A 72,089-nucleotide genomic window follows, 5' to 3' on the forward strand; every position below is an offset into this window, starting at 1 on the left:
TGGGCCAAAGGTACTTCGGAAAAAATAAACAAGAAAAAGGTGCAAATTAAAGATGTTTACGGAGGCAACATTGCCCTGATCTTTCACGAGCCAGGAATCAACCAACCAAACATAGCACCGAACTTGAGAGTCTCCTCTTTGGAAGACTATCCAAAGAAGAGTGAGAGAGACATGTATTCTCAGGAAGGAAAATAAAGAAAGTGTTCGGAGAAGGCATCACATTTTTTTGCGCCCAGATCTTTTTGTGGTCTGCTATTGTGTTATCTAGCATTATGCCATTAGCTAAATTCAGAGCTAAAGGAGAAAATGGTATTACGTATACTTACAATTTTAGTGCCCCAGAGATCCAAATCTACTAAATGAAGTGGAACCAGTCCTGTCTCAGAGACAGTTCAGTGATTTGAGAAAGGCCAGAAGTTCCAAGTGAAATAATGATCACAGAGGAAGGAGGATGAAACAGATTGTGGCCCACAGACATATGGATAGGTTGATTTGTTTTTAACATCACCAATGAATTCAGGATGTATATATATATATCTGAATTGGGAATCATCTGCCTCCTTTCCAGATAATACTCTGTAGATTCTTAAATAATGAAAGTAATAAAATTAATTTTTCATGTATTGGCCCAAGATCAAATAAATTCTATAAAATGACCATAGGAAATCAGCCTAATTGTATTAGCGCTCGGGTTATGCCTTTGGTACCAGGGGCTGCAGTCTTGATACTCCCAAGGCCACAGCTGCTTAACATGCCTTTGTCCCATTCAGTGTAAACTTGGATGCCTTCCCAAGAATGATGTCTGAGAACTTCATTTTCTTCTCCCCTGAGTCCCTCTCCTCTTGAGTAAAACCTAGGACATAGGCAGCATTCCTCTCTTCCTGCGGCATTGTTCAGCATCGTGCTTTACCCCTGAGCTCTCGCCCTGGTCCCACATTTCCATTGTAACTTGAACCCTAACCCTAACTGGATGGTAGGTTTCCATTAATTATCACTTAACTTTGATTTTTTGGAAAGAACTTGGGCTATAGAGTAATTTCTAACTGGACTGGAACACTATATCTATCCTTTCCTGGCTGTGAGGTTTGGGTTAAACCATTTCCCTTTCTCCAGGTCTAAGTGGACCTTCGGTATTTGGGCTCTATTTTGCTTATCCCAAAGGTACTCTGTTAGTGATTCTGGTTTCCTGTATGGCTACCAGTGGAACAAACTGGAAAGAAGATGAACATTGTCTCTGAGGGGAAATAATGAGTTCAAGTTTGGACATGCTGAACTTGAATAGACATGAATGGGACAGCCAGGTGAACCCATTATTGTTTGCAGTCATACCTGAAGCTTAGTTGTGGATGTAAAATTGAATATCCCTGGAGTGGTACGTCCATTACCTGAACTTGTTCTATGCTTTAAAACCTTCCATGGCTCCTTGCTTTCTTCAGGCTCAAGTCTAAATATGGCATGAAACTTAAAGCTATCTGTGTGCCTTACCTCCTCTCTCCAGGTGGTTATGCAGGGTTTGACCTGGACCTTCCCTTCCTGGAGGTTACAGCATAAAGCAGATACTCACCTGGGTACACACACACAAACCAGAGAAGAAAGGTCCTTGGGAATCAAGGAAAGCAACCCAAGGGGTCACCCAATCCTTAATTTTGAAAAGAAGAAAAATCTCTTATGTTATTCCTTTAAAACAATGATCTATGTCTCCTCTGTATTCAACATCTTTGGAGAAGAGTCTTCCATTTGCCATGTATAAAGTTCATTATTTATAATCCTTCTGCGGTACAATGCTTTTACTAATGTCTAATTTAAACTTCTTGCTGTAAGTCTCCTCCCTGCTATACTTAGTGAAATGAGAAATCTGCTTAAATAGCATTCCTTCATATGTGTTTATATTATATGAAATAGTCTTCTTGAGTCTTCCACAGGTAAAATCTACAAACCCTATTTCTTTAGCTCAGTAATATAGCTTTTAAAAACTTTTTAGTGGAAGTGTTTCTTTTTATCTGAAGCCTCTATCAAAACCAAGTTATATTTTATTAAAAGTAGATATCACATATTACAGGTAATAAAAAAAGATATATGAAAATATGCCTTTGTTTTCAACAAACAAACAATATTCTGGGGAAGCATGATTTCTCATATTTCTTGTCTATGTGGAACCCTGTGGCCATCCTATGTCTACTTCATCCTGCCTTTTGGTAAAAATGCTAAACTTCCATATTTGTCTTTTCTTAGCCTAATTGTTACACATTTCAAGAAAGCGTTAGTCAACTTTATCTTAAAATCTTGGTCTTTGCATCATTCAAATGTTGGTACAGATGACGTAGGTTCTAAAATAAGCTCGTAGTGGTTATCTTTATTATTTAAAGTAAAATTATTTTAAAATCCATTCTGTTATCCTTAATTACAGGCTGGGAAAAGGAAAGTAATCTTGTCTCAGAGGGATCATTTTGATTTCCTCTGCTAATAATGGAAACCTTAATGATTTGTCCAGGTCATTTAGGGGCGTGTGTGTGTGTGGGTGTGTGTGTGTGTGTGTGTGTGTGTTTCATACTTCTACTTGACATTACGGGAGTCCTCATTTGCTCTTTTAAAATATTGTCCCTAAATTTATTTTGAACTGCCTTAAATTCACAACACACCCATCAATACTTTTGACCTACCCTAGTGTTTCAGATAAATTCTTTATCCTGACACAAATCAATAATGAAATGCAGTTTAGTTAAGGCTTCCATTAGGCCTGATTTTCTTAGGGATAATATATGATAAGGTAGTCAACCTCTTGCTTTTGCTTATGTGATACTTCTGGGAGCTGAACAGTCTGCCCTCAGGCAAATGTATCTCAAGCCAAGGAGGGATGCACCCTCATATTCTGTTAATTGATTGAAAGGGCAAATGATCTATAGGAAAAGTTGCATCATTAAGTTAATTGAGGGCAAAGCCTAATTAGAGGGGAAATAGAGTAGACAGAGCCAGAGACACAGCAGGCCTTCATCTGTGATGTCAACAAACAGAGCTTGTAACTAGAACCAGACAGAGACTGCAGGCCTTCATTTACATCTTCAGTTTCAATGTGAAAAAAATCCACTCTGTGTGCATGTGTATGTGTGAGTGCATGTGCGCATGTTTGGCCAGGGGAAAAGCAAAAGTTTACATACTTAGATAGAAATCAGTTCCTCCCAGGTGGAGCTGCCTACTGGGAATCAATATGTTTTAAACAAGTTAACTGAATCATATATATTTGAGAGGGTAATCTGAAACACATTTGAACTTTAAATTTGGAGGAGAGATTGATGCTATTCTCACTTATAGAGTGGCCTTAGAATCAACAGAATATAAAGATCCTTTTTTCCAACTTGAATGCAGGCAGGTTACAGTGGGGATTTATTTTGGGCCTGATCATACTACTGTCAGAACAGATGTGAAGTATTTGAACACATTTTGATCAACATCAATTTACCCTATAATAAATAGCCTTCCTGAAATAGGTTCAAAATTATACTGCATTACAAAAGATGAGATATTAATTCCCCTGCAATGCAAGTTGAAAGTAAAGATATCCACCTTCTATATTCTGTAACTGAACTGCTTTTTAGCAACCCCTGGTTCTTTGGGGATCTTCTTAGATTCAGAAGCTACAGTAGCATAAGTGGCAGTATTAAATTTTAGATGCTTCTTAAGTGTTTCAAATTTGGGGTTCAGATCTGAGCTGAGAGAGGTGATGATGGTCAGAGCATGTGCTTTTTATTCTTTCAGAAAACTTTCCATGTCCAACTTGCCATTGAGTGTACTTTTCTCTGACTGTAGCAATGCAAACAAAATCTTTCATAAGAAATACCACTTAAGAGAAATAAAGAATGCAAGCAGACACGTTTAGGCACTAGTTGTTAAAATACATGGGTATTATTTCTCAATTCAACTGTAGTCCTTGACTTTGCAAAAAACTGGGCCCCATTTCTTATTTCTCATGCATACACAGATTTCTATAGTTAAATAAGAAAGTCATAGCAATGTTAATAAATACAAAAGGATGGCTAATAAAATATTTTAGCTAGGAAAGAGAAAAGGTACACATTAACTGATAATTTGCTGAGCATACCAACTAGGTGCAATAAAATCAGACCTTTTGTACGTAAAGAAGAATCCTTATGACATTGGACAGGAAACTTACAACAATTTGCACCAGTAGAAACTTAAAATTGTATTGATACATTGTGTTATTAGATCAAGAATGATATTTTCAGACTTGGTTAAGAAATTCTCTTTTTCTTCCCTTATTTATTGCTCTATTTATTGCTTTTCTGAATATATTGCTTTTCAAGTCAGATTCAGGTGCAAACCACTAAAGATTTTCAAATTGTCAAAACCAGATCAAGAGAAAGAACTAATCACAAAGTTTGTTCTTAGAGGTCATGTGGTCAAAAAGAACAAATCTAGTTGCAGCCACTGATCATCAGAAGAAACACGCTCGCTTTTCTTCCAGAATCTTTTCTTCGCAAATGCTAAAACCACAAATTTCATCCAAAAAGTAACAAAGGAATCCGTGGCCTATGTTTTGATGATTTCCCTCAACCATAGGTATCATAGGTCTGTGGGCAACTGGACTCAACAGTTGAATACAGTACTTTTTTTTAATACAGAGATAATTTCCTTTTCCTCTCAGATTGCATTTACTGAGAGATTGTCGAGAGGCAATACAATGAATAATTTTTATAATAATAATAACAGCATATTCATTTTCTCGAACTTAACCCAAGGAGTATTGGCTTGTTATGGTTACTAGTAGTGTTTTCGCTACAAATCTATAAAAATCTTGACAGACTTTTAACATTTTTCTCATCATGCCTTTGAAAGTGAAAATGTAGATCTGAGATAATATTTGAGACTTCTGCTAGAGTGGTGGTTTTCTTTGGTTCTAAATCATACTGCATTTGCTTCTGGAGAAATACAGCTGTGGGCTTTTGCCACCTAAAGGGCCTTGGAAAGGAATGGAAAGTCTGGATCTCCTTGTGGCTTTGATTCTATTGCCTGAGCTGGTAATAAACACTGGATGGAATTGGGTAACAAAGAATACATGACATAGGCCTTCCAAATTGCAGGACTCGAAATCCTCCCAGAGTCTTGGGTTCCAAATTATAGAATTCAAACACCATCACCAGCACTATGGAAAAATATCCATAGCTTAAAAGTTTTTTTAACTTTTTAAATAACTGGTCTACATATTGTCAAAATCTATAGGATTTATATTTTTATCTTCTTCTAACTTCTTGATATTAAGTAGTCATAATGCTTATCCTCATATTGGGTCCCCATTCTTGGATTTTAGAGGAAGGGGTTGAGATTTTTTTATTGGGAAGACCTGGACTTGAATCTGAGTGCTGTCACTCTCAAGTCCTGTGTTCTGATCCTTTTAAAATTTTCATATGTAAAACTGAAATAATAATATATATACCTCCTTATAAAATTGTAAGACTTAAAGAAAAAGAAATGAGAGGGGGTGGGGGGACTTGGGAGTCAACCTTTTATTCTAATCACAAAGTCTGTGTCTCCTGAGTCAAGACCCTTGCCCCCAGACCGCACTGAAGAGACTTAAGGAAGTGGAAAAGAGAGTAAACTGATAACAATAAAGGGGAAGGCAGGGAGTGGGTGCAGTCATTAGCAGATAAGAGATTTCAACAAATTCCGGGAGGTTAGGAGCAGCTGAAAGCTGCTGACCAGAAAAACCAGAGAAACAAAGGCGGGTCTACATTCTAGACAGAGCCCAGGTGGGAGCTTGGTGGACGCCAGTCTTCTCGGCAATGGCACCATGGGCTCAGAGTTGACAGCACGGAGAGTGGGAGTGAGGAATGAAGCTAAAACGGGGGGAATTAAAAGGACTTCCACCTGCAGCTCGTTGCACCTCTCCAACCCCACTCCCTCATCCTCACTGCAGGCAGAAAAACTGGAATTGCAGCCCAGCATTTACCTCCAGGTGAAAACAGTGTAAAGCTTTATCCGGAAAAAAGTGAGCAAGTTTTCCGTGTAAAGCTCAGACTTCCAGTGTGGATGAGGGTAAAACTCTCCTCACTGGCCTTGCAAGGCCAGGTGAACCTCTGGCTTTCTCCCTGCACGCTGCCCTGTAGTAAAGTGAAGTCTGTCCAATGAGCTGAAGTACCTTATTTGCATCCTGAGTAGTTTTCCTGTTTGGGAGAGAAGCCCTTGTGGAAGCTGACCTAGCTGCATTATAGCTCCCTATATCCACACTGGCTGCCTAAAATAAAGTAGACCTTCATTTTTCAGTTAGAAAGGAAAACTGCAGATCACCAGACCAATGTGGATAACCAATAGTTTCAAATGAGTAATTACTATATAACAGATACCATTCAATGTCTTTACATTCTTCATTTATTTAATCTTCTTAGAAATAAAATCTCTGTCAGGCAGGCACTATTACAATCCCTATTTTACAACTGAGGAAACTCAGTCACATTAAAAGTTGAATCACTTGTCCAAAGCCACAGAGTTAATAAGTACTAGAGCTGAGGTTGAAAGCCAGAAGTTTGGCTTCCAGAACCTACGTTCTTTTTTTTTTTTTTTGGTACGGGGGCCTCTCACTGTTGTGGCCTCTCCCATTGCGGAGCACAGGCTCCGGACGCGCAGGCCCAGCGGCCATGGCTCACGGGCCCAGCCACTCCGCGGCATGTGGGATCCTCCCAGACCAGGGCTCGAACCCGTGTCCCTTGCATCGGCAGGCGGACTCTCAACCATTGCGCCACCAGGGAAGCCCAGAACCTATGTTCTTAAAAGCTATGAAACACTACGTAACATTTAAAAAAAAAAAATTCTTTTAATTTTTATTTTTATGGAGCAAAATAAATATAAATCAGAGAACAGGAAAAAAAGATTCCATCTTTATTCTGTTCAAAGAGATTTGAGAGCTTAATTCATGAAAATAGAAACAGCCAGAGGGGGGAAAAAATGAGTTTTTAGAAATTAAAAATATGATTGCCAAATTTAAAAACTGAGAAATAAAACATCAGAAAAAAAGGAAATCAACACAGAGAATCATTTCAGAAAATCCAAAATTCAATTAACAGTAGTTCCAAAAAGATAAGTTATGGGACTTCCCTGGTGGCGCAGTGGTTAAGAATCCGCCTGCCAATGCAGGGGACGCGGGTTTGAGCCCTGGTCCGGGAAGATCCCATATGTCGCAGAGCAACTAAGCCCATGCACCACAACTACTGAGCCTGCACTGTAGAGCCCACAAGCCACAACTACTGTGAGCCCACTAAGCCCACATGCCTAGAGCCTGTGCTCCCCAACAAGAGAAGCCACTGCAATGAGAAGCCCGCGCACCGCAATGAAGAGTAGCCCCCGCTCGCTGCAGCTAGAGAAAGCCCGCGCACAGGAACAGACCCAATGCAGCCAAAAAGTAATTAATTAATTAACTGATTTTTTAAAAAAGCTATGGAAGATGGATGGGAGGGAAATTATTTAAGATTTATTAGAACAAAATTTCCCAGTAGTAAATATGCAAAATCACAGCATTTACTTTATAACTTTCCTAAAGATTAGCTTATAGAATGCGACTATTTCAAATATTAGAGTTGACACACTGTGGTTTTTGTATTGGTTCATAGGTACTTGTCAATCTTGGAAGAATATGTTATCATGGGAAACATATCTAATTTGGGTCTGCTATTCACTGCTCTAAAGATGGTGGTTTAAATATAATGCAGAAGACATCCACGGTCTGGAAGAGTTACAAACCACTAGTCTGCAACAAAGTATTGGCAATTAGAAAAGTTGGATGCTGTTAACGTTTCTATTTGAAATATGACTCTAAAAAATTATCAAGGTCATTCCTACACACATCATTTTTTCAGAGATGACCACATACTAGCTACCATATCTTAGTGAAATACCCCTCAATTCAATTTGATTGTAAGAGGATATAATGAACGTATTAGCTTCCTTTTATTGCTATAACAAATTACCACAAACTTAGTGGTTTAAAACAACACTAATTTATCATTTTATAGTTCTGGAGGTTAGAAATCTGTAACGCGTTTCTCTGGGCCAAAATCAAGTTGTTGGCAGGGCCACACTTCCTCTGAGGCTCTGGGAGAGAGTCATTTTCCTTGCTTTTCCAGCTTCTAGAGGTCTTCTGCATTCTTAGGCTCATGGCCCTTCCTTCCATCTGCAGAGTTGATCACTTCAACTTCTGCTTCCACTGTCATGTCTCCTCTCTGACTTTTGTCCTCCCACTTCCCTCTTACAAGGACTTTTTTGATTACATTGGGCCCAAAAGGATAATCTAGGGTAGTCTCCCCATCTCAAGAGCCTTAATTTAATCACATCTGCAAAGTCTTTTTTGCCATATAAGGGTAAGATATTTGCAGGTTCTAAGATGTGGATGTCTTTGGGAAACTTTTATTCTGTCTCCCACACTGAAGTATGAAATTAATGTCAATAATAGAACCTAAAGAAAACACTCATCTTGAAAGACACCAATAAATTTAGTCAAAATGAATAAGCCAATGATACACACAGAACCAACCTTATTCTATGACTAACACCGAGAAAAGAAAACATTACTTGACATATAATTATTTTATTTGATTGGCATAGTGACTCAGGAGTTCATATTTTTAAGAAATACGTTACCTTTATGGATGCAATGTATTAATGAATATGTGGGATGGAAGAGGAGGATGGAGAAGTTAGGGAGAGAGGGAGTAAAGCATGACTCATTTATCATTTTACATCAAAGTGGCTCATGAAAGTCATAAAATGGAAACTTTGTTATCCACTGAAATAACCGAATTTGATAAAGCAATCCGAAGTAAAGGTCAAGAAAGCAGACCTTTAATAGCATATAGTGGAAAGAGGAGCTTTGGATCCAAGTCCTATGTCTTATATGTGACCTTGAATAAATAACCTAACCTCTGTGAGCTTTATATCTGTTTCTTTAAAATGGGTTCCGTAATATCTGCCTGATGGATAGGTTGTAAGAGTCTGATGTAATTCTGTCAGTCTCGTAGGGAACATGAGTTATATGTGGTCTTCACAATCTCTACCAATACATTAACCCTCAATATAATATATAACCATCCAAGTTTACCTCTCATAAATTATCTGTCTTCAGGAAACTACATCTAGTTTAGGAGTCACTAAACTGGAGAGTCATCTTTATTATTTTTTATGGTGTCATTGATTTTCAACACATATTTCTGAGGTTAATTCTAATCAATCACCCAAAATTAATGTAAAAGCCTGCTGTCTGATTCAGACACATGAAACTTTACTATATTTGTTTTCACTGGCTGCATGAAAATTTAGGGCTAGGTGATTTTAAATCAGTAAATGACATGATCTTTTCTTCTTGAAGCACTGTTCACCACCATTTCTAGGATTCCCTTCAATTCTCTAACTTATGCCCATATTTACTTCAATATAATACAAGACACATTATACCTAATGTAGTCCGAAGTATACAGTTTCTGCATTTTTTCTTTAAATTTTTTAGACAAATGAGTATTATTCTTTCTATATGCATAATTGGAAATTATTTGACCTATATCATTGGTTTGGACCTTAAGATCTCAAGTAGATATTCAGGAAAAATACATTCAAATGAAATCATAAAATTTCAGCATTTAGTCCTATCTCTTAGAAATCTCTAAATTCTCCATATGCTGATGGTACAAATGAGTATCCATTTCTTAATGAAATGTGTGATAATTAAGGCCTATTGAAGACAAAGCCTTCTGACATTGTCCATCTAACACACTTTTATGAAATACCACAATTGTGTGGTATTTTAGATATTTCTCAAGTCATACCCAATGTATGACATACTATCTACATGCATATTTTAAAGCTCATTGTAACTTGAAATAAGGAACAAACATTTGCAAATAGGATTTGACTCATCCATCTCACAATATTTGAAATGATTTACCATTTCATAAACCTGTAGTGTGGAAAGCAAATATATAAAGTTTGGTAAATAGCCTTAATTGAGTGTGAGAACTTTGCGAGTGTCTGCCCAGGCCCAGCGGAAGCTGATGAGTTATCAAGTTCGAAGGAATTTGCCATTTCGTCTTGATATTTTAAAAAATTGTTTTCGTTACTCACTGATAATTACATTCATTTCATCCCATAACATTTATATACCCTCTGCTCAGAAGGTAACTAATTCACATATTAAGGTGGATTTTTCAATATCAAAAAAACAACTAAGGCACTGCAATTTTTGTCTTGAGGATTAATTAAAGTACAGTTAAGGAGAAAAATTATCAGAGAGGTTTTTAAAAAATTAAAAACACAGCAGTTTTTCTAATGAATGGGCTGAGGACTGCCAGCAACAGATGACCAAGGGTACTTGTTACAAATGCAGCTCTGGGGCTTCCCTGGTGGCACAGTCGTTGAGAGTCTGCCTGCCGATGCAGGGGACGCGGGTTCGTGCCCCGGTCCAGGAAGATCCCACATACCGCGGAGCGGCTGGGTCCCTGAGCCATGGCCGCTGGGCCTGCGCATCTGGAGCCTGTGCTCCGCAACGGGAGAGGCCACAACAGTGAGAGGCCCGCGTACCGCAAAAAAAAAAAAAAGAAAAAAAAAAGAAAAAATGCAGCTCTGTGGACTGCTAAACCCACTAAATCAAATTATGAAGGTTAATATTAGGAATTCCTGTTTTAATAATTGAATATGATTCACAAGTACACTATAATTTGCAAACTATCCATTAAATCACAAATATTTGGATTGAATACTTACTATATACCAGGCACTATTCTAGGCCGAAGATTGGCGAACTGCGTATGGCCTGAAGACCAAATCCAACCTGCCAGCTGTTTTTATACAGCCTGTGAAACAAGAATAGGTTTTACGTTTTTAAATGGTTTTAAAAACTTTTAAAAAAACCCAAAACATTTTGTGACAGATAAAAATTTTATGAAAGTCAAATTTTAATGTCTATAAATGCAGTTTTATTGGCACACAGCTACTCTCATTAATTTCCATATTGTCTGGCTGCTTTCTTGTTACAACGACACGGTCGAATAGTTGCAACAGGGTCTATATGGGGTGCACTCATTGTTTTCACACTGCTGCTAAGCACAGTACAAACAACAGTGACACAGTTATAACTCAATAGCATTTCAAGTGTCATGCGTGTCACTGTACTGCATTTTATTTTAATTTTATTACCAGTGTAACGTCACATCATAACAAGCAAATAAAAAAGTGGATTTTGAATGTCACACTTTCAAGGCACAATTAAATTTGGATTATTTTGTTATGAAATTGGATGACAAAGCATTGTGTTTATTATGCAAAGACAACATGGCTGTGCTAACAGAATACAATGTGCTTCAACACTACCAGACCAAGCACTCATCCCAATATTTCCAACTGGCAGGAGAGCAGAGATTGGGACAATTAGAAAAGTTAAAACAAAACATCTCATCTTAGCACAATTTCTCCACAAGAATAAGGAATTAAAATGAGCTGCAATGTAGAGAATGGACTTGAGGACATGGTGTGGGGGAGGGTAAGCTCTGACAAAGTGAGAGAGTGGCATGGACTTATATATACTACCAAATGTAAAATAGATAGCTAGTGGGAAGCAGCTGCATAGCACAGGGAGATCAGCTCGGTGCTTTGTGACCACCTAGAGGGGTGGGATAGGGAGGGTGGGAGAGAGATGCAAGAAGGAGGAGATATGGGGTTATATGTATATGTATAGCTGATTCACTTTGTTATAAAGCAGAAACTAACACACCATTGTAAAGCAATTATACTGCAATAAAGATGTTTAAAAAATTAAAAATTAAATGAGCTGCAACCAAAAACATTACATTTGTTAGCCACTCCAAGAAATCTGTTTACTGATGGTGATGTAATTAAATCATGTTTGACACACTAACCAAAGAAACATGTCCAGAGAAAATAAATTTTCTTAAGATTAGTAGCCTATTGGTGAGAATTCTTGGGTAAAGAATTGAGGACATTGAGAGGAGCATCAATAGCCAATTAAAATACAAGGCAAATGACTTTGAATAGTTTTATCCAGCTCTTGATGAATTGACGATGTTAAAGTTGATGCTCAGCTGTTGTTTACTTGAGCAGGCAATGCCCAGTTTGAAGTGACTGAAGAATTAGCCACTATGAATAGTCTTCATTTAAAAACTATAGGCACTCAACACTAACACTCAAAGGTGTTAACAAAATACTAATTCTGTACAACCTGAAGTGGACTCTGCTAAGATGTGTTATAACTAATAGTAGTGAAAATATGAACAGAGCAGAGAAAGGTGTAGTTGGAAAAATTTAGAAAGTTTGTGACAATGCAAAGTGTTTAAAGCCCATGATTTTTCATCAGCAGGGCTCTGCAGAAAATGTATTAATCTACTGTGTGGTTTTGAACCAGTAATGTTGACAGAAAACTCCATTTAGTTTTGTGGGCTAACCAACATCAGTTCCGTGAGTTTTTGTCAGAAATAGAAGCTGAATATTCTGATTTGCCCTACTGCACAGTAGTTTGATGGTTCAGCAGTGACAAAGTTTTATTGTGATTTTATTTTTTAGCTCAGGGCGAAGATTAAAATTTTTCTGAATGAGAATTACCCTCAACCACTATTTTCAAATACTGAATGGTCTTGGAAATTAGCTTTTGCTGAAGAATTGATGTTGTTTCTTTATGAACTCAAGCTAAACTTACAAGGTCAAACAACACTATAGGAGAAACTTGTACTGCAATAAAGACATTTTGACAAAAACTAACATTGTTTGAATCACAAGTAATGTCAAGCTACTTTATACACTTCCCATTCTGCCGAATGTTAAAAGTAAGGAGTGAGATCTCCATTTCCACACAAATGTGTCATGGATATATCTTCTGACCTCCAGTAACATTTTCCAAACATGATGTAAGTGTGAAGGAAATTTCCACATTTCAAAATTCATTTAAATGTGTAACTGAGGAGCTTCTATGTAACGTTCTCCTGGAAGTTAATAATCTGTAATGTAATCACATGCTAAAATGCAATATCAAGAGATGAATCTAATAGAATTCTATAAATGCCTTCTAAATGATGAATACACTCAATGGAGGTCAGATGCTAATGGATACCTATCTGTCTGAAAGGACATTTTCAAAGATGAAATATATAAAATCTCATACACATTTTACAAATCAGCATTTGTAAATCAGATAAACATTTACCATCAATTTTGATGATAGATAACTAATTTTGAACTAATTTTGAACCCTAATTATGTGAATGTTATCAACCCCTCCAAAAAAGAATTGTGTTCTCCTTGTTTGTAGACTTGTATTACAAAAAATTTACTTTATTATTATTACTATCTTAAATTTTATCGATGCAGAATTTGTAGAAATTTTTACTCTCTTACATAATACCCTTGATTTTGCCACTGCTCACAACATCTAAAATATTTACTCTTCTGACCCTCTCTTTTCCCTTTCAGTTTCTAGGTAGTACTTTATCTTCAAAGGTCTTGTCCTCTAGATATCTTTTCCTTAGTCTATGCTTTCTGCCCCCAAATTATGTGCTTGCCCATAGTCTTATCACACTGATGCATAAATATGTGTTTATTCATCTGGTTCCCCTACCAGACCATAAGCTCCTAGAATATATTCAGGAGGAATATGTATCACTCCTTTACACATCCATTTATAAGTATTGTGTTCTCATACTTATTATAATTTCTGGAATATAATTGGTTCCCTGGTACCTATCTTCTCAATCAAAGCTAGGCCATTGTAGGTAGCAAGGCACTGAGCTCAATGGAACAACAAAAGTAATTAATATTTATCAAATGCTTTCTGTGGTTAAAAAAAGAAAAGCCTTTAACAGTTTATTCTCACAGTAACACTATTACGTAGGTATCATTGCTATTTCTTTTTTTTTTTTTTTTTTGCGGTATGCAGGCCTCTCACTGCCGTGGCCCCTCCCGCTGCGGAGCACAGGCCCCGGACGCGCAGGCTCGTCGGCCATGGCTCTCGGGCCCAGCCGCTCTGCGGCATGTGGGATCTTCCCGGACCGGGGCACGAGCCCGTGTCCCCTGCATCGGTAGGCGGACTCTCAACCACTGCGCCACCAGGTAAGCCCCATTGCTCTTTTTTCACAAGAGAAGGAACTGAGATTAAGTTAGGGACTCAAGGTCATATTTCAGGGAAATGTTACAGCTAGCTTCTAAGCTACGTCTGTCAGTTACACCTCTGTGCTCTACAAATCCACCTACAAAGCAATGGAATTCCACCAGAACCAGTTACTTTTTTCCTTGGTTTCCAAATTCCTAAATCTAGCTAATCTCATGAACTAACTCCTACTGTGATGTTAATGGGTTCACATGCTGCCACTCATTCTCACTCCCCACAGAAAATATTTTGTCAACAAGGAAGTATTCTAGGGAAGATATTTTCCACCAAACGTATTTGGGGATTATTATGATCTTTCCAAGGTTTAAGGCATTAGGAATGAAGCTACCTGGTTTAGTTGGTGGGATTCAGGTATGTGACTTTACACAAAAATTCACCCTAGGAGCATATATTGACATTGTTACTTATAAATAGTAATAGAGGTACAGTAATGCTCCCCTTATCTGCGGTTTTGCTTCCCACAGTTTGTTACCCTAGGTCAACCACAGTCTGAAAATATTAAATAAAAAATTCCAGAAGTAAATAATTTGTATGTTTTAATTAGGCACCATTCTGAGTAGAGTGATGAATCTTGTGCTGTTCTGCTCTGTCCCACTGGGACTCACCTCTTTGTCCCATGGCCCCCCACCCCATATCCTCTTGCCCCTTTAGTCACTTAGTATCTAGCTCAGTTATCAGATCGACTGTCAACTGTCTTGTGTTCAAGTAACCATTCTTTTACTTAATAATGACCCCAAAGGGCAAGAGTAGTGACAGTGGCAATTTGGATATGCCAAAGGGAAGCCATAAAGTGCTTCCTTTAAGTGAAAAGGTGAAAGTTCTTGACTTATTAAGGAAAGAAAAAGAATTGTATGCTGAGGTTGCTAAGATCTGTGGTAAGAACAAATCTATTCATGAATTATGAGGAAGGAAAAAGAAATTTGTGCTCGTTTTGCAGCTTGCTCCTCTAACTGCATAAGTTACAGCCACAGTGCATGATGAGTGCTTAATTAAGATGGAAAAGGCGTTAACTTTGTGCAGTAAGATATTTTGAGAGAGAAAGAAAGACTATATTTATACAGCTTTTATTAGTTTACTGTTATAATTGTTTTGTTTTATTATTAGCTATTATTGTTAATCTTTTACTGTGCCTATTTTATAAATTAAGTTTTATCATATGTATGTATAGGGAAAAGCATAATATACATAGAATTTGGTACTATCCACAGTTTTAGGCATCCACTGAGGGTCTTGGAAGATATCCTCTGTGGATGAGGGGGCACTACTGTAATATGCAAACCTCAGGCATAGTATTTTTTTTTTTTATAGTTTTAGCTATTTATTTATTTATTTATTTATTTATGGCTGTGTTGGGTCTTCGTTTCTGTGCGAGGGCTTTTCTCTAGTTGCGGCAAGTGGGGGCCACTCTTCATCGCGGTGCGCGGGCCTCTCACTATCGCAGCCTCTCTTGCTGCGGAGCACAGGCTCCAGACGCACAGGCTCAGTAGTTGTGGCTCACGGGCCCAGTTGCTCCGCGGCATGTGGGATATTCCCAGACCAGGGCTGGAACCCGTGTCCCCTGCATTGGCAGGCAGACTCTCAACCACTGCGCCACCAGGGAAGCCCAAGCATAGTATTGATATATAATCGATACAGTTGGCCCCTGAAACAGAATAAACAAAATTCCTGATCCTCAGACCTGTTTGCTAAGAACCCAGGGAAACTTGTATAACTATATTAGAGCAAAAAAACTAATCATAGCTGCCATTTACATAAATTTTGTAAAAATAAATGAATAATATTTATTTCATTCTTTGCTTATTGAGCTCCATGTGCTAGGTAACGTGGTGGGCGTTTATTTTTCACACAAACGTATATGAGAGGTACTACTACACAAATTACTTTGAACAAGTATAGGCAAGTTTAGGTATAGGCAAGTTTCCGTTTTAAAATGTGTAAAATTTGTATAAAGAAGAAAATGCCAAGATTCAGAGTCAATGCCTGAGTCCTTTCCACAATTCATGCTATAGGGTCCTAGACTTCTTACAAAATGCCCCATCCTCTCCAGACATACTTGACACAGGGATCAGGTCAGGGATTTTGCATCTTTGGAAGAGGAAGGAGGGGGAATTTCATTTGTGTTTGTGTGCTTGTGTGTGTGTATATGTGTGTGTGTGGAGGTGGAGGGTTGAGGACACAATAAGGAAGCTCTGAAGTAATGGAGTGTGATTGAGGGCAGTGAGGTGATGAGATTTTTTTTTATCCAAACTTCTTCCAGATCCCCATTCTGAGTATGGAGGAGACACTCACACGCTCTCAGAAGTTCAGGGTTATTTGCTGCTGTGGAATGCAGCCAGTACTCTCAGTGTCCTTTTCCACTTTTTATTAGAGGGGAAGATGGAGTGAAGGAAGACTTAGGCCATTGTTGGCAGGTTTCTACAGACTGCCTCAGAGAGAGGATGTGCCCCAGAAAGCACCCCCTTACAGATTTCTCATAAAGCAGAATTAAAATATTATTGAAGATATAAAAGATTTGCTGACACAGACACACATCAAAGATGCAAAGGCCTAGATCACATTTAATAATTATTATTATTTTTAAAAATGTCTAAATGAGCAGTGCTTTTTGAAAACGAGCAAATTCTCCCAAGTTATACAAGGCAAATAGTGAAAAAGGTCTCCCCACCTCCTTTCCTGTGTCCCCAGGAACAACCTGTTCATATGCTGATGCATAACCCTCTGGGACTCTTCTGTGTTTACATATGCTTATACAGTTGTATTTTTTTAATGATATTATTCTATACATAGTATTTGCTACTTACTCTTTTCATTCAAAAATGATCATGGACATCTTGCCATGCATCCATCTTCCATGCAGGATCAACCCCTTTCTTTCTCTCTCTTCCTTTTTTTTTTTTTTAAATGGGTATGTAGAATCCCATCGTTTGGATATGGTATAATTTGTTTAACTCTCCCTACTGATTATCTGTTTTGGTTGCCTAAAGTACTTTATAATTTTTTAGAAGTCTGGACAGAAAATATTCGAGGATATAACCAAGTACCTGTAGATGAAATTTTCTAACAAGATTAATTCCTAAAAACAAAGAGTATTTGCAATTAAGATAAGATTTTCGAAGTTGTTAATATCAACTGTCTACATGAACATTAGAAAAAGATCTGTGAGAACAATTTAAAGTCCACAAGGATTATTCCTGTGAATATTTGGGGATACAATTTTGATTAAAAAATTTTAAAGAGTGCATAATAAAGATATGTATACAACAATTAAAAACTGAAAAAATGGAGTAAATAACTTAAAAATCAAGTCCTTGTTACCATTCCAATTTTTTTCATTCTCATAATCTACTTTGCTCTTAAAAACCTATAGCTTTCATGAATCTTTAAGATTTGATTTCTAAATGTAAGAATAGCTTTTAAATACAGAATATATTCTTGAATATAGTAGTACCACAAATCAAAAATACTGTATTTGTATTTTGGAGATTTAGAATAGTACAAACTATATTTGAAAAGATCTCTTTGAGATGATTCACAATATTTATATTAATTTTACCCGAAGAAAAACATTATATAGAAGTTGTTACCGAATCTGCTTAAAATGAGCAAAATATCAAGTATTCTAGAAAATATTTTGTTGGAGGTCTACAGCAAGTATCTAGTTTTTACTGTAGCTACTATGATATTTTGCACATTATTTAAAATTATATCCTTGCTGAAATGTAAATTATTTTCTTATTGTTTTCTTAAATTTTTTTACCACTCCCAATTTCAACCACTGAACTAAATCAAATCATCAAAAATTGCTTTCATTTTTTTTAAAGCAAGAACTGTAGAAGCTGTGTACGATGAAAAGATTTTAACGACTGTTAATGAGAAAAAAGACATTGCGTGGTTTATTTTTAAAGTGTGCGCATGCACGGGCGTGCACACACACATACACACACAGTAGAGGAGTTGAAAGGAGAGAAAAAAGAGTAAAAGTTCATTGGAACCTGGTGATTTATAGGGAAAGGCCCAGCGAGCTCACATAAAAACCAGAGGGGGGAAGTGGTCGGACATTGGGTCAAATCTCCATTCACAGGTTGTGTAATAAAAGGCCGACTGTAGCCTTTCAGGCTTGCTTCTAGTCATAGACAATGGCAATTGCAGAGCAAGACTAATAACAGGATTTAGCATAAATCCACCACAGGAAGTGAACAGTTGTACTGGCAAATAATTAGACAGGAAACATTTTATAGCAGCATCAGGATGCGTCCGTGAGCTTTCAAACTCTCAAAGCATTTGTGATCATGAAAACATAATTAGTTCTCAGTGATTGTAATTTTTGTGTGTGTTTGTTATAGGATAGTTCTTTCCCCACTCCTTTCTTTTCTCAAGCAAGCCTTCTTTTTCCTGTCCTAATTTAGCAGCCCCAGCGAGGGTTTTGAAGTCTCAAGGGAGGGGTTTAGAATGTTCTCTTTTTTTCTCCTGCTGATGCTTTTTTACTGCAAGGTGGATGGTGTTTATTTTGCACGGCTAACAAGTGAGTTCAAAGCAATGCGTTGCTCTTGAACTCCTGCCAGACTCCCAAGGCTGAAAGCCCCCCTGCTTGGTAGAGCCGACCTGTACTATCAAAGCCTGACTAATTTGCAAAGGAATGTCAAAATGACTGGTGCACCGCATTTTCCACCACCCGCTTCATTTGACACTTAAAGGAAAGCTAAGTGGGAGTGTAAAAGGAAGGAAATTCATTCAAGGCAGCACACCCAATAATGTGAATTAATTTCACAAGAAAATGGGAGCTCTTTGCTGAGGACTTCCCGTTTTCATCTTCTTTGCTCTTTCTTTGAGCTACTGTTTTAGTAAGGGCTGCTAATAAACATTATGTTTCTGTTCTCACACCATCCATAATAAGAGTAAATGCTGTCATTAGACGTGGCTTGGAAATTCTTTGTGTCAAAGTGTCTGCATGGGGCTGCTTCATCTGATTTAGTCACACCAGTTAAAGAGCGGCCCCATGAAGACAAACACTTGGTCCAGGCCAGAATTTTTCTCCTTTCAGCACTCTAAAAAAATCATTTCAATCAGAACCAAGAGATCTATACTTATGAATAAATACAAGTTGTTGCTGGAGGAAGGAACACTCATAAAACAAAGTCCTGGACTGGATTTTTGAAAGTGTAATTCAGAGATGATGTGTGGAAATTCGACTCAGCTTACATAAGATACATCCATGCTAAAACAAAGGGCACAGAGTCAGAAAACCCAAATACAAGACTTTGACTTGATTTAGTCTGATTTTAATCTCTGTGTCCTGTTTGCATTTTATAATCTCGAACTTTATTTAAAACTTATATTGAAAATATGACATTGGCATATTCTCCCCAAGTAAGATCATCTACAAATTATTTCCCTAGGCACCCACCCTAGAACTTCATTAACATTCTTGATTGTTTTCCCAGTGAGTTTGCATGATTTATATGAATTGCCATCATCACCTAGGTGAACAGTAATCTCACTTTCAAAATGTTCTTCTTGCTTGAGTTTTGACCACACATTTCTTTACGGTTACTCTTTACCTAACACTGAACTCCATATCCAAACATGCTATTGGCCATTAAAAATGGACCTCATCTCTGTTATCAGAATGTGAAGTAATCTAGACGGAAAGCTTCTGGCAGTGCCTCGGTTGCTTGGAAGTGAGTTACTGAGGTACAGTCATGCAGTAGTTGTCCAAAAAGTGAGTTCATGTCAAACTGAGTGCCATGCTGCTAGAGGATGAGGGTGGAATCAGACGAACTTAGGTTTGGACTACAATCAAAGTACTTATGAGTGACGTGAGCAATACTAATTAATGAAGCTTTCAAAGCCTTAGCTTTCTCGTGTACAATGAGGCTAATAATAGCACCTACCCTGTGGCTTATGGCACTCAGTGCTGTAAATGTCAAATAGTAAGCACTCAAGAAATGTTAGCTATTGCAAAGTCATAGCAGCTTGGAAATGAAATGCTGCAAGAATCAGGAATCTCCTCAAGTGGGCATATGAAATAGGAATCACCTTATAGGAGCAGGAATCTAGAAATAAGCCAGGTTCCAGGTTCGGTAGTATCAAGTCTTCAGTTTTATCTTGGCAATGCTCTTGGTCCTCTTCTCTGGGTTAGCTTTATCTTCACGCTGGCTCCCTTCATGGGTGCAAAACAGCTGCCAGCACAACTGGGATAACCATCTTCTTTGCTCAAGTCAAGCAGAAGAGATAGAGGAAAGTGCTTCCTCAACCATGAAATAAAACTTCTCCCTGCAGTATGACTGGGGACACCCTCAGCTCTGTGCCCATCACATGTGACATGAGGGCAGTCACCAGGTAGCCTAATTATCTTAAGCCTAGTTTTGGTTCAGCCTAGTTTCTAGCAAGGGGGAAGAGAAGTCAATCAAAGATGTTCTGCTAGAAAGAAATGCATTAATTCAGTCAGCAAATATTTTTAAGTACTGACTGTGAAAGGCAATATGGGGGGTACTTAAAACCTAGAATTTGGAGCCAGTTTCTCTGATTTCAAAGTCTGAAGGCACCATTTACTAATTGTGTCTCTTTTTCTTCATCTGTTTTTTTTTTTTAAATAAATTTATTTATTTTATTTATTTATTTTTGACTGTGTTGGGTCTTCGTTGCTGCACGGGGGCTTTCTCTAGTTGTGGTGAGCAGGGGCTACTCTTCGTTGCGGTGCACGGGCTTCTCATTGCGGTGGCTTCTCTTTGTTGCGGAGCACGGGCTCTAGGCTCGTGGGCTCAGTAATTGTGGCTCATGGGCTCCAGAGTGCAGGCTCAGTAGTTGTGGCACACTTGCTTAGTTGCTCCGCGGCATGTGGGATCTTCCCAGACCAGGGCTCGAACCCATGTCCCCTGCACTGGCAGGTGGATTCTTAACCACTGCACCACCAGGGAAACCCTTTCTCCATCTGTTAATGCTACCTTTCTGATAGGACTGTTTGAAAGTTAGATGAGCTAAAACACGTAAAGCACTTCAAACTGCCTGATATTTACTAAGAGTAGAATAGATGTTAGCTTTTCTTATTACCTCGTATTGGGCAATGTGCTGTGTGTTCTTTTAAATCTTATCATCATGGAACTTACTTTCTAGTAGAGGGACATAAAACCTATAAATAAATAAGCACAATAAAATGTTGCAGTGGTATAGTTAAATTTTGGCCATGCACAGATGGGTCAGAGGGAGAAGTAATCAATTGGTTTAGACCAGAGGTTTATACAGGGGGTAACCTTTGGTTTGAGTCTTGAATGAAGATTAGGAATTTGCTGGGCATTTTAGGGTATGGAAAAAAATCATTCCAAGCAGAGGATGTTACATGAAAAACAAAGATGTGAAATCAAAAGGGATCTTAGTGTGACTGAGTCCTAAACATGGGGGAAGAGGAAGGAAAAGGGGGGAAAGGGTTGTAAAAGCTGTAACTGGAAGGACACACTGAGGGAAGATGTCTTAGATGTTTTGCTAAAGAGATTGTCATCCACTACCACCCCTTTTTTATCCTTAAAGCACCAGGAAGCCAGGGGAATTTTTAAAGCAGGAATGTGACCCAATCATATTTGTATACAGAAAAATTCACTATGGATGGATGATGGAGTTTTGTGACCACTCTTAGGGGATGGAGTGAACAGGGAGCTACTAAAATTTCAAGTAAGCTATGGCGGTAGTCTGGACCAGGGTGCTGGTGGGGAAACGTACGTGGATTCAAACAATACTCAGGAGGTAAAATCAATGCATTGATGACTGATTGGATGAGGATGGGGGAGAAGGGGTTAAGAATGATGCCCAGGTGATACTGAAAGAGGAATAGGATTGGGAAGATCAAAATTTTGTTTTGGAGCCGTGTTGAATTTTTGGTGCCTTTGGGAACTAAAGAGGAGATATCAAATAGACAGTCAAATGATGGCAGATACACCCATATGGGATGAAAATTTGAAACTCAGAGGAGAGGTCTGGGCTAGAAATACATGTTTGTGAATCAATTTTGCGTAGCTGGCAGTTGAATTCTTAACGCATGGAGAAAATAGCAGGGGAGAGTGAGGAGTGTCGGGCAAGAAAGGTGTCGACACTGAGGAGCTACAATGTTTAATTCATGGTGAGTAGAAGAGGGTGAGTTTGTTAAAGGTCAGTAAAGGAGCAGCTAGAGAGGTATGAGAAATACGAGGAGAGTCATCCAAGGGCCGTAAGTAGAATGGAGTTAGAAAATTAACAGAAGAACCTTGAGGACTCTGGACAGAAAGAAGTGGAGGAAGTACTATTAGACAGTTACAGAAGCTGAGAGAGGAGAGAATTTAGACAAGAATTAACGGGTAAAGAGTTTTGAAACATCTTACGTAGCACTTATTTTGTGCTTACCGCACGGCAGACGTTTCCTCAAGCACTTGAGATGGATAGCTCAAGGAATTCTCCAGCAATCCTGGGAAAATCACATTTGTAAAAATGGGCTCCATTCTACAGATAAGAAAACTGATCCACAGAGAATTAAATCACTTTCCCACAATCACATAGCTTCTAAGTGGTGAAGACAGAATTTAGACTCAGTTGCACCTAATTCTAGAGTCTGTAGTCATTGTGCCTCTGTTGCTGCAAAGAATCCTATGATTTGGGCTATTGGAAGGTTTGGGTGACCTTTGCCATAATGTCTTCTTTGGTGACTTACGAACAGAAGTATAGGGTATAATGTGTTAAAAAAAAAATAGCGCAGGCAGTGAAGAAATGAAGATTGTGACTAATTTTAATAACTAGCAAATGGAAACATCACAAATGCTTGGAATAGGGGAATTATTAAAGTAAGAAATGACAGTGTGATGAAATATGGCAAACCTGTTAAATTTAGATTTTTTGAAGGATATTTACTGACTCACAGACTTACTCTGCAATACCAAAGTGAAAAACTAGAATAAAAATGACATATATGATGTGACCCCAATTATTAAAAAACATTTTCATATAAAAGAAATTCCGTGATATGTTAAAAATGATTGTTTACTCTGGATGGAAAAATTTTGAGTGATTTTCATTTTCTTTAAATGTGCATATAACTTCTAATTTTTCTACAGTGAATATATGCAATTTTTATAAACAGAAAGTAATAAAAGTTACTTTGTAAAGATTGTTTCTTTTTATTGAAATTCTGTGTTAATTTTCTATAAATTATATGTGTGCATATGTACACATATACAAACTTATTCTAAACTATATTTGATCCTTATAACAATGTTCCTGAGATAATTAGGAAGAAATGTTTTTCTATTCAGTTTATGAAGGGTAAAAAGTGCCTAATTTTTTTCTAAGAGGCATTTATTTCAGGAAATAGTTAATATTATTTAAACTCAGTGATTAAGATTGTCTCTATTAATTGTTGTTTTCCCAGCCCTCTTCCAAGTTTGCCATACTTCTTCCTTTAAACCACTGCAGGAGCTGTTTCTCTCAAGATTTAGGTTCTTGGGAAAGGATGAACATCTCTACATATACTTCTAATAATCAAGCCCTGGTCTAAATTGGTCTCTTCACAGCAATCAAATACCTAATTTAGTCATTGTTTTCATATGTTTATCCACAGAATTTATTGAATTCATTTCTGCCATATTCAATTCAGTAAGCAATTATTAGATGCCTTTTATGTACCAGCAATGGGATAACAAGATGAAAAAGACAATGCATTATCTTTAAAAAGCTCACACGCATGTAAACAAACGTGGACACATATGTAGTAGTGCACATACAGACAGTTGAATTGGGAATGGGATGAGAATTCAGGAATCAAGGAAAAGTTCAGAACGTAGAATGGCATCCAAGTGATTCTTGAAGCCCGAATAGTAGCTCATCGTGCAAACAAGGTAGAGAGGGATATTTTAGTGGGTACCAAGAGCGTGAGCAAAGATGTTAGACACATAGAAATACATGATATGTGCAGGAGATGGTGGTGACTTTGGTGAGATCTTGGGCACAATGGGAAGGTGTAGTATGAGGTAAGCACCCCTTGTATTTTCACATTACAAAGTGGGATTTATACACTGTGAGCAGTGAAGACCCATTACCAGTCTTTAATCACCAAATCAGATGATTACAGATTAGGTTTTTATTACAGAAAGAAAATTCTGGTGGCACTAGAGGAGAAAACTGGGAAAAGGGAGAGTTTTCCAGAGGCTCTCTGAGAAACAGATAGTAAGAGCCTGAATCAGGATCCTGGCATGGAATAATGTAATAAAAGGGACCCATTTGCAAGATGTTTCTTTTGATGAACAAGGGGAAGGAAGAAGTTAAGGGTGGCACAGCTCTCACTCAACCCATTGCTTCTAAGAGATATCCCCCAATCATGGGGTCAGCTGTACGTACCTGTTTGTGTCTCCCAGACTTACATATACAGGACAGACGAATGTTATCCAGCATCTACCTGTATAACCACCTGGATGTCCCATGCGCACTTCAAAGTCAACAGGTTGGATTAAAGTAGAAATTGTAAACTCCTCTAAATGCATTTCTCAGCTATGTTCTGTTGCTCAAAAGGTGGCCCCTCCCAGGGATCATTTGTGAGTCCTTTCACTCACTTCCACCCATTCACTTAATCACCAAGTCCAGTTGATTTTTACCTTTGAAATATATCAATTTTTTTCCAAATCTGTCCTTGCCTTTCTGTCAATATTGTCACTACCTCCCAGTAATCCATTTCCTTAAACACGACTACCTTTGCTCCATTCAACTCATCAAAAAACCCCTGCCAATGAAATCTCCTAAAGATTTATTTTAATTTCATCTGGCTCAGGCCATCGCCATTTCTCAGTCTGATTATTTTATTGCTTTGTAATCTCCTGACCAGTTCAGTTCCTCAGCAATTTTCACCCAGTCTAGTAAGGGACTCATAGCTGACTCCTCTTCTCACTCAATCCATCTTCCACTCCTTCCCCCAAGCAAGCCATGGAAAACAGATCGGCCCACATATAACACCTCTGCTTACATTTCACTGTCTCTCTGTCACCCACACCACGTAGAGCTTTAGCAGGGCTGACAGTGTCCTCTAAGATTCCACCTCCTCCTTCCCACCAACTCCCACCACCCCTGGTTTCACTAAGTAGTTCCTAATTACATACATTAGCATAACCATAAATACAGGTTACCAAAATCAAGGCTATTTAGTCATTTCCCGGTCTTTTATGCACAACCTGTGGTTCTTCAACACCTCTAATTATTGAATTAGAATATATTAAAACATTCTCTAAAGCTCACACAGTAGTCAAGTATTCTTGGAAATGATAATTACAAATGTAATTCTTGGGCTCTGTATTAAGATATTTAAACTTTGATAACATTTCCACAATTGAATTACAGAAAAATTCTTATGGTTCAAGCTAAATCTGATTTATTTTCAACCCTGGCAAATAATAATTAACAATAATAATGATGATGATGATAGTTACCATGTATTGAAGACCCACAATGCCCCAACTGCTGGTAGGTAATTCATCTCGTTATCTCAACAACTCTCAAAGTATACATCACTGTCCCCATTTTACAGATGAATAGACTAAATCTCAATGAGGTTCAGCTTATTCCCCAAACCAGTAATGTTAAAGTGAAGACTGACCCCAAATCTCTGATTCTAAGGTTCATTCTCTTGCCACCATGAGACACTATTTAATAGAAGTTTATTAAATGTATGAATAAACACTTTAATTATAATGATGAATTATATAAAGTTATCATTAACACTATGCTTAAATGTATGCTTTATTTTCACCTATTTTGCATAAAACAGTTGACCAATACTTACGCATTTACAGTAACATTCAGGGGATAACAGTATAACATCTGTAACTTTGCACTTGGCAATTCAGAAATTCCCACTAAATTAATTGGATATTAAAGAACAGTCTTGAACCTACCTAAGCATCTGCCTGTGTCCAGCCTCATGTAAGTCTCCGACTATTAAAAACTCCCTCAGGGAGAACTTTGTCAACTTCCCTCCCCCACCATACACATTAGGTTAGACCCCCTCCTGCGCAGTACTGCAACACTTGGTCCTCCCTTTTTATACCATTTTTACAATTATAATTTGATAAGTTTATCTATAATCATTTATTCAGGAATATCTCCCACAGAGAGATTAAGAGGAGGGAAGTGGCCTGCCTCCTTCACATTTTCTCCTGTCATCTAACCCTATGCCTGGCACAGTCATGTGCTTTTGCATTTATCAGGTAAATGAATGCCTGCACAAAGGTGGCAAGAAATACAGATATGGGAAAACACTTTCAATGTCAGGAATCATCAAATACAAATCTCAGGAACTGAGGAATGGAAGCTGTTGAGAGAGGTAAAAATCCAATTCCAGAGGACCACGGGTGCCACGCTGCGAAATTATAAACAATAATTAGCAGAAAGTACGATGACTAACACCGCGTGTTGGGCGTAACAGTCTTGTGATGGAAAATAGTAGATCATCAATTTGATTACTGTAAATTTCTAGTTATATGCGCTTTTTTCAATAGTGTGACTGAACAATGTAGAAAATTCTCCTGGTAATTACCACATATTTTGTCACTTACTGCTTTGTAGATAAAAACCTTAACCATGCTTAAGTTCTGAGACACCATTCACATTGCTTTCTCATACAGCTTTTCCAAATCTCTGCACTCAGGGTGTAAAGGGCCTTTGTAGTCACAGCTGTCCATTCTTACAGTTCCTGGTTTGGCTGATGAAACTAGGGAAGAGAGTGTGATCAAAAATCATACAGGAGGTATTACATTCTCTACTTGAGTGGTGCCCTAGTTCAATGCACAAATGATGGGAATGGTAGACATGCAGCAGGCCTCATTTTCTGTGCTTAAAAAACTAGCTAGTCGTGGATTGAAAAATATTTCATAGAATCCAGGAACAATTTTTTTAACTTGTAAATTTTTATCATAAGGTAGGAAACCATGATTATGGGGGGAGAAAACTTGTGAAGAGCATGAGATTCTCATGTGGAAAATTTACTGCCACATTCAAAGCCACAAAATCATGTATATGATCTACAGCAAGTCAGTTGTTTCCCAAAGCCTCAGTTGACTTAGCCTTGTAATGTCTGATTGCCTATTGTGGTAGCCAGCCTCCCAGATGACCCCCCCAGTGATGTGTTCATATTCATGTGTAGTCCCCTCATACTGTACCAGGGGAGGTCTGTGAACAACAGCATACAGCAGAAGTAATGGATATCACTTCTGAGATTAGGTTATATAAAAGACTGCAGCTTCTGGGCTTCTGTCTTGCATGATTTCTTCTTCTTCTCCTTCTTCTTCTCCTCTTCTTCCTCTCTCCTTCTTCTCCTTCTTCTCCTCCTTCTCCTCCTCCTTCTCCTCCTCCTTCTCCTCCTCCTTCTCCTCCTCCTTCTCCTCCTCCTTTCTCCTCCTCCTTTCTCCTCTCCTCCTTCTCCTCCTTCTCCTCCTCCTCCTCCTCCTCCTCCTCCTCCTCCTCCTCCTTCTTCTTATTCTTCTTCTTCTCCCATCTTCCTCTCTCTCTCTCTCATTCTCTTTCTTTCTTCCGGAATAAGACAGTTTCCATTAACATTGATTCTGCCCATGGGGAGGCACACATGGCAAGAAACTGAAGTCTCTGGCCAACACGTAGTAAGGAATTGAAGCCTCCTGATAACCATGTGAGTGAACTTGAAACTACATCCTTCAACCAGTCAAGTCTTGAGGTGACTACAACCCTAGCTGATATCTTGACTATAACCTCTAGAGAGACCCTAGAGCCAGAACCAACCAGGTAGGCTGCTTCCAGATGCTAGACCCTCAGAAATTGTGAGCTAATAAATGGTTTAAGCTGCTAAGGTTGAATATAATTTCTTACATAGCACCTACTTCGGAAAACTGTTACAAGGGTAAAATAAAAGAAAATGCTCCCAAAAAACGATAATAAAAGTACTATCCAAAGGCCAACATATCATCATGGGAAATTCCATCTCCCAATAACTCTAATAACAGACAGAATGCCTCAAGTGTCTAAAGAGAAATTTCAGCATAACAAATTCAGCTATGAAATCCTCAAATCTCAGTAAAATAAAAGATATCTGAAGTATCACAAGCTGTGTTCACCACTATGGACAATCCATAGTTCACTTTGTCCTGCTTTCACAATGAAAATTGAACTATAGTCATTTGTTTTCTTAAGAAATAAAAAAATGAAATGTTTACTATTCCTCACTAAAGAGTTATTGCTCTTTAGCACTAAGAAGATAATAATTCCTGCTAGGAAGCGCCATCAAGGGCTTCCCTGGTGGCGCAGTGGTTAAGAATCTGCCTGCCAATGCAGGGGACACGGGTTCGAGCTCTGGTCCAGGAAGATCCCACATGCCGCGGAGCAACTAAGTCCGTGCACCACATCTACTGAGCCTGAGCTCTAGAGCCCATGAGCCACAACTACTGAAGCCCGCATGCCATAACTACTGAAGCCCGTGCACCTAGAGCCCGTGCTCTGCAACAAGAGAAGCCACCACAATGAGAAGTCTGCACACTGCGATGAAGAGTAGCCCCTGCTCGCCACAACTAGAGAAAGCCCGCGTGCAGCAACAAAGACCCAACACAGCCAAAAATAAACAAATAAATAAATTTAAAACAAACAAACAACATCAAAATTACATTCATAATTTCAGCACTCACTTTAAAATAGATCCAGTGTGTGACAATGACATATGCATAGCCAGAAATATTCCCCAAGAAATACTTATCTTTGAAGACACTAACATCTTGGCATGGTTCTTCCAAACTGAAGCTGGTAATATCTCTAATAGTCTGTAGAAAATAATAATAATAATAAAGAAATCATACCATTATCTAAAGTAACTTTAGGATGAGAAATTATGATAATGGCCTTTAGTGCTTTGTAGCTTTAAATTCAGGATTGATATATTTCAGAAACGATATAAACTCCAGGATTAATATAATTCTGAAAGTAGTGAAAAGAAAACTATTTCTGACAATAGATGGTCTAAAACAATATATGCCTCATTCATGACTCATTTTCCACATGAAAAAAGTTTTGACAAATACATTTGGAAGAAGCAAAATGTAATAAATAAACCAAAGAAATAAAGGTGCTTTATAAAGCTGTAAAACACCATATAAATAACAGGTATTATAACACTGGCAATGTTACTCCAAAAGCAAACCGTAAAATGGCATTTGGGGAAAAATGTGGACAGTGAGAAAATAAAAGCTACATAAAAGAATGAGGGAGGAAATTTAGACTCAGTCATGTCAAGAGCAATGTCCTTCTTAACTACTGAAAAAAAGCATTTCCATTAGAAGGACAGATTTAAGTGGTTTAACTTTGGAAGACCATAATCTTCTGAAGGGCAGAAATCTATGGAAAGATCTGTGAATAATAAAGGAATTGAAAATAGAATAAAGGGTGGGGGGAGGATGAGGAAGAAAAAAGTAAAAGGATGCTTCTTAACAATATGATTTGAATTTAAAACTCAGAACATCTGCTTTTTATAAAAATCTAAGTGTATTAACTCATAATAAAGGAACATGTTGACTTGCATCTTCAATTGCAAGAAAGAAATAAAAAGGCTAAAAAAGAAAAAAAAAAAACCCACCATCTCGAAGACAATAAAGTTTTCTCTGATTCAAAAGGGGAGTTTCTAACAGACCAGTGGCAGCTGTATGTACAACTTCTGAAAGGCACTCTTCTGAAAAAATTTAAATCAGCCAGTCCATTCATTTATGGTAATAAAAAATTGTGTGTATCTATAAAAAGACGTTTGTTCTATATTTGATCTTCTTTTCCAATCCTAACATCATTTAAGAACTTTGCACAATAAAAAGAAAGATCTCTTTTGCAAAAACTTTAATTGTTTAAATTTGATAGGCTTTCCAAATGTTGTTACAAATACTTAATCTTTTTTAGCTGAAAAAGAAAAATCTGGATTCCAAAGCTTTTTGAACTTCCAGTTTTATTTTTCTCTCAAGGCAATAAATTCTTCTTTTGGTAACAATTGCTAATAGAGTATTTCCTTTTCTGTAAAAGCAACTTTTAAACTGTATTTTCTGGGAATTGTGTGACTTATTTTTATTAATTTCTGGGAATGAAATACATTACTATAAAATTCTTTAGGTTCTGGGAAAAAATGTCTAATATAATGTTTACTTCCTGAGAATATGGCTTTGCCCCTCTCGATGCAGCCACATTCCATTACTCTCAGATTCTTATTAGTTTTCTACATCTGGTTATATTTATCTTTGGTTTTACATCTAGTAAAATTATTATTTTCTAATTTGGTTTTACAAATCACTATGTTTATAATATATCTGAATCCCCTTCCATATTTCATACAGTTTAGAAAAAACAATAAGCTTTTCTAGGATTTGAATATTTTGTGACCACATTATTTCTCATGTGCCTCAGGTTAGCCTAACCTGGGAAAAAAAGATCTGAGTAGAAGGAGATTGCAGAAGAGGGTCCAGACGGAGCCATTGAACCCATCAATTGCAGGGGGGGAAGGGTTTTACAGTTCTCCCCTGTCATCATTTCAGCCAGGCCTACAAATTTCCATCCCTATCCCAAGTATTGCACTGGCTTGAACTGTCTACTTTACTGTCCAAATCATTGGCTACCTGCCAAACCACAACTTTTCTTTAGAAAGAGCTCCTCAAGTGAAGTGGAGAGCTAAGACAATTATTGAGCTAATTCAGTCCAAAAGAAATGCATTGAGAAAAAATCTGCCTTTTTGGACTTTATCAAGATTGGTATCCTCGGACTTCCCTGGTGGTGCAGGGGCTAAGAATCCGCCTGCCAATGCAGAGGACATGGGTTCGAGCCCTGGTCCAGGAAGATCCCACATGCCGCAGAACAACTAAGCCCATGCGCCACAACTACTGAGCCCGCGTGCTTAGAACCCGTGCTCCACAACAAGAGAAGCCACTGCGAGGAGAAGCCCATGCCCCGCAACAAAGAGTAGCACCCGCTCACTGCAAGTAGAGAAAGCCCACTCACAGCAACGAAGACCTAACGCAGCCAAAAATAAATAAAATTTTTAAAAATTGGTATTGTCTACATGGATGAAACTCATTGCATAATTGTCGTATTTTGCATCCACAGACACTCCCTTTGTGTAGACAAGACCTGACTTCAGCTTGCTATCTAATCCTGAGCAGTTGTGAGTTTAGTTGCCTCCTACCAAAGTTTTTCAGAGGCATGTCTATGTTAACACGCAACAGAGATGGCTTTTCTGTTATCTGTATAACTCTTTGTGAAGTATTTGATGGAATGGTTTTTGAAAGCTTGGTTGACCATAACAAAGATCACTTATTTTATTTATATTATGTAAAGATCATGTACAGTTCTTTGTGAGAGGATTTAACATTCCATGGAAACAATATCTGATAAGAATATATTCTGAATTCGTGTGTGTGTGTGTGTGTGTGTGTGTGTGTGTGTGTGTGTTTTCGGAGTGATAAAATTGATGTTTCTCCTCCAGCCTCTATTTTCATCAATGAAAGTAAGTCAATAATTATTTAAACATGAAAATTGTCTAGATATATCAATGATTTTGTAAACATGGAAATGAGCTGGAGATAGAATGACATAAATAAAACATAAGAATTCCACATAAGTCTCCTAGAGAATATATTAGCCAATCATGGTCCCCATACAAATTGTTAGTTTTCTAAAAATATTTATTGTATAAGTTAAGTATTTTTAAAAATGTAATTCATATAATAGAGCTTACTCTATGCTTACGTGTGATATAGATCCTCACAATAATCTATGAGATAAGAGCTATTATTATCACCCCACTCCTTCATCAAATACGGTAGTGGTAGTCACTAGGGATGCCCACAGATATTCTAATGCTCCTCCTTCTGGGCACATGGTAAGTTGGGAACAGATGAATGACTCGTTTGGTTAAAGAAATGTCTGCACAAGTAGTCTCTGTCATTTCCATGAAAAAAATGTAATTGCTCGTGTGTGATTCTCAATGTCCCTTTCCTATTGCCTTGATGATCATGGAAGGTCTTATCAAGATGATGATTTCATCAACCTGAGTCCCAGAGTGACTACCATAAGTAAAGCCCACTCCCCAGCCCAGAAGAACAACTTGAATATGTAGAATAATTATAAAAAAAATTTTTGTTGTTGAGTTACTAAGATTTTGGACTTGTTTGTTGCTGCAGCATAATCTAGCTCTTCCTGAATGATAGCCAATTGCTTCTTGCAACTTACTATTGTTAGTCTGGAACACATAAAGCTAATTTCTTTGGAAGGAATAAAAAGGGAGAAGAAATGCCTTTATGCTGCTGCTGCTTTCTCTCACCTTTACTTCTTTCATTTCTCATCTTCCTATGGTAAATCTTGAGCCCTAAAATGATATTTTATAGACTCTGGGGCAGAAGTGGAGGGAGATGTTTACAGATACAGAAGGTAAACATGGAAGCTTTCCATTTAGGACTCGATAGAAATATCCTTTTTTGCTATATTGGGAATATGATAGAAAAAAACCTGCTGACTTCAGAATATCAACTATCTTCTCTTTTTTACTGTCAACTCTGAAGAATTAGCTGGAACCATGTGAAATTATCATTTATATGGGTCAAAATGCTTTCGTAAAGGTAAAATACCTTCAAGATATTGAAGGTATTTTACCTTTACTCTGAGCCTTTCATATAATGGTGGAAAGAATGCTAATTTCATAAGATACACTTATGAATCATATAGACTGAGAAGCTGACTCAAGGAGATCCTTTTAATAGTGTTATTTCCAGAAATATTTCTCTTTCTATAATATTGATGTCTCCATAGAGGCCTGTTATTTCATTTCATTGTCACAACAACTTTGTGACCTAGGTAGGATAGGAATTTCTCCTACTATTAGTAAGGAAACTGAGGCAGGTGATGAGATGAAGATCACACAAAAGAGATCTGAGGTGACCAGTACTAACTCACCATATGATACCCAGTAATAAAAGGCTAGATATTTCCTGATGAGGCACATATGTTTTATTTTTAAGTTATGCATGATGCCAAAATAACATTAATGTAAACAGTCTCTTTAAGAAGAAGAAAAGAACTCAAACCAATGAATTACTGAAGTCTAGTTGTTTCAGTGATTTGACTAATTCAGTACAAAATATATAGCTACTTAGATACTATGTCAGCTCTGTCCCTCATTTCTAAACTCTCTCTGAAACAGCTTCATGGCTCAAAATTTCAATTTAAAATGCTCCGAATTAAATTTAAATTTATGGAGCCATCCTAGATCTGAACCTGATGATGTGGTATTTGTTAATTTCATTGTTGTCTTGTTGATTTCACTTTCTTCACTGTTTTCCAGGACACAAACTATCTCGGTTTTCCTCATCTTCTCAGTTTCCTTTGTTAGTTTATCTTCATCTTTCTAATCCCTAAATGTTGGATGGTCCCAAGGCTCAGTCCTAGAATCTCTTTTTATTTCTATCTGCACTGATTCTCTAACTGACCTCCATTCTCATGGCATTAAATACTATATATAGACTCATAAATTTCAGCTGCAATCTCAACCACTCCCCTGAACTTCAGACTCATGTATCCAATCACCAACTCATCTTCATCGTTTGCCTGCTTAATAAATATCTCAAGATTAAGTTGTCAGAAATCATATTTCTGACTTCCTGACAAAACTTGCTTCTCCTACAGGCTTCCCCATTCCTCTAGTTGTCTCAAGGCAAAAACTTTGGAAGGAGCTTTGACTTGTTTTCTTACATACCTTATATCCAAGCCATCAAGGAGTCTTCTCAGTTACATTTTTTAAATAAATCCAGCATCCCAGTATTTCCCTCAATACCATTCCTTTCCACCTCTACCACTTTGAGCCACATTATCTATCACCTGGATGTCTGCAATAATCTCTTAACTCCTTGCTAAACAAGGTTTGGTTTGCACACCACGGGCATGGACACTACCTGGGAGCTTGTTAGAAATGCAGAATCTCTGTCCTTTATCTACTGAAACAGAATCTACATTTTTTATTTTTTAATACTGTTCAAACTACTCTTTTTTTTTTTTTTTTTTTTTTGTGGTACACGGGCCTCTCACTGCTGTGGCCTCTCCCGTTGTGGAGCACAGGCTCCGGACGCGCAGGCTCAGCGGCCATGGCTCACGGGCCCAGCCGCTCTGCGGCATGTGGGATCTTCCCGGACCGGGGCACGAACCCGTGTCCCCTGCATCGGCAGGCGGACTCTCAACCACTGCGCCACCAGGGAAGCCCTGGAAATTTAAATTACATGCCTTCGGTGGAAATGCAGGAGCTTTATCTGAGCTCTCTAGACTTTCAATCTAATCACCTTCCCTATTTTTTCTACCTAAAACTTAAGGGATTGAAGCTTTACATGAGGGGCAATAGACAAAAATGTAAAGGAAAAACCTCTTTTTCAGTGCCTCTCTTCTCTGTTGAGTAACTTTTCTCCCTTTTCAGCACAACTTTCCCTTACTACTCTGTAGGCTCTGGTATTTTCACAATGACTCACCCCTAGGAAGTGAGCCTGGAAAACACATTCACTCTAAATAAGAAGGGACCTCAACCCGAAGGTATAAGAATCCAAAGGAGTAAACTTAAAACAATGAAGTTTGACACTGGGTTAACTGGGTAGTTTTTCGAGGGTTGGACGCTCTCCAAGCCTGCCTATAAATTATGACACAAGAGACGATCTAAACCTAGTCTACAGTTGAGGAATTATTGGTCTCTTGTAATTCCTATAATGTTCTCAGGTTTTGAGAGCTCCCACCACTGTTCTGATAGCCCTGGCTTTATAACCCGGATATCCATAAGTAGCAGGATGAAACAGATTCTCTACTCAAGTGTCCTCAGTCTTTTCCTAAAGAACTGCTTTTGACTTCTACTTGTGAAAATTATGCTGACAGTGCCAAATACTGAATTGCTAATGAGAAGGGTAGTGGGCATAGGCAAGAAGAAAAGTGTGGCATCATGACCCGACTTCTAAAAGTGGCAAATCAAAGAGGGAAGGCTCCTAGATCAGCAGGTAATATCTCAATATGCCCATCTGAGCTCTGCTCTAGATCCTTAACAAGCTAGCCACAGCTTCTCCTGACATCGATCGGGTCCCTAGGAAAGAAAAATCCGTTCAAATCCTTTCCAAGAAAAGGAAAATATTTCCTTGACTATATTCCTTAAAGGATATAATTTATCCTATCCTTGATGACTGTCTCATGCCTTAAAAGCTACTGCCATTCTTCACACTTTAATGTTAAAGGTTATTACTTATTCAAGATTACGGCATAGTTTCCCCAGACTATGGGGAAACTATTATCAGAAAGTCCCAAATAACCCAGAGTAATTTAAACTCCTCACGACTTCTGAATTTTACAAGATATAACTGTAATCAGTATAATTACTTAGGACTCTTGTCAAAAAAATGTTTAAACTTAAAGCTCATTTTAGTGAAGGCAATATTTTCCCCACATAATTTAACTATAATTACTCAACATTTTATTTGATTTAAAAATTTTCATTTCCTCTAAAATTTATATGTAAAAGAATAATAATCATATGAAGTTTTAGTCTTTTAATAAATGAGTTTTAAAACTGCACTTAGGGGGCTTCCCTGGTGGCGCAGCGGTTGAGAGTCCGCCTGCCGATGCAGGGGACACAGGTTCGTGCCCCAGTCCGGGAAGATCCCACATGCCGTGGAGCGGCTAGGCCTGTGAGCCATGGCCACTGAGCTTGTGTGTCCGGAGCCTGTGCTCCGCAACGGGAGAAAAAAAAAAAAAAAACTGCACTTAAAAATTAAGAATTATGCTTGGGGAAAAAAAATTGTCCCTCCCTAATAGTATTTGCTGCCGGGTATAGATTTCTACTAACTGCCTTCTGTGGCAATCCCAAAGCTATAGTGTTTTGGAGAAACTTCAAACTTTGAAGGAAGCTGTCCATAATTTATTTTTTTTAATAATTTATAAACAGATATGTCAGAGACAAAATTTATTATTTTAATTCAGTAATTCTTAGCTTTCATTAAGTTTTCTTTCTCACCTGGTTACTTATTTTAATTGGTGGCATTTTTTCCTCAGGAGAATCTTAATATTGTATAATATTGCATATTAGGATGATGCAATATTTTTCTAAGTAGTTCTTCATACATTCTATTATTATACTAACCTTGTGACATAAGCAAAATAAGGTCATTATCCTTATTCTATTAATTAAAAAGGAAAAGAAAACTGCAGAGAAGTTTATGACAGAGAAGAATGTGCAAAGAAGATAAATGACTTGTCCAAAGACAAGGTTAGAGACACATTAAACACTATAATTCAGAAAGAGTGACACATCTCAAAATTTATTAGTGATAGAAAATGTTTACTTCTTCCTGTTTTCACAACACATCCATAGAGAAAGCCCAATATATAGCTAGTCCACTTCCAAAATCTATACATTCTCATCACTCTGACTCTCCTTTCACTTTGCTATAAGGAAATGGGTACCTGAGAGTGAGCGTGTAAAGTTGCTATCAGGCTGAATCAAAAATAAGTGAAAACCATAAGGAGCCAGTTTTCAGCCATCCCTGCCCCCTTCCCCAGTGACCACCACTGGGCAAAAAAAAAAAAAATACTAGACAGGCTTGTAAGCACCCAGCTATGGCCACAGAGCTGTTTGATTGCTTAAGCTGGGTGGCCAGACAATAGGACCAGAAAGAATGGCCGCTTCCTTCCTTCCTGTTGAGTGTTCTGCCTGAGTGGGCAAATTCAATAGCACTTTGCTTCACAGCAACACTAGGCTCTAGCACGAGGGAAAATCAACAAAGAGCCATTCTAGGGCATTTCCAACCCCACCTAAGCCAAGCCTCTGAGCTATAGAACCATGGGGGAGGGGGCGGCCAGATTCAGGCCCTCCTGGGGCTCTGTGCATGAAAGCACGTAAATGCAGGTTATTGTTTATGTTAAGGGCCACCGTTTATGCTACTCCATGCATCTGTAATTGCCCAGTGTCGTTGTTGTCATGTTCCACTTTCTAATCTACCATTCTCTGAAATGTTTCAAAACTTTCTTCATTGTGGCAACAAAAACAAAATTGGTATGGACAACTGTGGTGATGGTAACTCTAGAATCATCTTAAATACTCTTCCAGTAAGCCATCCTTCTTCCTCCACACACCCCCCCCAACCCCGGCCGACAGAGATTCAAAGTGTGAAAACACCTATGTAGATGATAATTTGGCCAGTTTGGCCATTAAGAATGGGAGCCAGAGAAGGTGTGGAACACAGTGAATGTTTAATACTGTATAGTTCTGTTTTAACTAAACCTAAATTTCTAAGTCAAAATCGAAATAATTTTGTTTTCTCTGTAGAAGCATGTGTATATATATGTAGAGTGTATAATTTAAAATGTCTTTTAAATTACCTATGTTGCATTTATAAACAAGGGAAATAACATTGAGGATGATTCTCTTCACACTCTTTTGGTGCTATATGTGCTAAGAACTAGATTCTGCCAACAACCTGAATGAGCTTACAAGATAATTCTCCCCCAGAGCCTCCAAAAAAGGGTCCAGCCCAGGAGATAACCTTGACTTTGCCTTGTAAGACCCCAATCAAAGACCAAGCCAAGCCCACCCAGATCTGTATCTACATAACTGTGAGATAATAAATGGATTCTGTTTTAAGCCAAGTTTATGATTATTTGTCAGGGTAACAATAAAAAACTAATATATCAGTAAAATACCTTGTAGATCCACCCATGTTGTCACAAATGGCAGATTTCATTCTTTTTTATGGCCGAGTAATATTCCACTGTATGTATACACCACATATTCTTTATCCATTCGTCTGTCAGTGGACACTTAGGTTGCTTCCTTATCTTGGCCATTGTAAATAATGCTGCAGTGAACATAGGGGTGCATATATCTTTGGGTGTGTGGTTGGGAGAAATAGGTGAAAAGACTTAAGAGGTACAAACTTCCAGTTATAAAATAAAGAAGTCACTGGAATGTAATATACAGTATAAGGAATATAATCTGTAATACTATAATAACTTTGTATGGTGACAGATGGTCACTAGACTTATCATAGTAATACTTTTGTAATGTATTTAAATGTCAAATCACTGTGTTATACACCTGAAACTAACATAATGTTGTATGTCAATTATACTTCAATAATTTTTTAAAAAAACGAATACATCTTTCCTCTTCTTCACTATACTGAATTTTCTCAATTGCAACTGTAATCTTTTGAATATGAAAATTTATTTTGTCATCTTTTGTTGTTGATTTAGAAATAGTTTCTGCCACTGTGATGTCTATAATATTTGAATATTTCTGGCAGTAAAAGTGTCTGTGTATTTATACATGGATGTTTTCACAGCTGGAACTTGGTGGCATCTAACATTGTTATTACAGAGGAATTTAGAGTACATGAAACCACAATATGGTTGAACTAAATTATATTATTCAAGTAATGGACTTGAACTGAAACCTATCTTGTATTCAAAACTGAAGATGAAAGATAAGATTCTTTTTTAAGTGACTAAAACATATAATGCTTCATCTTCCAGTATGAAAAAATCGAACTGTACATGAATGCTGGCTAATTTGTAGTCATTTACACTGAGCTAATTAAGCCCTTTATTTTATTCCATAAAAATGAGTAAGAAAAATAACCTCTAATGAAGAATAATAAAATTTCCTATGAGCCAGAAGCTATGTGAAGTCTCTTTTCATTTAAACTTTAAAACGACCCCTTTAAGAAGTTACTATTATTATAGTTCTTTCATAGAGGAAGTAACAGCAGCTCAGAGAGATTACAGGATTTACCCAAGCTCACACAGTTGGAGCTGGAATTTGAGCTAAGGCAACTTGACAACAGAGCCCTAGTTCTTTTTATTTTTAGCAGTGTAAAATATGATTTTATTTTGAGAGAATTTCAAACATAGATAAGAGCTGCAAGTACAGAACAAAGGACTTTTTTCCTGAACCATTTGAGACTAAGTAGCTGATCTGAAGCCCCATCACCACCAAGTACGTAGGTGTATATTTCATACAAATAAGGACATTTGTATAAGCACAAAATGATCATCAACATTAGGAGTTAACCTTGATATGTTACCATCTAATCCTCAGACCCAGTTGATCCAATAATATTCTTTATGAGAAATGGATCCAGTTCAGAATCACACATTTCATTTTGATGCCACATCTCTTTAATCTTTTTCATTCTGGAACCGTTCCACAGTCTTTGCTTAATTTTCAAGACTTTTGAAAATTATAGGCCACTTACTTTGTAAAATATCCCTCAATTTCTGTTTTTCTATTGTTTCCTCTTGATTAGTTAGGCGTCTTTGACAGCCATATCACAAAAGTAATTCTGTGCTCTCCTCATTGCACCGTATTGAGAGCACATAGTGATGTTCACTTTAATCTCTTGATTAATTAAGGTGATGCCTGACAGATTTTCCTGCTGTGAAGCTATTTTTGTTCGTTTATAATTAAAAGTATATTGTGGGGGAGGTTTTTTGGAGATAAGAATTATCCTGTTCCTCAATAAACTTTCAGTTTATTCATTTATTAATTTATATCAGTATCATCTCATAGATTTCTACTTTATTCAGTGATTTATAATCCATTAATATCATTATTTATTTGTATTTTTATTTTGGCCAGTGGGAGCCACTTAAGCTGGTTGGTGTGTCCATTTGACACATTAACAAAGGCCCTAGAATCAGCCATTTCTTCATGAACGAGCCATTTCTGGTTCCTTTGTATAAAGAATGATATTTAGCAGCCCAGTTTTGGGTGTTAGGTGTTCTCATTGCTATTAGAGCGCTGTTCCCAGGCCCTTTCACAGCACTAAGGAATATATGTGTGTGTATTCATACACATTAACATCTACTTTTATTTCTATTTATATCTCTCTACATTGAAATCCATGAGTTCACACCAATATCCTGTATTCCAATCCAACATCAGAATTCACTGTAATTTTCTCCCTTTCCTTATCTGTAACTTCCTTGTTAGAAGTAAGAGCCTATCTCACATTATCCATATATTTATACATTTGATCAATCTCACAGTGGATTGATCCAAACTCCCATCACCACTACAACCCCCGTCTCACTATTATTGGGATATAACACCTCTATCTGGGCCATCCCCACATCTAGAAGCCCTCCTCATATGCTTCAGCTCCAAAAACTCCATCAGTTTGTCCACATGGACAATTTCATAACCTTGCTTAGACTCTGCATTTCACCAAGCTGGCCAGCCCTGCATGAATACCCTTCCTAGTCACTGACACCCACCAGACCACCCCACATGTGAAACTGTGTCACCATACTTGAGCTCCCATAGCGTCATTAGGCCTTTCTCTTGCAGGAAGCTGTCCACACACTAGAGCCTCGTTCTTATGCACTGTCATGGGCAAGGAGAAGAATGAACCTATTACACCTTTACCACATAATGATTTCATTTATAAGTATTTGTACCTGTCCTGATGGGTAACAGCTGCTGCTGAACCTACATGCTCAGGAAAAGAGAGAGAGAATTAGGTAATTCATTTCCCCCTGATTTCTGAGATACCCTAATCAAAATAAACCAAACTGGATAATTCTGTTCCCAGTGATTCCATCCTGCCCATTCATCTCTCTTTTCCAGGACATGAGCCCCTTCTTTTTGAGTAGCTTCTACAAGGCATTAGGAGATTCATGCTTAATGAGCAGGACAACTTCTATTTTATTCTTTACAGGAAATGGTGAAGCATTCACCACTTTAGTCTCTTATAAATAGCCTAGGCTCTGCCTACATAAAGGATAAATTCCCTTGGTGTTAGCTCAGCTCCATAGGTAGAAAGGCACCACTTCTAAGTCAGCCTTCAGTACTATCATATTAGCTAATTGTTTCACTTAACACCACTTTGTGTTGCCAACTAATTTAGAAGTTTCAAGGCCCACATTGTATTTATCTTTGTATCCCTAGTGCCTGAAGCACAATAGGCTCCTAAAAAATTTTTAATGGATGATTGAATGATTGAGTAAATGAGAGAACTTCAGGAGCTATAAAGTGAAGTTTCTTTTGATCCTTCTCGTAACACAAAGCAAATAATAAAGTTTTCATTACCAAACTATTGGTTTACATGTAAATATATATATCCATGTATGTATGTATTTATATTCTATTTTTTTTAATTTATTTAATTTATTTTATTTTTGGCTGCGTTGAGTCTTCGTTGCTGCACGTGGGCTCTCTCTAGTTGCAGAGAGCGGGGGCTCTTTGTTGCGGTGCACAGGCTTCTCATTACAGTGGCTTCTCTTGTTGTGGAGCACGGGCTCTAGGCCCATGGGCTTCAGTAGTTGTGGTGCACGAGGGCTTAGTTGCTCCGCAGCATGTGGGATCTTCCCAGACCAGGGCTCGAATCCATGTCCCCTGCATTGGTGGGCGGATTCTCAACCACTGCGCCACCAGGGAAGCCCATATGCTATTTTTGTCCTCCAGCACATGCTGCTATGGGGGACAAGAGTTCTCATATTCCTTATGAAGAAACAAGGGGTGACGTGGATCATTATAATTTCAAAGTCACTTTCTTCTCATTCACTGAAACACCTGAGACCAATCCTACCTGTGGTTATAAGATAGTTTCCCTTCATATCTGCCTCTGTTCCTTCCACATCACACATCTGAGCATATAAGATCATCCCCAAAGTATGAGGGTACAAATAAGCTGAACATTGTCATATTTTTGCTTTAACAGACATACACAAACAGTACTGAATATAGATCTGTTAACTCTGGTCCCTAATCTATCAAAATCTGTCATATGCTTTCAATACCCATATACAGTTCTAAACCAAAATATCTTTTAATAGCTATCTATAATTTAGTAAACCTAGTACTCACTACCAAATTTCCACTGATATCTGACATGATTTGCATAGTTAGTGAGTGCTAAACTGGAAATCTTTTAACCTGCAGACTCAGGAATATTGAAATGTAGTTTAAGCTCATTAACATTTTGACTGATTCAAACCACAGTATAACCAAACAAAAATGATGACAAAGCTCATTGTTTCTATTTATGAAGAAAGATTTATAAAGGAAACATATTTATATTATTCAGTTAAAATACCACTTTCAATAATGGTTAGGAAAATTAATGACACTTAAGGTTTACGAGAAGAATTTACTTTAAATTTTATTAAAACTTAGCAAAATTGAATATTCTCAGATGAATTAGTCTATGAAAAGTGTCAGAAATTTAGAGGGTCAGTTATTTGGGGAAATACACACACACAATGTAAACAATTAAGATACTATACATCAAGTGATGCCATGGAAAATGGCAGAACAGGAAGCTCCAGGGATCAATCTCTTCACCAAAAGAACAATTAAGTTGGGGAAAAAACCTATCAGAATCATCTAATTTGGAACTTGGGAACATGGTCAGACATTTACAACAACCAGAGAAGCACTTGGTAAAGGAAGAGGCTGCTGAACTTTGGTAAGAATGTGACCTGCATGAACCAGCTATGAACCCTTATTCCTCAGCCCACTTTGGCCTTGGAGATGGCAGCCCATACTCCTAGAGCAAAGGGCAAGTGCTAGGGTAGACAGGAAGGACCTTGTTCTCCACAAATTTAAGGTTGTATGTTTTGGATGGTTTGGCTCTTCCCTGAGAAACAGGTGCAGACTCTTGCCTTTGTTTTGGCCCCCTCAGACTGCAGTGGAGTCCCCAGAAACAGCTTCTACTGAAAGATTTAAAGACATACATAGTTTTTAAAAATTCAGATATTTAAGGAAATAGCTCACAGGCTGACTGAAGAGATAATGGAACTGCAAAAAATGGAATTGCAAAAAAAGAATAAATACCCTAGGAATAAACCTACCTAAGGAGACAAAGACGTATAGGCAGAAAACTATGACACTGATGAAAGAAATTAAAGATGATACAAACAGATGGAGAGAGATACCATGTTCTTGGACTGAAAAAATCAACTTTGTGAAAATGACTATACTACCCAAAGTAATCTACAGATTCAATGCAATCCCTATCAAACTACCAATGGCAATTTCCACAGAACTAGAACAAAAAATTGCATAATTTGTATGGGAATACAAAAGACCCTGAATAGCCAAAGTAATCTTGAGAAAGAAAAACAGAGCTGGAGGAATCAGGCTCCCTGACTTCAGACTATACTACGAAGCTACAGTAGTCAAGACAGTATGGTACTAGCACTAAAACAGAAATATAAATCAATGGAACAGGATAGAAAGCCCAGATATAAACCCACGCACATATGGTCATCTTATCTTTGATAAAGTAGGCAAGAATATACAACAGAGAAAAGATAGCCTCTTCAATAAATGGTGCTGGGAAAACTGGACAGCTACATGTAAAAGAATGAAATTAGAACAATTCCTAACACCGTACACAAAAATAAACTCAAAATGGATTAAAGACCTACGTGTAAGGCCAGACACTATAAAGCTCTTAGAGGAAAACATAGGCAGAACACCCTGTGACGTAAATCACAGCAAGATCTTTTTTGACCCACCTCCTAGAGAAAGGGAAATGAAAACTAAAATAAAAAAATGGGACCTAATGAAACTTAAAAGGTTTTGCACAGCAAAGGAAACCATAAACAAGATGAAACGACAACCCTCAGAATGGGAGAAAATATTTGCAAATGAAGCAACTGACAAAGGATTAATCTCCAAAATATACAAGCAGTTCATGCAGGTCAATATCAAAAAAACAAACAACCCAATCCAAAAATGGGCAGAAGACCTGAATAGACATTTGTCCAAAGAAGATATACAGATTGCCAACTAACACATGAAAGAATGCCCAACATCATTAATCATTAATCAATGAGGTATCACCTGACACCAGTCAGCATAGCCATCAACAAAAAGTCTACAAACAATAAATGCTGGAGAGGGTATGGAGAAAAGGGAACCCTCTTGCACTGTTGGTGGGAATGTAAATTGATAGGGTCACTATGGAGAACAGCATGGAGGTTCCTTAAAAAACTAAAAATAGAACTACCATGTAACCCAGCAATCCCACTACTGGGTATATACCCTGAGAAAACCATAATTCAAAAAGAGTCATGTAACACAATCTTCATTGCAGCACTATTTACAATAGTAGGACATGGAAGCAACCTAAGTGTCCATCGACAGATGAATGGATAAAGAAGATGTGGCACATACATACAATGGAATATTACTCAGCCATAAAAAGAAATGAAATTGAGTTACTTGTAGTGAGGTGGATGGACCTAGAGTCTGTCATACAGAGTGAAGTAAGTCAGAAAGAGAAAAACAAATACCATATGCTAACACATATATATGGAATCTAAAAAAAAAAAAAAGGTTCTGAAGAACCTAGGGGCAAGACAGGAATAAAGATGCAGACATAGAGAATAGGCCTGAGGACAATGGGGAGGGGGAAGGGTAAACTGGGAGGAAGTGAGAGAGTTGCATGGACATATATACACTACCAGATGTAAAATAGATAGCTAGTGGGAAGCAGCCGCATAACACAGGGAGATCAGCTTGGTGATTTGTGACCACCTAGAGGGGTGGGATGGGGAGGGTCGGAGGGAGATGCAAGAGGGAGGGGATATGGGGATATATGTATACGTATAGCTGATTCACCTTGTTATAAAGCAGAAACTTAACACACCATTGTAAAGCAATTATACTCCAATAAAGATGTTAAAAAAAAAAGAGAAAAATGTTGTACTTAGTATTGTGACAGATAGAATGTAGTAGACTTATCATGGTGATTATTTTGTAATATGTAAAGATACTTAATCACTATGTTCTATATCTGAAACTAATATAATATTGTAAATTAATACCAAAAAATAAAGAAAAAGGAAAAACCAGCACAAAGTCAGAAGTGGCACTCTGTCTGTCTCTGCCAGCTCTCAGGAGAGTTTGTCATAAGGGGTCTCAATCCATAAGGGGCTTTTGTTGTCTCGACTTTTGTTGTTTTGTTAGTGCTGGAAAAGTCCCATTAGGGACCTGCAGGGTGTCACAGATTAGCGAGTTTGTGACTGGAGGTATCTCACATTCTAATGGGAAACCAGAGACAGCATTGTCACTACACCATTCTTACCTCCTATGACAACAAAGGGCTTTACTTTCTTAGATTATGCTTAGCAATAAATTCTCTGGTTCTTTCAAGGGCTGCATTTTTTCAGCCCTCTTTTGGGACACCTCTTATGTTCATGGTTAAGCCATAAGAAGGCTTATCTGTTTGAGTAGCTATTGAGATCTGTATAAGATCCTACTCATCAATGTCCAGATAATGGATACTTTGAATTGGCTATATTTGAAAGAAAAAAGAAAAAAATAGAGAGCTCTCATCCTAAACAACTATCTTGTTGATACCTATGGAAAGATCAAGTTAAAAATTAGACACAAAAACCACTTCTCTGGTGGTTCAGTGGTTAAGACTCCATGCTTCCAATGTAGGGGGCGCAGGTTCGATCCCTGGTTGGGAAACTAAGATCCCACATGCCACATGGCAAAAAAAAAAAAATTATACACAAAGGAATGTAACAGAGAGCCTTAGAGACTCCCTTAACAAGATGAAAGAACCTAGAAGGGTAAAGGAAAAATTTTCTTCCCCTACACATATGTAAGCAAGTAGTTGAAACACTTAAAATTTTTGATAGAATTGTGTTCAAAGTATGTGGGGACATGAGGAAACCACAACCAACTATGGTGAGAGGGTTGGAGAAAGTCTCATAGAAGTGATGATGCAATGGAGGGAAAAATATGGGGAGCTTCATTTTCAGTGAGGAAAAGCACCTGTTCAGAGTCATGGATCCTGAAAGAAATGGTGTCATAAGTGAGAACAGACCTTGAACTTCAAGGAGGTAGTGAGGTTCTGGAGATGAGGCTGAGGGATGGGTGAGTTGAGGCTGGGACGTCCTTATCAGTGCAAAAAGATTGGGAATTGACTTTATAAGCAGCAGAGATGCCATGACATTTGTGAAGAGGGGAGCATGGTTGTATTTGTTGTTTTTAAGGATAATGTGGGCAGCTTTGAGAAGGATGGACTTCAGTGGGAAAGAGAAAGGAAGTGAGAGTGTGTTTGAAAGGCTATTATAATTTGTATAAACAAAAGTTAATGTGAAACTGAACCTTGTAAGGGGAAGGAACGCATTGGACGTGGTTGTTTATTAAACTCCCTGAAATTATAATTATAATTAAATAATTATATATAATTAATTATATATTTAATTAAATGATTATAATATAATTATCATTAAAATATTCACATAAAAATATAAATAAAATAAATTACTGAAATAAATAAAAGTCAAAACTACTCACCTAAATGTTATTCTCCTTGTTAAAGGACAGTAACTTCAGCATGTAGTTGGACCACACCATTTACCGTAAACTCTCTCTGAGTCCTGGAGGTGCATGTCCTGGAGGTGCATGGAAACAACCTTGGTTGTGGTGGTCCAACCCTGACCAAGAGATGTGTTAGAAAAGTGAAATAGCTCATTTTCATGAAAGCACCTCAAATAATGTAAAACTGATGGTCATTGACAAATTAAATCTAACACATTTTTTTTTTATATCTAACACATTTTAACGAAACAGTTATTCCCTATCCTTGCTAGCTTTTCTAATATCTTTATTCTTGGGGTGAGATCGCATGTTTCCAGGAATCATAATTTGCATACTAAAATGTCTGGGCTATTAGTTTCAGTGTTCGTTGTGAAACTTTCTCTGTCATCTCCAGTGTTTTATTTGGTTTTGTTTTATTTTTGCTCTTTCCTTACGTATTCTCTAACCTCCCGCAGTTTTTTGTGCACACACCGCCGGTTTGGCTTACTACTTACTCTAATAATGTTGTGTGTGTGCCTTCTCTCCTTGGTCACAGTGCCACAGAGGTATAGATCTTCCTTATAGAGTACCTAGCACAAAATGTGTTAACAAGTATTTATTCAATGAATATTGGAATAAATAATAAATGAATAGAATGGCCAGTTTTCAGGTCTTTCAATGGAGGAAAGGTCAAATGCCAGACCCTTGCCTTGAACTGACAGGGAAAATCCATTTCAGAGTATTACCTAGACTCCAATCCCAAAACAGACTAGGATGATGAGATAAGAAGCACATTTCTTTCTTGAAGACTATGTTTGTCAAGTTAACCAGAGACTTTAGACCTCAGCATTATTTTCACTTGTTGTGAATTCCTGTATTTGTCATGTACAGTTCATTGGCATCGCAAGATGAGTGCATTAAGTGTGTTCATAGGATGAAAATAAACACAGCACGGGAGGGCAGAGATTACTGTGTAAACTGGGTAAAACTGCAGAGGAAAAGGGAGTAAATCAGCCAATAAATATTTGCACTATTAGTAGGAAGACAATAATCCCCTTTTTGATATTTTTAAGACTATTTAAATCTTTTTTTTTTTTAGCATTTTTGTTATTCTCTCTTTTAGAATTAGCCTAAATTTAGAAATAAAAGAACGGAGCTATAGAGAAGTCAAAGACATACCAAGTCATACAGTTTGTCTGAGGGGCTTGTACTCGATGCAAAGTTTGAATGTTGATTGATCTCTGATTTCTGCTCATTTACTTCAGAACTCTGTTCACTAGTTTGTGATATCCTGAATGAATGCCTTTTTTCCCCTCAAGATCCTTTTGCAATCTCCCTCAGAAAATGTTATAAGGATTACATCTCACAAGTTTTTTGTTGTTGTTGAATAATATGATTTACTCTTACTTTCAAAAAGGACCACACAAACAACCTCTAATAATTACTGATCAGGCAAAGCCAGTGATATTCTACACCTTCATTAGAATTTTGAATTTGGGCATTAGCTGGTAGAGAAATGAAATTTTCCCCTTGTTAGCTGGTGAATTAATACACCTCCATAGTGGGTCAAAGCTGTCCCTTCTGGTGGGTGTTTTGGCACCCCTTATAAGTTAATTAAAAGATATGAGTACACTATTATTTTGTTTTACAAATAGCAGATATACTCATGACATATGTACACTAATATGTATAAAATAGATAACTAGTAAGAACCTGCTGTATAAAAAATAAATAAAATAAAATAAAAAGAAGTATTTCATTCATTTAGTCTGACTGAATTGTGCCCTCAGAAGTAGAATGAAACACTGGTCTAACTAAATCAGGGTCTTAATACTTTGAAAATATCTGAAATGATTATTTCAGATTTTGTTTCCCATAGTCTATTAACAATGGAGAAAAAAATATTCTTTCTTTTAGTAAAATACTTGACTTTTTTTCTTTCCCTTTTTCCCTCCCCAAAAGCAGTAAATCCATCTTTCTCGATTTATAAGAGCTCTCCTGAGCCATTCATATGCCTTGAAGGTTTTGCACATTATTATTCTTTAGTTATCCTTATAATAACAAAATAATTTCCCAAAATCCACATTTCACTTTTGGCTAAACTGTTTGGTTCAAATAGGTATACATGGGAGTTTGAACAGGGTTTCTCCAAACCAGGAAGGCTTTGTTAGAAGCTCTGTTAAGAGGCAATTCAAGGTTAAAATTCAGCTTGACTCTCTGAGCAAACCCAGCACCTTCACTCCCACCCCCAGTCCAGCCCTGTGGTTTCCTCCTCTCCCCTCCCCCAGAGAAGGAGGCTCATCAACATTAGCACACAAATGCAAAATCACCAGCCAAGCCTCTCCCTAGGAATACAAATTAGGGGCAGGTAGTTGAAGAGCTTAGAAAGCTGAAATCGGTCACAATGAGAAGGGTGAATGGATGAGAGACTGAAAGTGGGGTAAAGTGTTTAGCTTTTGTCATTTAAAGTGACGTCTTTAACTCTTTGCCTTCTAGAGACTACCCCTCATCAAATAATAGAGCTTTGCAATCAAGAGTTTCAGGGTAAAAAAAAGGTATCGTGTTTCCTTTCATAAGGTATAATGATAAAATTAGATATTCACTGGGGCCTATGTCTGACAAAAATACCATAGATAGTCTGGGACACTGAATAATTTCCTAGTAGGCTTTTTATTAAAAAGAAAAAAAAAGAGGTCCACATTAGCTGACTAGTGAGTTTCCCTTTTTCCTTTTGGTCACTGCTTTTAGCTCAATGTAAGTAGTGTTTCACTGCATTTACATTTGGCTGAATTTTGATTTGGGAGGTGAGTTTGGCTGGAAGCTTGAATCTTATTTTTTAATTAGCTCTACCTGATCTAGTAATCAATGGCAGAGCCTCGCCACGGCTTTCTGTAACAATTATGAGATCAGTGACTTAGTTTTTTCCTAGATTGCCGAAGCTTTGGATATCCTGAGACTTGGATGTCCCAAAAGAAATTCTGGAGGCAAAGCAACCAGCAATGTGCATACACATTCTCAAACTCAAATCTAGATGTTTAAGCATGATGCTATCTCAGTGATTAGAAACAGAACTAGAGACTAGCAAGATGCCTTAGTCATTTTTTAAGGCAACCAAGGGACACAGAAGTAAGTATACAGCTTAATTAAAACTCAGGGCTTCTACTACAACTGTATATTTGACTTAGAACTAAAAGTTTTTATTTTAATTAAGAGTTCATTTCCAGACCACAGGCGCATGAGAAGATGCTCGAAATTGCTAATTATTAGAGAAATGCAAATCAAAACTACAATGAAGAATTACCTAACACCAGTAAGAATGGCCATCATTAAAAAGTCTACAAATAATAAATGCTGGAGAGGGTGTGGAGAAAAAGGAACTCTCCTACTCTGTTGGTGGGAATGCAAATTGGTATAGACACTATGGAGAACAGTATGGAGGTTCCATAAAAAACTAAAAATAGAACTACCATATGACCCAGCAATCCCACTCCAGGGCATATATCCGGAGAAAACTCTAATTCGAAAAGATACATGCACCCCAGTGTTCACTGTAGCACCATTTGCACTAGCCAAGACATGGAAGCAACCTGTATGTCCTTCGACAGATGAATGGATAAAGGAGATATTGTCGACTTAAAAAAATGTACAACGTGAGAGTTGCGAGTTAAGTTTTATTTGGGGCAAAATGAGGACTGCAGCCCAGGAGACAGCATTTCAGATAGCTCTGAGGAACTGTTCTAGAGAGGTAGGGGGAATATCAGTACATATGTGATTTTGGTGAAGGGGGAGTACATAAAATCAAGCACATATTTTTTTGCAGAAGGTTTCTGCTAGTCACGTGGAGCAGTCGTCACTATGAAGGATTTTAGTGCTTTTCTAGATATGAGATGCAAGAATTGGGCTCATAAAATCGGCTCCTGAAAATATCTAACTATCTGAAGACCGGTTCTGCCAGTTTTTCCCAGAGCACAGAGTGCCTCATTTCTGCTCTCCACCCTGAACTCCTTTCAGGAGGTGTTGAAAATCAGCAGCTGCAGCAAAACATGATTTAATCCTTGTAGAGTTATTTGGCAAGTGCCAATTTGTTGTTGACCATATATGTATATATATGGTGGAATATTACCCAGCCATAAAAAAGAATGAAATGATGCCATTTGCAGCAACATGGATGGACCTAGATATTATCATACTAAGTGAAGCAAGTCAGGAGGAGAAAGAATAATATCATATCACTTATATATGGAATCTAAAATCTGACACAAATGAACTTATTTACAAAACAGAAACAGACTCACAGACATAGAAAACAAACTTATGGTTACCAAACAGGAAAAGGGATGGGCTGGTTGGGATAAATTAGGAGTTTGGGATTAACATATACACACTGCTATATATAAAATGGACCTACTGTATAGCACAGGAAACTGTATTCAATGCCTTATAATAACTTATAATGGAAGAGAATCTGAAAATGAATATATACATATATTACATATATAATATATGTATATATATAACTGAATCACTATGCTGTACACCTGAGACTGGCACAGCATGTGAATTAACTATACTTCAATAAAAAAATGGTTATTAAAAAAGAGAGTGCATAATTTGGAGAGACCAGTTCTTGTTCTAATGATAGAGATCAGAAATCATTACTATAATTATTTATTAAATACCTTCTGTGTTCCCTTCAGATTCATGTTTATCTCTGAGCCTTAAGTTTATGGTAAGACTAATTTGGACAAACGTTGTAATTGCTGAAGAAGATATATGTCATTGAAGCAGAGAGAGTTTGTAAAAAATAAATCCTAAGATATCCAAAATAGTCATTTATATGATAATATTGAAAGGGAGAGGGCTGGGAGACAGAGCACATGTTGGGCATGCCTGTAATGGGTTTTTACAGTCTATTATGTCATAGTCACAATGTTTCCATTGCAAAGGAGGGGAAGCAGGGCCACAGAAAGCTTTGGTTTTTATTTTGTTTTATTTTACAATGACATTCTTAACTAACCCTATTCCTCTTATTTCTCCAGATACATACAATTTTTTTGAGAACAAATATGGTCTTTCTCAGTGTCTTGAATAGTACTGTTTATAATATTAGTGCTTAAAAATTTAGCAGTTTAAGAGCACCACACCAGACACCTGAATTCCCCATAGATAACACAGAGGTATTTATTCATCATTTTTAATTTCACGCCCAGGTAACGCTGGTAAGTTTCTGCTCTGAAATTTACCAACGGTAAAATCCACATATAAAATCCAGGAGACAATCATTAGTATCAGATAAACAGTTCTAAGAAAGGCATTCTCTGAAAATTATCATTTTGTCAAGGAATTTTCCTCGAAAGCTCCAAGGAACTGTCCTTCTCTTTAGGTTGACATTGCGATTGGAGAGTAGATACTTCCTCCCACTGTCTTGTTTTATTTCTTGTTTGTTTGGTTAGTTTTGTACATCTTTAAAGAAACGCTGTAAATCACAGTGAATACAGAGGCAATAGGGTGGAAGTTAGTTGATAAAGATGCAAACTTTAGAATGAGATAAAAGTCTGAATGGAGGCATCTCTGCCATTTATATCAGTTTGACATCTGCGGGCTTTAGTATCTTATCTACAAGCGTAGGATAATATCTACCTCACAGCAGGTTGTGGGGATTAAATGGAATCATGTTTGTAAGAAGCCTCACGTAGGTGCCTGTATCTGGGAGCTACTCAACCCATGCTGAACTACTGTCTTCAGAGAATAAGAACTTGCTTATTTTGTAGCTGGGTTATTCACCCAGAGGATGGCTTTAGGAAGAATGGGTTGAGGAACTTAGTCTAATATCAATGTGAAGCTCAGCTGGGTTCTGATGGAAGATGAACAACACAGGGTAAAACTCAGGAAAGTGCGGAGTAGATTGGTTTGAATTAGAGGCTCTCTGTTGTCACCACATCCCTTTTGCCAACCCCTCCTTTTCAGTAGGTAACAAGCTCCACCTCAGAGGGCTCCATCTCAGGCCTGGAGCCTGAACCTGTATACAGAGGAGCTCCTGGACTCTACCTGCATGTTCCACATTCATCTCAAACCTCTCATGTCAAAACCAAAATGCTCGAACTTCTCCATTCAGTCGGCTCTGCACCTTGGGTTCTCTAGCTTTATGATTGATGTTATTATCTAGCCTGGAAAACCGGATTGCATCGTTAACTTTATCTATGTCAAGGACATTCAATTAGTCACCAGGTTCTGTAGGAACTTTTACCCAATGTCATTTCTTCTTGATCTTTATCACTACTGATTTTTCTTAAACCCAGGCTTTGATCCACCCCTTAGCCTCAATACACCCAATTCTTCTCACTTGAAATGCTGTTGCCCTCCCTTCTCCACCTCAGGAATAACTGCTCCTATTTCAAGAAACAACTGCACTGCCCCCTCTATTCAGTTCTTCTCAACCCCTTCAGTGGATGTTTGCTCCCACTCTGATCCAGTAGTGTCTATCTAAAACAGGGGTCCCCAACCCCCAGGCCAGAGGTGATCCACGGCCTGTTAGGAACCAGGCCGCACAGCAGGAGGTGAGCTGCGAGCAAGCCAGCATCACACACATCACTACTGCCTGAACCATTCTCCCACCTTGTCTGTGGAAAAATTGTCTTCCACGAAACCGGTCCCTGGTGCCAAAAAAAGGTTGGGGACCGCTGATCTAAAAGATGAAATCAAGAACGTAGCCCCATTCATTGTTTATTCTTAAGTTTTCCATTTTATTAAATGTCTGCATTTTAAAATTATAAAACTAAGAGAAAAACTTGAAAGTGTTCCAGTAAATGATTCAGCAATGTATAAAATGTAAGTGCTGGGCTTCCCTGGTGGCGCAGTGGTTGAGAGTCTGCCTGCCGATGCAGGGGACGCGGGTTCGTGCCCCGGTCTGGGAAGATCCCACATGCCACGGAGCGGCTGGGCCCGTGAACCATGGCCGCTGAGCCTGCGCGTCTGGAGCCTGTGCTTCGCAACAGGAGAGGCCACAACACTGAGAGGCCCACGTACCGAATTAAAAAAAAAAAAAAATGTAAGTTCTGTATCCCCAGACAAAATCACCACCGTTAACAATTTGGTGTATGTCCCACCCTAAATAAACAGAAACACACACATACACACACACACACACACAAGCACCAACACACACATATTTCCAAGAATGAGATTTTAAATACAGACCACTCTCTGGTCTGCTTTTGGGATACTTTTCCTGTCTGACCATTAATATAGATATATGGCATCCTTTTTAACTGGCACATGCAATGAAACACTTTTCATTACATAAGTGTGTCACAATTTATTTAACAATCATATCAATAACAATTTAGTTTGCTTGATCGTAGCTATTATAAACATGTGCATTAGACATCTTCAGATACAAAGCTCATAACATTTGTCTAATAATTCCCGAAGAAAGTTTTCTTAAACTCTATTTACAGTATCAGAGTATGCATATTTTTGATATTATTAGTACTTCACATTAGTTCTCTAGAAAGTTGGTACCCATTTTCATTTCCTCAATTATGGACTTTCCTCCCTTTCACCAACAATGGATATCATCTTATTTTTAATCTTTGTCCGTTTTTTAAGGAATAAATAACATCTCATTTTTCTTTCTTTTCCTAAATTTAAACATCTTTCAATATTTCACTTGCACAATTTTTTTTTTACTTATCTCTTTATACTGTTTGCCCATTTTGTATCATTTGGCTCATCTTTTTCCCATAGGTAGGTAAGTATAGGTAGATACATAAGTAGGCAGGTAGAGATAGATAGATAGATAGATAGATAAACTGTCTTTCAACTTTGTTTAGGCCTTTACCATTTAGACATTCAAAAAAATCTATGTAGCCACCTGCCACTATTTTACATTAAAGTTCCTGATTTTGGTGTTGAAAAAAAGGTCTCTTTTTAATTAAAAGAAAAAACTCATGTATCTTTTAGTTTTTGTTTCCTGTTTTTTATTTTTTTTTAATTTACACATTTGACTATTCATTCCTTTTTAATGTATTTGTACTTTTAAGGGAGCAAACTTATATTTTCCCCAAAACACTTGTCAATAAACTCCAAATCATTTATTAAACAATCAATCATTTCCTCTTTGATTTTTATTTATTTATTTATTTTAATTTTTTTTTCTATTTCTTTCTTTATCTTTGGCTGCATTGGGTCTTTGCTGACACGTGCAAGCTTTCTCTAGTTGCAGCGAGCGGGTGCCAGTCTTCGCTGTGGTGCGTGGGCCTCTCACTGCGGTGGCTTCTCTTGCTGTGGAGCACGGGCTGTAGGTGCGCGGGCTTCAGTAGTTGCAGCACACAGGCTCAGTAGTTGTGGCTCGCGGGCCCTAAAGCGCAGGCTCAGCAGCTGTGGCGCATGGGCGCAGTTGCTCCGTGGCATGTGGGATCTTCCTGGACCAAGGCATGAACTCATGTCCTCTGTATTGGTAGGTGGATTCTTGACCACTGCGCCACCAGGGTAGTCCTCTTCTTTGATTTTTAAACGTCACTTTTGTTATATTAAGGGGATCAGAATATGCCATCCTCAAATATGCCATTTTAGCATAAAACTTGTTTTAAGCTGAAGGCAATTAAAAAAACAGACATAGAAAGGGGTCTCTGCCCTCCCCCTATCTGCCTAAAAGCAGTGCATAAATTCCCCTTTGTGAAGGTTTACCCCCTTTCCTTTCCCGTACCAAGAAGAGAAATCACAACAATTATCACTGGAGACAGAAGGTAGGCACTGACATGAGCCTGCACAAACAAACCTTACTAAAATCCCTTTCTTCCATTAGTTTACCCCATGTATTTACCTTCCCATAATTCACCATCCCTAGAATTTCAAACCTCTTTTTCTTTGTCTCCTCATCTCTCCCCAAATTTATCACCCTTTGTTGATATATAACCCCTTGGGTTTAATGCCTCTTTGAGTCTGTCTTCATTTCTTTTCTAAGAAAGCCTTTGTGCATGTGATAATTAAAATATTAACATCGAATAAAATGTATATATCTTTTCTCATGTTAATCTTTTGTCAGTTTATGCTCCTACTCTGGTCAAAATGCTGTAATACACCCTCTGAGAAATATAAACAAGGATGAAACATGATGTTTTCCATCCAGGAGACAATCTAGTTGGGAAAACTTGTTTGGAAGTAGCTCCAATAAAAGTCAGTATACAAAAGGGGTACTAAACATCAGTATAATATCATTCTATGCAGCAAAGATCCAGTCAGTATCTGTATTCCAGGTGCTGTACCAGACATTATTTGTACAAGTACTCATGATCCTTAAGAAGCTGACAATCTAACCAAGAGATTCAGATCTATAAAGTTAACTACACAACAATGAGATCTGTTCATCTACATGAAGAATAAAATGCTGTGTGGACTCCAAAAGAAAGTGAATGGGTAGGGAAATCAGTCATGGGAATGGTTTTACTGTAGGACTAACATTTAGGATAGACCTAGAAGAAGACAACGTGTTACTAGGCATAGCCAGAGAAGAGGATTCTGGACCCATAAGGAAAGACATTAAGAAAACATGATCTTACAAGAAAAGTGTGTTTGCATTGAGTAGGGGAATTGAAGTAGTGGAGAGAGATAAACCCAGAAATGTACATTTAAGCCAGATCATTTAAGCCAGAGTGTCAAATTTTTGAACAGGGTAATAAAGAACTTTAATTTTTAAAACAATAGAGTCTTTAATATACATTAAATCCTCTGAGTGCCCTTTACCTCATCATAGCAAGAGCTGAATTTATTTCATCAAATTTGGAATTTATATTTGAGTTGATGAGCCCTAAAACACAAAGTTCTTGACATATGTTAAGTTTACTTTGGGGGCCATAGGAGCAGCTATCCTCCAGACAGCAAAAAGAGGCTTGTGTGACAGCTGATGGGAGAGAACTAACAACAAAGTCAAATACCATGAACAAAGTGGTTTATAAGCCCTGAGAGCCAATGTTCCAAACTGCAGGCATTGATTTGCAATCCACCTGCTTTTCATTAGCGTTTATTTACTTAATAAAGACCATTTTTATTGAATGATGATTAATAATTACCCTTTCAACACTGAGGTGTCTAGCCAGTGTGATGGTGAAAATGATAATGATAATAATAAAATAGGAGCTCATATTCGAAGCTTTTTGATAGGGAATTTTTGTAGAGTGCATTTTGTCCTGAAAGCTTTATATGCACTATACTCTTTAGTTGTCACAAAAAATCCTCTGAGGTAGATACTGTTTTTATTCCATTGGCCCTTGAAGAAACTGAAGCTCAAAAAGACAGTGTATCTTTCCTAAGGTCGTACACTTAGTTGCAAATCTAGCCTCAATATCTATCTGACTTTGGAAATGACATTCTTAATATTGTTCCTATTGTTGTCTTAGAAAGATAATTCTAACAATAAGTGAAAGCCAGTGCTTCCCTGGTGGCGCAGTGGTTGAGAGTCCGCCTGCCAATGCAGGGGACGCGGGTTCGTGCCCTGGTCTGGGAAGATCCCACATGCCGCGGAGCGGCTGGGCCCGTGAGCCATGGCCGCTGAGCCTGCGCATCCAGAGCCTGTGGTCTGCAACGGGAGAGGCCACAGCAGTGAGAGGCCCGCGTACCGCAAAAAAAAAAAAAAAGGTGATTCAGGAATATAGCTTAAGTGACCTGGCAGATGATGATATATCATCCAACACAGGGCATGCAGGCCAATGAGCAGGGTCTGGTGGGACACTCAGAGGAGTGGTTGGAACTGAAAATACACATTCTGGAATCAGTTTCATTTCAATAATAGCTAATCCCTAAAGATGACTTTAACCAAGGCAAGAATCTGTAGTAAGACGAGATGAAGAAACAGGCTAGAATACTGGAAAAATCCAAGGTATACCAGTGGTCAACACAGATGCTGTAAGAGTGTAAAGATGGCAGAGTTTAATTCTGACTGCGGACATTAAGAAAGGCATCTTGGAGGAGGTGGGACTCATGGTGGAATTTAAAGGTGCAGATGGAGAGAGTAGTGGAAGATGGGAATTCCGGGCTGAGAAAACAGTTTGAATAATAGTTGACGAAAGTCATTTCAGGAACTTAAGAGTGTACATGGGAAGGGTAAAGTTGGGTTGGGTAGGAGAGAAACTGGGTAGTGGTTGGTAGAGCTGGATAGATGATGGGGCAACTTGTAGAGGATGTGAATTGGTATGGTAGAGTTTTGAGCAGGAGAGTTATGTGATCAGTTCTGAGTTTCAGGAAGAAAGCTTGTAGGAGACTCTCCATAGGGTATAAGAGGCTCTGACCTTTTCAAGGCCAGATCTCCAAATGACCCCTGTGTTAGGGAACCATGGAAGGGTGTCTTAGGCTTTCTTAAGCAGAAAAGGATGTGAATGAATGTATTTCTTTTTAATAAACCCTAAGAAATCTTTAACTCAGACCCCTAACTGACCCATGAACTAAAGAAAGAAACTCATTAATCATCTAATTATGAAATATCTGGCTTTTAACTTGAGCAAATTTACAAACTAGTTATGACAGCATTTCAGAAGAAAAATATCTTTCATCATCCTGTAACTTAAAGAACAGAATCTTAAATTATATATTATTTACAGTGTTGAAAATTTGGAAATTGTTCAAAAGTTTGTCACTCTGAAGAATAAATTACTTGTAACTTTATAATTATTTATACTTCAGATATGATATATTTATCCTTATAAATAGATAAAATAAATTTAAAAATATTTTTTCCCTGATTTAGGAAGTTACATAGCTTCCTTTATTTCCATATCTCAGTGATTTATGAAGCTTAGATTTTATGCTGTATTTTATTTTGAAATAAAAAGGAGAAAAAATGCTCTAAGAACTGTTGTTATTCCTGGAAATAGTTCTGTTTATTCAAGGCTATTAAGTTTTCTTAAAGCAGTTTAAAGAGGTTATTCCATTATATCCTGCTTTTCATTTCATATATTACACATATTTTTTTCAGAAACACTAATACTGAAATACTTTTGAATGTGAATTTCCAGGGGAATATAGGAATAGTATTACTGAAAAAGCACAAAAAATGAATGAAGAGAACCAGGAAAGATTCCAATGACATTTTAAATAAGAATTTTCAAAAGCCTCTCCTTGTCCTTTGTTATTTGCTGAAAGGGTTAGAAGTTTTGCTAGCTAATGTTGACAGTTGTTCAGAAAAGTTTTTATAGGAGATTGGAAGGAAATGTGACTTTCCCAGGAGGGAAGGGGAACAGGGATTCTGCTGGTCTGACTTTAACCTTAAACACCAGAGACGGAAATGGAAACTCATTCTTCTGAGAGAGTTAACAGCGGTGTACTGGACTTTGCAAACTCTCCCCTGAAAACTTGCTGTGAAATTTGTGTTCAGCAATATTCATACTTGGTTTATGCTCTATATCAGAAGGTCAAGGGATGTTCAAGTGCATTTATCTTAGCCTAAAGATTTCAGTGAGATTAGAATCCCCCTTCACCTCCCTAATGGAGCCACTGTGCTAGTATTATTATTAATAGTAGTAGCAGTATTTTCTTTATTCTTTTCTTTTTGTTTTTTGGGTTTTTTTGCGGTACACGGGCCTCTCACCTTTGTGGCCTCTCCCGTTGCGGAGCACAGGCTCCGGACGCGCAGGCTCAGCCGGCCATGGCTCACGGGCCCAGCAGCTCCGCGGCATGTGGGATCTTCCCAGACCTGGGCACGAACCCGCGTCCCCTGCATTGGCAGGCGGACTCTCAACCACTGCGCCACCAGGGAAGCCCTCTTTTTGTTTTTAAATTGAGGTATCCCCTGTGTTATTATGATTTGAGTGGGTTGTCCTGGTATCTTTCTGATTTCTGGGAAGCACTGAAATAAAAGGAGGTGCTATGATTAGAATTAGAACTCACGTAAGGGTGAGTTTTCTCTGGACATGGACCTAACACTGAGGGTTTGTATCAACCAACTTGACCTTTAACATTCAGGACATCTAAGGTAGCAGAACAATATTAAGACAAGACACAAATAATCAGGAAGGCAGTTTTTCCAAACCATGTTTTGAGAGATATTCATATGTGTTCCTTAAAAACAAAATGGCTTCTGGGCTCAAATACATCTGAGCAATGAAGAATTAAATAAAATTAAACAGATTCCTTTACTTTAGGAAGTCTCAGAACTATTGACATAGTAATGTGTTTTGCAAATCTCCAAGAAAAGATGAGTATGCAGCATTGCTCACATTTATACAGACACTTTTCCGGAAAAGTATGTTGGAACACAGTTCGGGAAATTCTGCAGTAACATGAATGAATGAGTGAATATCTAACATGTCAACATCATGCACTTTTAAAAAATACACATACTCATACATATACACACACTTAATCCCCACAAATATCATATATATTAGGTACTATTAATATTCACATTGTACAGGTGAGAAACCTAAAACACTTTCCCAAAGTCACATAGACAATAAAGAAGTCCTCCTCCAAGTCACTTTCTAAATTTTTCTCTAACTCAGTGATAACCAAACATTTGTTCATGTACCCATCAGTAACAGTTTACAGTGTACTACGTCATAACTTACAAATATACAAATATTACTATATTAATGTATTGTGTCTATAATAAAATAGAGCCAAAAATTAAAAAGGTTATGATAAAAATAGAATAATGAATGCTTTAAAGTAATCCTTTATCTTATTATTAAGAGCACAAAAATAAATTTGCCCTTACTACAAATAATAAAACCACCATCATTGAATATTTTAAATTTAATGTTTTGTGACACAGTGGTTTAAAAATCTGATTCTAGGGCTTCCCTGGTGGCGCAGTGGTTGGGAGTCTGCCTGCCGATGCAGGGGACACAGGTTCGTGCCCCGGTCCAGGAAGATCCCACATGCTGTGGAGCGGCTGGGCCCATGAGCCACGGCCGCTGAGCCTGCGTGTCCGGAGCCTGTGCTCCGCAGCGGGAGAGGCCGCAACAGTGAGAGGCCCGCATACCGCAAAAAAAAAAAAAAAAAAAAAAAATCTGATTCTAGGTTAGGCTCAGTTAATGTTGATAATTCGTTTGGCTGTTGGGAAAGACATGTTACAAAGTGCTGTTATATAAAATAAACACTTAAGGTATGTTTATTGCTCATGCTAGTGAATATGTCCATAGTTTACATACTCTTGTTTTCTTTCCATTTCTGTTCAGACTATCATTCTTTTTTTCTTGTATCTTGACCAATGAAGAACTAGGATTTGGAGTAGAAATATCAGCTATTTCATTTTCTTACTGCTTATTTGTGCTTGCACTAGTTGAACTAAATTTTTAAGCATTTGTTTAGGCTTTGAGTGTTAGGTTAGGTTAAACTGGATAATATAATGGGCAAATGCAGTTAACCCAGAACACATAGCTATCAAATGTTAGTATGTGCTGAAAGCAAGGTGCTAGTGAGAGCTGTGTTAATTCCTCCACTCTCCCTCAGTGTCCTTCTCCCCACACCTGGGATGAACATCACACACTTGCATGAGAACTTTGAAGTCATTAGTATGTAACCCTAAATTAAAAATTAAGAAAGATTAACTTTTATTATTTCTAAAATAAAAAATATATATATAATCTTTCTACAGTCCAGTAGTTCATTATACATGTCTCTGGGAAGTCCCCATCCCACTTTGGAGACTACTCCTCTAAACCATTCACGCTAAAAGATGAAACCTGATCAGAAATATTAGTTTCAATACAAGCAAAAAACAAACACAAAAAAACCTCTTACTGGTTAGAAAAAACAATTTTGTTACCGCTTGAAAATGAACACTTTTTAGCAGTAGAGTAGCATTTGATTCAAAATAAATTTATTCTCTAAGCAAAAGCTATTCCCTTGAGCAAATGTTCTTTAAATCGTCAATCAGCCTACCTTTATCTTTTTTTTAATGGCATATATAAATGCAGTGTAATGGACTCCATAGGATATCTGTTCATTCTGTGTTGAAAATTTAGTTCACGGACAACAAGGAGGGTTGAGAGTGCACTTTGGAGAAGGTAGGGGTGCTTAAAGACATCAAAGGAGAATTGCTTCTTGGTGACCAGATAGGGAAACGATGTAAGAGCTTAGCTATTGCCAAGTTCTGTTTTTCTTTTTCCGAAAAGTAGGACCCATTATTTCTGTAAAAGATTTTAAGGATCATTTAGTATTAATCCACGTCTCCTACTTTATAGGAGGCAAAAATGGACTAAGTGACTTGCCTGCTGCTAAACAGTTAGTGAGCGAATCAGGATCAGAAGCCAGTTCACCTCACTGTAGCTCCACTTGCTCCGTATTTTCTCACTTAAGAAGCATATCTGAGGGGCCTTTTGTAGAGCAATAACCTCGAAACCAAGTTGCAAAGCGCTTGTGCAGCTTATTTACTGCCCATAATTTACCGTATTAAGCAGATGAGCAGAGCATTTCTTTGAGCAATCAAGCAATTAAAAAGAGTTCTGTTTTATAAGGCACCCTTTTCTGATGTGGCATCTGTTGTCCCGGAATTTTATCTGTAAGATATATTTCTGCCGAACTACTTCAAAAAAACTCCAAGTTTCCCTGACTTATAACATCCTTATCATTGTCTTTCTTTCCTTTTTTCTTATTTGAAGTATAGTTGATTTACAATATTATATTAGTTTTAGGTGTACAGCATAGTGATTCAGTATTTTTACAGTTTATACTCCGTTAAAAATTATTATAAGATAAGGGCCATAATTCCCTGTGCTTTAAATATATCTTGGTTGCTTCTCTGTTTTATACATAGTAGTTTGTTAATCCCATATTCCTAATATGTCCCTCTCTTCCCTCTCCTCACTGGTATAGGTTGTTTTCTATATCTGTAAGTCTGTTTCTGTTGTGCTACATATGTTCGTTTGTATTATTTTTTAGATTCCACATATAGTGATATCATGCAGTATTTATGTTTCTTTGTCTGACTTATTTCACTAAGCATAATATTCTCTAGGTCTATCCACATTGCTGCGAACGGCAGAATTTCATTCTTTTTTATGGCTGAGTAATATTCCATTGTGTGTTTTTGTGTGTGTGTGTGTGTATCAATCATATTTATCCATCTGATTGTTGATGGATACTTGGGTAGCTTCCATATCTTGGCTACTGTAAATAGTGCTTCTATGAACATTGGGGTGAATGTATATTTTCTAATAAGGTTTTCATATTTTCTTGATATATACCCAGGAGTGGAATTGCTATATCATATGGTAGTTCTATTTTTAGTTTCTTGATGAAACTTGTACTGTTTCCATAGAGGCTGCACCAATTTACATTCCCACCAACAGTGTACAAGAGTTCCCTTTTCTCCATACCCTCTCCAGCATTTATTATTTGTAGCCTTTTTAAAGATGGCCATTCTGATCGGTGTGAGGTGGTACCTCATTGTTGTTTTGATTTGCATTTCTCTAATAATTAGTGATGTTGAGCATCTTTTCATGTGCCTGTCATGTATCTGTATGCCTTCTTCAGAAAAATATTCGGGTCTTCTGCCCATTTATTGAGTTGTATGAGCTGTTTATATATTTTGGATATTAATCCCTTGTCGGTCATATCATTAGCAAATATTTTCTCCCATTCAGTAGGTTTTTTTTTCCCCCCCAGCGGTTTCCTTTGCTATGCAAAACCTTTTAAGTTGAAATAGGTCCCATTTGTTTATATTTGCTTTTATTCTTCTGCCTTAGGAGACAAATCCAAAAAAATATTGCTGTGATTTATGTCAAGGAGTGTTCTGCCTATGTTCTCTTCTAGGCGTTTTATATTTTCAGGTCTTACATTTAGTTCTTTAATCCATTTTGAGTTTATTTTTCTATATGGTGTGAGAAAATGTTCTAATCTCATCATTTTACATATAGCTCTCCAGTTTTTCCCAGCACTATATACAATGGAGAAAAGAGACTGTTTTATCTCCATTGTATATTCTTGCCTCCTTTGTTGTAGATTAATTGACCGTAGCTGAGTGGGTTCATTTCTGGACTCTCTATTCTGTTCCATTGACCTATGTGTCTGTTTTGGTGCCAGTACTATGCTTTGTACTGTACTCATTACTGTAGCTTAGTAGTGTAGTCTGAAGTCTGGGAGGGTGATACCTGCTGCTTTGTTCTTTTTTTTCAAGATTGCTGTGGCAATTCTGGGTCTTTTGTAGTTCCATATAAATTTTAGGATTATTTATCCTAGTTCTGTGAAAAAGTCATGGGTAGTTTGATAGGGATTGCATTGAATCTGTAGATTGCTTTGGGTAGTTTGGCCATTTTAATGATATTGATTATTCTAATCCAAGAGCATGGGATATCTTTCCATTTCTTCATATCCTCTTCAATTTCCATCATCGATGTTTTATAGTTTTCAAAGTATAGGTCTCTCACTTTCTTGGTTAAGTTTATTCCTAGGTACTTTATTGTTATTTTTTAAATTTTTATTTATTTATTTTTTTTGTGGTACGCGGGCCTCTCACTGTTGTGGCCTCTCCCATTGCGGAGCACAGGCTCCGGACACGCAGGCTCAGCCGGCCATGGCTCACGGGCCCAGCCGCTCCGCGGCATGTGGGATCTTCCCGGACCGGGGCACGAACCCGTGTCCCCTGCATCGGCAGGTGGACTCCCAACCACTGTGCCACCAGGGGAGCCCACTTAATTATTTTTGATATGATTTTAAATGGGATTTTTTTTTTATTTTCTCTTTTTAAATTTTTTCAGGGGTGTTCCCTTCTTTCAATTGAGAGTAGTTCCTCTGCTTCTATGAATTTAGGTAAAACAGTCATCTCTTGTGGTCTTGAAGTGGTGATGTTATGTGGGAGCATCCCTATACAGGTGGCATGGGCCTGGTGCCTTCAGTGCGAGGGCTGGATTTGACATGGACGCAAGTCCCCCGCAGACGGAGATCTGATGTGCTGCCTCTGTAGGCTCCCATGTGTCCACTCAGACACAGCCTCAGGTGCAAGTCCCCTTTGTTCCTCACAGCCAGTCACTGCCCCCAGCCTCTGCCAGCCCCACCCCGCTGTGAAACCACTCAGCAGGGCAGACGGGGCCCACGTGGACTCTTGGAGTGTATCGGGAGGTGTACTGTGGTGGAGTGGCTGCCAGCAGAGACCTGGGCCGCTTCTGGGGCACTGCTTGAGTAAGCACCACCAATGGCTATCACTGCCCCACCCAGGCTCCTTCCCAGGACCAGGTCGCCTTTGTGTCCCATGTCTTTTCCCTGGTCATGGCCGCCCCAGATGCAGTGCCATGTTGCAATGTGAAGTGAACAGGGCAGGAAAATTTGCTCAGCTTGGACTGGGGCTCTCAGGGAGGCAGTTGCAAGAAACTGGCAGCCACTAGATTTCCAGGGCGAAACCTAGCACCTGGGACATAGGGGGCGCTCAATAAGTATTTGAGGAATAAATGAATGAATGAATTTAATAGAGCAAAGATATACTGATGGTGTCTAAGAAAGAAAAAGTATGAAGGAGTAGACATTTTGGAAAATTCGGCTGATCATTTCATGTGGAGTGAATGAGAAGACAAATCGAACTCTTAAAGGTGAGAGAGAGAGAGAAGCAAATCTGGGATAACATAAGCAAAGTAATGACCTTGGGATAGGACACTCTCTAGAAAGTGTTATCTAGTTACTCCCTTTGCCCATGTTATTTCCATAGACTGCACTAATGGCAGCAGGAACAAAGTATGTGGGAGGGTGTAAAGAAACAGTGAAAGCTGGTGCAGTTATTGTAGCTTCATTTTAGGTTGATTGTGGCATAAATATATGCCCACCTGTGGTTAAGGACCCCACAACGCCATTGCTTTGCATGCATGGCAGGTCTGATTGTGCTAGATCCCCAGCATGCTCTTGACAGTCCAAAGCAAGGTCCTGTCCCCTGGTGTAGGAGGACATGCTATCAGAAAGGCTGAATTTGTACTCTAAGGACATAACGGTGTAATTACCTCACAGAAAGGGAGGGCTCCCATCATTCGATTTTGCAGAGACTATGCAGGACGTTAGGGTTGCTTGAACTTGGTGAGCATTTACCACCTGATTCTGCCTCAGGTAATGCCAACATCCTAGCATCTCAAAACCAGGGCTGGCTCCCTGATACTGAGCAGTTCAGGGAAATGCTGGTCACCCTGAGAGAAAAAGTATAATTCCTTAAAAGGGATATTGACTTTCATTGCAATCCTTCCTCAAGAGAAGGATGAGAGGGGCACTATAGTAGAAAGAGAATTAAAAGATACTTATTCAGTGTGTCTTAGTTACAAATCTAAAGCTAAAACATCAAAACCATGGGTATCAGGAGAGACTAGACTGTCACATCAGGGATTGATATGATTGGGAGATGTAAAGAGAATTGGAGATAAAAAGGAACTAATACTTGTAAACCACCCTGCATGAGCCAGATGCTGTGCTTGAAAATGCACATACCGTATCTTATCATGAATTCTTAAAAAATTTGAGAAATAAGCATTACTTTTCCTTTCAATAAGGATGAAGAAACCCAGAGAGGTTAAGACACTCACCCAAGGTCACATGGTTTCTTCTGGCAGAGCAGGGACCAAATTAGGGTATTGCAGACTTCGTCTCATGTTCTTTCTGGGACACTGCACAATGAATCAGTAAAACAAATAAATAAATTGGCCTACTTATTTTTTTGCAGGAAATTACTCCCTTAGTAAAATAAGCAAATAAACTAATAAATAAAATGACTCATAAGAGTCTTAGTTATAGGTGTGCTCCCTACCAGCACGTATATTCCAAGCAAAGGATCAGCCTACCTTGATGATGTTGACATAATCTATGACAACAGCGCAGCATAATTTGTTCTGGTTCCACAGGGAGAGACAGGAGTGGGGAGTAACTGAGTGAAGGAGAGAGGGGACAGAACTAGGCACCTGGCCCTTCCTGCTGGCTGACTTACCTGGTAGGTTCATTACCTCATGCTTAGAGCAGTAAGTGCCATTTGCTAGGGAGGGGAGTGTGGGCGGTTCCTATGTTTTCCATTCTCAGAGAGATCCCCTAGAAATTTACTTCCAAAATTTGAAAGTGATTTTTTGTCTATTTCAACATCTAAGCTTTTTTTTTTAAACTATCATGATTATACAACAATAAAAAATGAATAAACTACAGTCTCTCCCGTATTAAATGCTCTCATGTTTTTAATACCTGCAGAGCAAACACGAGTCAAAGATTCAAGGCAAAGGCTGTAAGAACTAGTGCTAACTCGCTTATGTTCATAGAGAAAGGAACGAAACAAATACACGATTTTCTTTTATAAATGCTCATAGTGTCGCTTACCACCAAACTCAGTCACCTTTTTTTAAGTTAATCAATTGTGCAATTAAACTTTGAATTGATAAGACTATCAGGCAGACCCAATTAGTTACTTAGTGATCTACCCTCATTTTCTTCTGCACTTCTGTTTATGAATTATACCTACGGGGCTGCAAGATGTGTGAGGTCTGGGTCCAGAAAGCAGGTGAGGTGGAGAAGGTTAAGTGAGCCGACACCCACTCCTCCAAGGCCTATCTAAGAACCACTGGGAAGCCACAGTCTGTGAAGTCTTACCTTCTGCTACAGAGGCTGAAGTCAGCCTTTCTGTGTGTCTAAATGGGAGATACATTGTTGTCAACAGACATGGTGATTTCGATGTGTCTAAACGGGAGATACATTGTTGTCAACAGACATGGTGATTTAGCATAGTTTCTGTTGGATTTGGGCAAAAAAAAAATACCCTTCACTACTGAAAAAGGAATGCAAAATTTGAAAATGAAGCTTATACAACCTCGTTATTGCCCAAGAGCAGTCTTTTGAAAGGTTGTCTTTCTTACAGCGGAAGCTGATTTTATATTCCTAATGAGGCATGGGAGACAAAATCTGCTCTTGAAACGTTTCAACTCTCTTCAGTGTCCTCTATTTAATTAGAATTACTCCCTATGCTAATCTCCCCAGCTAGCAATCTAATAGCCATTAGCAGAATTTATTTACTGTTTAAATTGCTACTTAAAGTTTAGGCTTGGTTCCAAGGATTTAGGCAGGTAACTGAGAGGGTTTGGCCTTTTAAGTCAAATCCTGCCTCATCTCTCCCTTCAAAGTATGTATAAGACCTTTGCTTGTAAAAAAATAAACTCGGAGTCTTAGGAAAGGAGGCTCTTTGTGGAGGGGAGGGGGGAGAGGGATGATGGGATAGCAGATAATTATATGTATCTGAATGCACCTGCAAATCTGTTGAACTTGGGAAAAGTTTAAGTAAATTCTTCTTTTCTTCCCCCTTTGGTAAGTGCATTTGCAGATGTGAATCCTAGGGTTTAATGATATATGAGACAGACAACAGATTAAAACAATAAATAATAAAACAATAATAAATTAAATACATTTAAAACAATTAAATAAATTAACAATGAATTAAAGCAATAAATAAAAATGGATCTGCCACACTCAATAAATCAGCATCATTTCATTTTCTATAGGGAAGAAAAGAAAGCTACAATAGTAACCAACCCAGAATTTGGAAGGTTCACAATTATGACCCCAGTATAGTCCTTGGGCAACCTTTATTTATCAGTTCAATCAAATTCAAATAGAATATGAAATTTAGTGTTTCAGTTTTAAAATTCATAACTCTTTCCATTTTTAGATTAGTATGATTAGAATAATTATAAACTAATTGCATTTTATAGTTATTAGGAAAATCAATTAAAATAAAATGGTATGTTTCCTAATAATAACTGACCAGAGGATTGAATGGCAAATTTTGAGTAAACTATTATATAAATTGTTCTTAAATTCAAGGTCCATGAGGGAACTCTTGTTATTCAACTACTTTCTCAATTCTGGTTCATTAAAATGCAACACAGTAGAGGATAGAAAATATATTTTCATGGCTTTCTCTTTAGATATGTTTTCAAATTAAGTACTTTTCATATAAAAAATATGAAAGTCTGTGTATTCTTTCATTATCTTATAGGATTAGAATTGCTGAGAAGTACTGGATGAGATCTATTACTAATCCCTGATTTGAAGGAATAGTAACAATGGCAATGATAATTACAACAATAAAAGTTGTGTTAGACCTCATGTAAGAAGATAGTTTGGAATAGTCTCATTTTAAATAATAATTTGTTGCCCATGTATGAAGATGCCAGAATGAAAAATGTCATCAACGCAGAATGCATTTAAGCTGTTTCTCTGCAAGCATTAATAGAAAGATTCAACTATGATATGATCAAAACATGGGACTTGGAATCAAAAGTCTGGGCTTGAAGATATTTTTACTTGCTTCCTACATGATTTGGAGCAATCCTCTCATCTACAGAAACTCCAGCGTCCTGTTATGTAAAATAGAAATATTAATTTCTGTCCTTACAAGCATCTCAGGGCCACCATCAAAAGTCAAAATGAGATTCTGTATGTGAAAGCAACAAGTCAACAGTAGGGTACTGTAATAAATTACTATGATTTGCACAGATGTGGCCCCAATTTGCATATTAAAAACTAGGGGGCAAAAACAGAGACAGGGTACATTTGGTACATAATGATATTTAGTCTAAAATGGTCTTATTTCTATTTTGCTTCACCCTATAAAGAAAGTGAAGTGTCTGCCTAACAACCAAAGCTGCCATTTATTAAGTACTTTGTTTATTGCCATGTAATCATGCCACAAATATTGCAAATGCAAAGGACATGCCAGATACTGGGGATAAAATATCCTCTGCCCCGTCAAGGAGTATACAAACCAACTTAAAGAAGACTGCGAAGATACATCATAGTTTTAATCACAAAACAGTTCACGAAAAGAATAGTTTAAAATCTCTCTTTCATATGTGAGTAAACTGATGCTCAGAGATGTTAAGTAACCACCCTAAGGCCAGTCGGTCAGCAAGCGATGACACCAACATGAGATACCGTCTATCAATTTCTAAAGTAAGTGATTTGGACTGCTTATGTTTGTATGGCATCAAAATCAATTTTTTGGTGCTTTCTTAGAGACCCACTGAAGCTCTAATAGGTAGTTTAGACATTAAATTGTTCTCTTATACAGTTATTTACACACAGTGATATTTTAAATATATCCTTTTTCAGAAGAGAAATATATTTTATATTATTTAATACTAGAGGCTTAGTGTCCCATTTTTAAAAGTCCCATTCTTTTGTCACCATGTAGTGAATTTTTGATGTACTGATGAAGGCCTATAGGCAAAGCAAATCAGACATAACTATTCTGATTAAGAATCAAGTGTTTCCCTAGATCCTTGTTGCTTGTGATAATTTTATGTGTCAACTTGGCTGGGCCATGGTACCCGGATATTTGGTCAAACATTATTCTGGGTATTTCTGTAAGGGTGTTTTTTGGATGAGATTAACATTTAAATTGGTGGATTTTGAGTAAAGTAGATTGCCCTCCATAACGCGAGTGAGCCTCATCCAATCAGTTGAAGGCTTTAATAGAACCAAGACCGATCTCCTCCAAGAAAGGAATTCTACCAGCAGATGCCTTTGGACTTGAACTGCAACACTAGCTCTTACCTAGGTCTCCATCCTACAGTCCATCCTGCAGATTTTGGACGTGTCAGCCTCCACAACCACCTGAGTAAATTCCTTGAAATAAGTCTCTTTTTCTGCGTGCAAGCGCACATGCGCACTCACATACCCTATTGGTTCTATTTCTCTGGAGAACCCTGACTAATACACTGCTGGAGAGTGATCAGCAGACCTGCAGGGAATTTGTTAGAAATGCAGAATCTCAGACCCCTCCCTCAAGTTATTATTCAGAATCTGCATCTTAACAGGGTCCCCAGGTGTTTCATGCACACAGTTAAGTTAAAGAAGTCCTACCCAGGATGATCAGAAATTCAAGGTGTTTTTTTCTCTTTTTCCTTTTCCTTTTATGTTTGTAAGTGTATTTCTGCTAGATTGCTGTCTGTCTTCGGGGCATTTGAGGGTCCTTTAATTTCAGGCTAGTTGAAGACTCTGGGGCAGTGAGGGATAAGTGAGGGAAATTTTTGCTTGTTCTAGTCGACTACTGCAAAAGTTCAAAAAAATTGATAAAACTCTCTCCAGTTCTGTGATCTAATTCATTGCCACTAGGAAAGCTAGTCCATATTTCTGTTTGGACTGATGGAGTAAATGCAGAGGCTCCGAAAAAAATCTCAAAGAGTCATGTGTATCTAAGATAAGAGATACATACATATAAAATCATAATAGACTCATCTCAGTAATGGTTGGATTGTGGTTAGTAAAAACCCATTCATCTGAAATGACATTCAGAGAACATCTACTTTGTGCCAGGCATTGTGATAAGTGCTGGAGACAGGAAGATTTCATTCCAGTCTTTAAAAACCTTACAGTCAGTTCCGAAGGATAGGTATGTAAGTAAGTTAGAGCAGTAGCAAGTTACAGCTGCCCTCTGACAAATGGCTATGCGAGGCAAGTTTTTCTTTAACTAAATTCTCTCTCTTCTTATTTATTCCATATGAAATGATCAGCCGAATTTCCCCAAATGGCTACTTCTTCATATCTTCTCTTTCTCAGACACCATCAGTATATCTGGTCTATTAAATTCATCTATTCATTTATTCCTCAAATATTTATTGAGCATCTCCTATGCACCAGGTATGGGACTTAGCCCTGGAAATCCAGCTGTAAACTAAATAAAAAAGGTCTAACAGAGAGAAAAATTAAATAATCACACAGATGATTATGTAGCTACATTGATAATACAGACTATGAAAGAAAAAGACTGGATAATATGAGAGAGAATCACCAGGGGACATTATCTAGACTAGGGGTGAGAAGGAACTTGCTTCCCTGGGAGGTGACATTTTCACTGAATCTTAAAGGAGGAGTAAGAATTTCTCAGATGAACGGATGTGGGATGAGGGCTAAGGAAGACGATTCCATGTAGAGGCAATAGTATTTGTGAAGGATGTGTGGAGGGAAGGAAAGAAACTGACGTCAGAAAAAGAGAGAAGGCGGACCCTTGGGGTTAGGGTGGAAAGGGACAGAAGCATAGGTATTGGAGTGGGGAGGAACCAGATCATTCAGGATCCTGGAAGAACTGGAATTCTGTTCCAAGAGCAAAAGGAAGTCATCAAATCTGTTTAAAAAGGGATCAAAATGTTTATAATACACTTTTGAAGGATTATGCTTACTGTTAACTGGAAAATGTTATTGAATGGCCAAAAATGGATTTGGGGACATGTTCGGAATAAATCCAGGTTCTTTAGTTTAACATTCAGATTCCTCAGAGTTGAGGCCAAATCTGTCTCTCCAGTCTTCATTTTCACTTCTCCCTTACATAAACATGCATTTCAGCCAGACTGGTCTATTCACTCTGCCCTGAATGAAACTTTGCTCAATCCTGATTTTTGACTTTCCAGAACACCTCCTCACTACCTGTTTTCAACAGCCAGACAAAATTTTATCTGTCCTCCGTACCCTGGTTGAACATTGCCAATTTCTCTAAAAGTCCCAAATGACTACCCTGTTTCTGAAAATTTAAGACACCACAGATTGTAAGAGACACCAGTGTTTTTGAACCATGAAGAAAATGAAAGTACTGTTGATAAATTCATAACAAAATCTTAACGTCAGCCTGTTGAGTTACATAAATTGGTCATACCAGCTTAGCAT

The sequence above is a fragment of the Globicephala melas genome, chromosome 18, assembly GCF_963455315.2.
Source record: "Globicephala melas chromosome 18, mGloMel1.2, whole genome shotgun sequence".
NCBI lineage: Eukaryota > Metazoa > Chordata > Mammalia > Artiodactyla > Delphinidae > Globicephala > Globicephala melas.